Genomic DNA, 72,089 nt, shown 5'->3' on the forward strand with positions numbered 1-72,089 from the left:
TCAAATTGAATTCAGTGGAAATCAAATTGAATTCATTGGAAATCAGATTAAAATCATTGGAAATCAGATTGAAATCATTGGAAATCAGATTGAAATCATTGGAAATCATTTTGAAATCATTGGAAATCAAATTGAAATCATTTGAAATCGCTTGAAATCTTTGAACTCGCTTGAAATCATTTGAAATCGCATGAAGTCAATTGAAATCGCTTGAAGTCATTTGAAATCGCTTGAAGTCATTTGAAATCACTTGAAATCTGAAATCACTTGTACACTTTTTCGCCCAGTGGCAAGCCCCTCGGGTTTTTCTTCAACAGCGAGGTTAAGGGGTGCGACCTTTCCGCGTTGTTTTTGATGTATCGTCTATAGTAACTCGTTAATCCTAAGAAGGAGCGGACTCCTTTAGGGTTTCTTGGAATAGGAAATTCGGATACGGCCCGCAGTTTGTTTGGGTCGGGTCGTATTCCTTTGGCGTTTACGATATGTCCGAGATACTTTACTTCGTCGGCACCAAAGACGCATTTGGACGGTTGAAGGGTTAGTCCAGCATTGCTAATGGCCTGTAGTACCAATTCAAGCCTCTTTTGATGTTCTCCGAACGTAGATGCGTAGATGACGATATCGTCCAGATAAACCAGGGCCATGGTCCATTTCAATGGGCCCAAAACACAGTCCATTAGCCTTTGAAAAGTGGCAGGAGAATTACATAAGCCGAAGGGCATTCGCTTGAACTGGTAAAGTCCGTCTGGGGTGACAAATGCGGTCTTTTCTCTGTCTTTAGGAGCCACTTCGACTTGCCAGTATCCGCTTGCTAAATCCAGGGTCGAGAAGTATTTGGAGCCCCCTAGATAGTCTAAAGCGTCATCAATTCGAGGTAATGGATAATTGTCCTTCTTCGTGACGGAATTTAGGGCCCTGTAATCGACACAGAAGCGCCAGTCGCCGTTTGGTTTCCGAACTAGTACTACGGGTGAGGACCAAGGAGAAGAGGAGTGTTCGATTACATCTTGCCTCAGCATTTCCTGAACTTGTTGCCCAATTATATCTCTTTCAGTCCGGGCTACCCTATACGGATTTTGATGTATGGGTACGGTCGATCCCGTCTCTATTACGTGATTTGTTAGGTTGGTTTTTCCAATTTCTTCTTTAGACAGAGCGAAGCAAGTTCGATAGGTTTCCAATAATTTTAATATGGCTGCCTTCTCGTGTGCTTCGAGACTTGATCCAATGGTTAGGTCATCTTCGGTTAGACGACGGGAATTCGGTTTCCGTGGCGGGCTGAACTGCTCTTTGTCAAAACCCACACCACACTGTGGGTTTGGCTCTGTGTACTCTGGTACGGTTTTTACCTCTTGTACGACGTCAACCGAAGTCAGTTCGCAACCTTGATGTATTCTGAGCTCTTCCTTTCCCAAATTTATGAGGAATATCGGGATGCATTCTTCGGTAGCTATGACCAAGCTGGCTGGGCAGGCATATTGACGGTTGGGGTCGCTGTGAACTTTCTTCGCAATATAAACTTGTTCATCCCCGTGGAACTTCTTCCCTGTGACCGTTCCAGGTACCCATTTGGCGCTATTTACGGGAATGGTTTCGTTACTGGAAGCGATAACCTTATAACTTGGTCTACTATTGCGGTCGGAATCCTCGCGGGAGTTGTTAGCTTCGCCTAGAGGTGCAGTGTCGTCTTCGTACAGGGATTCGGGTGGTATGTCTATGACGCAGGACTGAGGTAATTTCTTAGGGATTATCCGTAGCCCGTGTGGTTTGGTATACGAAATCGTCAGCTCGTTCTTCTTCACCCAGTCAAATCCTAGTACCATTGGATATAGTGAATTTGGTACCACTAAGAATTCAACTAGTTGTGGTTTTTGATTTTCTATTCTTAGGTCTATCTCTAGAGTCATAGTTCCCAATGGTAAGGTAGTTACACCATCGAAACCCACCAGCTTTGCTCCCGTCCATTCCTGAATGTACTGTGTTAAGTTGGCGTCGACGAGGATGGATTTTTTGATTATACATCGACCGGCGCCTGTATCTATGAGAGCTTCAACTTGACCGATATTAGTTACCCAGGTATACACGAGGGGTACAGGAGAGTCAGAGAGACGGGGTTGGGTCTTTTCTGCTAAACCTTGGAACTGATAATGGATTGTGGGTAATATCTTGGGGTCATGCGTGACGTCTATTGGGCTCGGCCTTGCCCCTGGGGGCCTGCCCTGTAGTTTCCCGAATGAGGAAGCGGGTTGGTTGGCATCGGTGGTCGAGGGTGACCAAAAGAGTTCCTCAGGGCACGTGGCGCCACCTGCGGTTGACCAGGGCCCATCATTAATCTGGGATTCGCTTGATAATTTTGGAGTGCCGCGTACGGTTGAGGGTTATAAGCCGTTTGATGAGCTTGATAATCTTGTTGAGCCGCGGGGTTATTATAGGTCGCTGGATTATTTTGATAATGAGGGTATCCCGCGTAGGGCGGAGGGTTATAAGCCGGTTGATAGTTTTGGTATTGCGGTAGAACTTGTGGGTAAGACGAAAAATTAGCGGAATAATGGGGAAAGTTTTGATATTGTGGGGGATTGTTTTGAGGTTGAGGACCGTACATGGCTGCCCTTGCGGCTTGGTTGTTACAGGCGTGCGTCGCGTGTCCATATTTTCCGCAACATCGGCATGTTACTGGTTGAAAATCAGTTCTTTGGGGTCGTGTGGTCCGCGGGCTGAGAGTATCTTCATGGTTTTGACGACCTTTTGATCCTTCTAGCTCCAATTTTGTGAGTTTATCCACAATTAAATCCATTTTAGAGGTTAAATATTGAATTATTTTTGCGTTAACGGGCGAAATATCGCTAGGTCCGGCTTTTGTTGAGGGAGGGGCGTAGTTGAACGCGGCCACGGGGGTTTGTGCCTCTACAGCGCTACGATCCCGGTCATTCTCTTCGAAAGCCCGAGCCATTTTCAGTAGCTCGTCCGCAGTTTTTACTCCCGCCGATTTAAGGGACGCAGCGTGCGATCTATTAGCTAGGCCTCGTAAGATATAATCAATTGTTTCTGGTTGATCCGGCATTAAATTACATTTTTGACACAAATCAAGCTTGCCGTAGAAGTAAGTTTCGATTCTTTCTCCTGGCTGTTGCAATCGCGCTTTCATTCGAAAAAGCCAAAAATCGCGGTCCTTATTATCGGGGAAAGCGGCTAAAAAATCATTGTTCCAAGTCAACCAATCTGTAGCCTTGTCTCCCTTAACTTTTTGCCAGTGGTATGCCGTGCTGTTTAGGGGAAAATAGCCCTGGGCTTGGGTCCGTTTCGCCTCATCCATCCAGCCTAATTGTTTCGCAAACCCAGTGGCGGGTTTAACGGTAAGCGGACTAAGCGGCCGCTCGGGGCCCCGGGATGCCGTGGGGCCCCGAATTGAGCAGAATTAATTTTCTTCCATTAAAGGGAGGGTGAAGTAGAAAATCAAGTGATTTTTTATCGATTCTTCTACTAATTACAAGACCAGTCTGCATAGTGAAACATTCAGGAAATACTTCCGAATGATTTTAAATATCAAATTAGGTTCCGATTTTAAGGATAATTTTAAAGAAGGTCGTCCGACCAATCGCGTAACGCCCTGCCTTTTTATTAACAAAAGTCTCGGGGCACGTTCCGTGTTGAATGAAATTTATCACGAGATTTCATAAAATTCGCGCGTGACGTGATAATCGTGGCGCGAGACACGGAACGTGCCACGAGAATTTTGTTAATAAAAAGGCAAGGCCTTACGCGATTGGTCGGAGGACCTTCTTTAAAATTATCCTTAAAATCGGAACCTAATTTGAATTTTAAAATCATTCAGAATTATTTCCTGAATGTTTGACTATGCAGACTGGTCTTATAATTAGTAGAAGAATCGATAAAAAATCACTTGATTTTCTACTTCACCCTCCCTTTAACATTTTTTTTATTTTCGAAGTAAAAAATGGAAGAGACTAATTAAGAAAATCCCGTCAGGGATTTTCTATTTATACTCAATCCGAAATCGTAATGTTAAACTCTATGGAGCTTAACATTATGAGGTGGAAACATTTTCGCGACCAAGGGGGTACACTTTTTCACAGCCTAACTTTACAGCACTAGCAAAGGCTGAAAAGGAATAGTATCTCATTTCTCGTAGTGTAAGGTTAACTTGGCCTTTTTGTATAGGTTTTAAAAAAAATATTTTAAACCACGCGCTAGCTCACGCGCCAGCACGCGCTGCATTTCAATAAAAGTTTCAATTCAAATCTCGCGCTTAATTTCACCATTTTGATTCTCTAATTAAGTTCACGTGATTTTTTTTAAAACTCTTTGGGCCTATTTTTTTGTCTTTCTAAGCCTAAGGTTAAATGATCACAAAGAAATCGTTGGAGAATTTTTATAATTTTCACATGGTTTCAACGATTATTTTGTATAGTGTGTTTTTATACAGTGCCTTGTATTATCCGACCATTCCAATTTCCAAATGTAAGTTACGATTTAGTGAAATACAATATAATTAGTCTTAAAAAATTGGGCGAATGAGTTTGACTATTCCAGAACTAATTTATTCCCAAATAACGTTTCTCCCCAAAAAGGGACAGATATTATACAAAAACGAGTTTTGCTTCGCAGTCCTTAAAAAACTGCATTTATACACAATCCGCGGCACTTTTTCAAACCCACAAAGGGCCAGAAATTAGAAATTATTTTATGTATTGCAATTTGAAATTAAGTTTAATCGATATGAGAAATTTGGTTTTAATTGCGTAGTTCAAACATTTGTTATGATCAGAAATTTTACAACAAAAACGGGTATAAATGCGGCGTTTCGGAAAAAAGAGCTAAATCAAGGACGAATTGAAGTTTAAAACTTATACAAGATGTAACAACACACATATGAACAACTTTTCTGAATGTATGATAAATGCCAGAAATACGACACTGCTTTTAAAGCCACAAATCAGAATGAGGGACCTCATTTTAGGAGTAGTAAAACGACATTTTACTCGAAATAAGTGTTCTTATCTCTTCCACCCTGAAAAATTAAAATGCTAAATGCTCATTTTCTATTTTTCGCGTTAATTATTTGACAGGGATAAGTTTTTAGGGGAACAGATTCTATATAATTTCATACGTGAAAATCTAAGCTCCCTTTATCTCGAAACGCCGCATTTATACCCGTTTTTGTTGTAAAATTTCTGATCATAACAAATGTTTGAACTCCGCAATTAAAACCAAATTTCTCATATCGATTAAACTTAATTTCAAATTGCAATACATAAAATAATTTCTAATTTCTGGCCCTTTGTGGGTTTGAAAAAGTGCCGCGGATTGTGTATAAATGCAGTTTTTTAAGGACTGCGAAGCAAAACTCGTTTTTGTATAATAGTTTTAATAGGAAATAAATGACGAATATTTTCCCTTTCAGTATTACCAAGAAGGGATTTATATAAGACTAGCTGTTACCCGCGGCGTCGCTTGCGTGTAATAAGAACTTCCATCAAAATGATATAAAGTATGGGTAGATTTTACTGATGACTAATACTTTTGTAGCACCCTAGGAGCGAAGGCACTCGGCGTTGCCCGTCACCCCGTCGGGACATTTTTTATTACTTTCCACGTGGGCACTATTCCATAAAAAAGGGTTATTAAGTTTTTGGCCGCCATTTAAAAAGATGGCAACAAATCGAACCAAAAAGACCTTTAGCCCGTCTATATTTTAAAGGAAACCTGTGTACTAAATATTTGCGAAATCGGTTGAAACGCGCGGACTTTGTTGCATATAGAAAAGATTTTTTACATTTCTGGTCGCCATTTTTTAAGATGGGGGCGGATTGGAAAAATCTTTCTTAGTACGCGCCTACTACTTATGAGTAACGTTCCGGCAAATTTTCAGCCTTCTAGGGCAAGTGGTTTGGGCTGGGCGTTGATTATCAGTCAGTCAGTCAGGACTTTGATTTATATAGATATAGAAGACCTAAGTTACGAGATTATACGCTTCTACTCTCATACGCCGGTGTCAGTAAACAAGTAAGCCCCACCCCTTTCATGGCCGTCATTGCTCTGCGCTTTCCCATTGGATCCCATGGGGATAGGGCATACGGACGCGAATGAACTATTCCACCTAGAGAAAAAGCAAACCTCGAGCAAAGGACACAGAAAATGCAGTGCTGAAACGGTACGATGGTTGCTTTTAATTGCCATGAACAAGTTGGTTAAAGTTTTTGAACATGCATAACTTGATGGATTTTGAATATGTGTATCTACGTGAAAATCGTTCGTTCTGTAATTGTTTCTAAATTGAATACCAATGATTTCATGAGTTCCAAAAACCAAACCAAGGCTTAATGAAAAGGTAAAAGAAATAGATGGTGGAAAACATATAGCGTTTTTCTTTGCGGTAAAAACGAGCTGCTCCGAGACGGCGGCGCGTCTTACAAGGACCCAGTCGCTCCCTCCCGGTTTCCTCCCGGATTGATCCCAACCGCTCCAACTCTAGAGACGGAGCGCCTGAAGACGTCACAAAACAGCTCTGAAAATACTTTTTTCTTTCATTAGGAGCAACTACATTCGGTCCTCCGAGCTAGAGCGATGACGTTACACGTAAATTTGGAGCGATCTCGGAGCGCTCTCAGACGACCCCAAAGAAAAACGGTATAAGATAAAATATTAAGTCCCGGCTCATTTTCAAGGGAGGATTGTCGACTATCACGCGCGCACCGGACGCTATTTTAGGCCTTCTTATATAAATTTCTTCTTACAACTACTATTTAATTTTAATATCTTGAGTTTGGGGGGCCCCAAAATGGTTTCCGCTTGGGCCTCCACTTGACTTGAGCCGCCACTGCGCAAACCGCTCAAAAATAATAACCCATTCCTTTGCGCTTTCCCCGTGCTCACCACTGAAGGTTGGGACATTCCAAACTTGGTTAGCCGGAATCGCGATTGAAGCTGCAGGAGTTGGCTTATTGTTGAGAATGTCTACTGCCTGCTTAACTTGCGTTAGTAAGCCTTAGAGGTCTTCGGCCGACATTTTAGTTTTGGCGGGAGCAGGCTTTGTCTTGTTTTGATTTGGGTTAATTGAAATTTTCTTACCGTTGCGTAGGCTTGTATTATCGAGGTTATCCGTTAAAGTGTCCTCCACCGATGGTAATTGCCGTAAAATGTTGTCACGTGAAGCTACCGCACTCTGAGAACTAGCGGGAGTCGCCAGGATGATTTGTTTGATTATGATATAGTTTAAGCACAATTAATTATAACTGCGTATCGGAGCACAGTCACAAAATCCCACTTCTGCCACCATTTGTTACGCGGGTTTTTAAAAATTAGAGAGAGATTGTAACTTTTGAGAACACGATTTATTTTCTGACCATCTTTCTTAAAATCAAAAATACAAGTGAGGTTGTTTACCCGATTGCTGTACAGTTGGGTTATTTTGTTTAGCCTCCTGTGGGGTCCAGGTTATTTTCCATTCCAGAGGGAAAGAGTTTAAGTGTCAATAAAAAAAGGGGGGAGGGGACACCGACCCCTGTTAAAAAAGGAACGCTTAGAAAGTGAGCGTGACATTATTTGTATTTAAGAATTAAGATATGGTTTTGAGATGCTGTGGTTTTCTCATTATTAAAATTAAATCAGGGTTTATCATGCTAAGGGACATTAGGATAAATTTGTGTTAACAGGTAACTGCAATACATTGCTGACCACTGTATAAAAGTACTAATGCACCTGCGGTCTCTAGGAAATTTAAAAATACATTAAAAAAATCTCAAAATGTGCTTATCGCGCCGAGCTACGTCGATTTTGAGTGGTTTTTAAAATCACACCAAAATCTTATTTATCGCTCGATTGAGATGAAATCACTTTTAATGAGCGTTTTATAGGCAATTTAGCCAAATTTAAACAGAAATTTGTTCAAAAAATAGTTTTCAAAATTCAATTTTGAAAAAGAATTCGAATTTTTTTCCTTTAAAATATGAAATCCGACCATACGATTTTTTACTGAAAATGAATTTTCACAGTTTTTCCAAAGCGCCGAATAATGTACAGGTTTTTACACGAGTGGAATAACTAATTCGTAAAGGATAATTTGCTTACGTAAACTCGCGCTTAGATTTTGTGATTCATATACCACGTTGCTTTATTACTTGTAAAACATATCAGCATAGGTGAAAATTTATAAAAAATTCAAGCGTTTTCAAAAACTTCTCCCGGCACTTCTCTTACAAGTGAGTACCTTTTGAGTTTGATTTCTTACGTTTTAATCATTATAATAAGAGATCTATTTCGTAATGTTCAACATATTCATAATCTTAGCTTGAAAAATTTAGATTAGTATAAGTCTACCATAAAATAATAAGTGTATTCTTTGGATTAAACCGACTGGAAAGTGTCAACAAGGTTTTTTCTACAGAGATACGGACTCTCAAACAAGGCAATATCAAGAGGGTTAGTCACTTAAATAATCAAGTGTACAAAACCGTAGAAATCGATTACTTGATTTCTTGATTTCTTAGAAAAATCATAAGTAATCACAATCATTCTAGTGGGTAATCAGAAATCTCCGATAATCACTGTAAATCACATTAAATCTTGAGAAAATCAGAAATATTCACATGATTTACTTGTAGTCTTTTGTAATATCCTCGGTAATCACACATTTCGTAAAATAATCACACATAATCATTCGAGCAATTTGAAAATCCAAAATTAAAATCGTAATTAGTTGAAATAGAAATAATCACTGCATTCATCGTAATTCACGAAGAATACAGTGGTGATCACGGCATTCATTAAAAAATCACCGGAATTCATGGGACATCAAACAGGAATCACAAATAATCTGCGGAAATAACGGGAAATCATTGTAAGGATTATCGAAATCACATAAGAAAATCTTAATCACGGAAATCAAGGAATTCATTCAGTAATTAACGGAATGCCCACAAAAATTCAGAAATAGGAAATCAGGTGTGCAAAATTTTTGTGAATGACTAGCCCCTCGGGCAATATAAATGCCAGTATAGTAATAGTCTTCAATCTAACCTATATCTAGAAACAATGTACTAAGAAGTGGGTAGAATTGTGCGTACGCTGGAACGTAAAGCTATTTACTCCCCATATCTGACCATTTCCTTGTTTTAGGGACAAATGTTTGGGAGCCCATACCTCTATAACTAGAGTCAGCAGCCTTAACTTGGAGTAGTTTTATTCGGAACGCTTTCTTGAAATCGTCATAACTTAAGTTTGGGACCTTCAAAAGAATACTTAATGGCTCAATTTTGTAGATTAAAATTCCATCTATTGTTCACTCTGTTTCATTCGGTACTGAAAAATCTGACTTTCCAAACCGTTGAGAAATTGTTCAAAATAGGGCCATCACTACGCGCTATCAGCTGCTATGTACACCTTGACATTTATGGAGCTTTCTTAAGAATGTGTAATAGTATTTCTTCACTTATCCTTAGAGACTAATAATTATATCACACACAAATTAATAAAAACTGTCTTTGTAAACAAAGACAGGAAAAAGTACTCTTACTTTCGTAATCGTCTCGACCGTTTGGTGGCTGCACCGTGACAGGAATTTGAAAATTTCTGTCTTCGGATCTTGGCGCTATACGACTTCTGACGTCACAGTAGTCTGCGGAAGATGCCCAGTCGTAACCAATATTTTTTGTACTTAGAGGCATGATAAACTTATGACACAACAGAGTTTCGAATGTGACGCAAAAGCAAACGATAACTGTCCTCGATGTATTTCGTGTGTTCATAATACAAGGCTTTTTTTACACTTAGGTAAATATGGGCTTCTCCGTGCTGATTTGCCTAATTATTACAAGTACATCGATTCAATGGTCCGAGGGAATGGAAGATGGTATAAATAACGTCAACGACGTTTTGATCGAAATATTCGAAGATGTTAACCTAAGGAACAAGATCATTTCCTCATTGATGAGATCCGTACCGAAGATATCTCCAACAAAAGCTTTCGGAAGTAAAATAATAAATGCGGAAGAGATTGATACTGCGATACCCCTGAAAGTCTTGAACTGCATGAAATCTCTAGAATATATGTCAACGAATATACAGAGCATGTGGGTGCTACAAAGTAAGTTAAAACATAACCATCGTTAAAAAATCAAGAACATTGTGATTTAAGTATGGTTAGAATTTCGTTTACAGTAAAGAGAGTGGTTTGCCTGTTTATTCTTAATAACAGACACAATTTGTTGAAGAATTTGGTGAAATTTCATGATTAAAATCAGCAACACCATGGAAACGTTTTTAGAAATCTTTTAGTTGCAAGGTTGCAAACCCCTAGCCTTTGATCCCGTTAGGAACGCCTTATTTTAGCATTATCAGAAGTCCATTAAATTAGCCAAGGAAGTAAACAATTACAATAGCTGGTATAACGTGTACGTTTCTGCTGGGATAAGAACTCCTTTTAACTCCATGGTTCAATTTTCCCCCTTTCCCAAAACTGTTAGAAATCTCGAGCTCCTCTCTAGGAAGTCTTTCTTGACGTGAGCGGGGCGTGACTCCTTCAGCCCATGAACGCTGGATCTCTTTTACTTTCAATAGGTTTATGAAAAGTCATAAAAAACTGAATGACCTTGAGTGTTCCAAAATTCATACCCCCATCCCTTCTCCTGATTCTATGCTAAAGAGGACTCAATTTTATAGTGGAAGAGGGCGTTTGCGGTCCCTTTAGAGATACTTTGTTCATTTTCAGCCAATAGATTTTCTCAATAGGGCAAATTTTGGCGTACGAGTCGCACCGAAACTGGAGATCTGAGAAAAGTTATCGCTAGGTGGTGAATGTGTCGCCCTTCTTCAGTATTGTTACACAGGAGAGGGGAGTCCCAAACCCCGCTTTTGGATACTTCCTAGGCTAATTTAATGGACTTCTGGCTTTGTGAATAATCCCTCATTATGCATCGTTTAATTGAATTTGAAATTTGTGTATAAATACGCTAAATTAAAGCCGGGTAGCTTAGACAGTATGACATAGAAGTAGAATTGACAGCTAACAAGAATGTTTCTTTCTTCTTCAGTGTTGGATTCTATTGGTAAACCACCGAGTGGGATTTTATTAGGAAACATCTATTGGAGTGGAAGTTTTGATGAATGTGTACGAGTAAAGGCGCCAAAATCCACAGAATTTCCATCGGGATTAAAAGGGAGATACTGCAAGTTTGGAACGGAAGTAAACGGGGTACTACAAATTCAGATAATGTTTCATCAAAAGTACATGTTATAACAAAAGGTTTCGGTGTCACACCTTACGAACGTAACCCAATAGACCATTTCGATGTAACTAAAGCCTGGTCCACATTAGGCTCGCGCTGTAGTGTTCGCGCCTTCGTCTATTTGCATCTTTGCAACAGATCACGAAAAATATTTGAGCTACTGTTCAGATACACGCAAACATTTTGCTATTGCTATTGTGAGAGCCAATGAAATTTGAGCAATCATCTACAATGTCCATATTTATTAATAGTGACTAGACTGAGCTGCACGCTGCTTTCGCCACGAAAAAGTGACGTAAACGAAACTAATTGAAACCCTCCACAACCCACCTTTCCTCTTGTCTGTGATTGGTGCTTTTCTCGCGAAGGCACAAAATTCTTCGACTAGTGGCAAGAAATTTGTATCTTCGCGGGGTGAGGACGCAAAGTAGCGAAAACCCAATGTGGACAGTAACGCGATCTTGCAAACATGTAAAGCAAACTTTAGCAAAGTTGCGAGCGCGCAAAATGTATCAGTCTGCAGTTCTGCACAGAGGGAAAGACATGGAGGTAGGCCTAAAACTTTGCCTTCCATTTCGCTTTTTGGCGCCAGCCCTGTAGTCTTTGTATCAAGAGAGTGCACAGAGACGAAAATGTGTTAAGCTCCTTGTATGTCTAGATTTTGGGGGCGGTCTGCCCCTTTTTTACATCGAAAAGTGCTATCACATTCAGTTTTAGCTACGCCATTTAAAAAAAATTATTTTACGGCCTTTATTGACTTATTTTTAACAACTGGCCGTTTTGTTCTTGTCTTTAACCAAAGTTCGAATTAACATCCCTCTACTCGAAGTAGGACGGCTTAAAAAGGGGATAGGAAATTGGGGAAACGGTTATGACTTGGCACGATAACTCTTGCTAGATCGAGACTTTTTTTAATATATATATACTTGTGATTTCATCAATTATTAATTATATTAATACTAAGCTTTCTGAATAACTCATTTTGCACCAAAACTACGCGAGTCTTGATGTCATTTTGAAACACCGCTACGATTCTTAATCTCAACTATAGATCAGTAAAAATCTGTTATAGCACGAGTTACTATCTTAGAATATTTTAACACCGAGTACCGATCAGATGATAATTCTGTATCTAATTGACGAAAAATATTGATTCCTAGGCCTACTCCGAATAGTTCATTGGACAAAGTTTTGACGTTTTCAAATGTTAAAAAATTAAAAATAGGGAGTATATGTCTTTTCAGGAATCCAGTGGTTTCAGATTGGGTCTCTGCGTTCCGAACCCGTGTGGCGCTCAAGAACTACAGCATAGTTATATTCGAAAAATAATTGTAGAAACGTTTTTCGAAAACAGGATCCTTAATAGTAATGAAATATTTTGAACTCATTATGGTCGAACGAGTATGGAATTGGACATTATAGTACTATTTTCGGCAGTTACCTTGTCACAATTACATTTCGAACCCCAATTTATATCTAATATTAAACTACTCTGTCGACAGGATACCATGACCCTGTTTATGAAAAGTCGCTCATTATATATTTACGTTATTTATTGAATCTGAAAAAAAAATATGTTATATTTTAAAGAAAGAATGAAACTTACAGACTATCAATCGATTAGACTAATGAAACGACATAAAAATTCTTGAAAAATTGTAATTTGTTTGTAAAAGGAATCGCCATGGATGCCTTAAACCAATGAGCGATCGAGTTTCCACGTAATGTTTTTAGAGACCTCTCCTTTTGTTTCTCAAGAACCCTAGTGCCGTATTATTCTAAAGGTTACTAATATTTGAAGAGATTCGGTTATTTTACTAGTTTAATAATTTTTAAGTGGCCATTTCATACTCCTTTCACCAAAAACAAAATTACATCTATATCTCGCTTGCTCCATGGAACAACATCATGATGTTACGTACTATATTCAATGTTACTTTTTTAGGTAGTATGCCAGTTGAAGCACTAAAAAATATTCTCCCAGTTTCATTTCTGGGTAATATTTTATCTACGCATGATATTGTATGCACTCCAGTTGATGAATCTTTACCTTTCCGGACAATCATATGCGTGTAAGTAAACCGTAAATTAACGGAATAATCCAGGACTACGAAAAATTCGAATTTTTTGCCACATCGTATGATGGATATCTACGATGAGGCTCTTAGTTTGATCTGCCCTGTAGTAGTAGTATTAATAGTGAATGAATGAATGAATAGGATATTTATTGTGCATATAAAAACTATACATATAGTTCACGAGAATATACACATTAATTTTCAGGAATACAAGTACAAGGATAAACATATAACTTTAGTCCAATTGAAAAAAAATAACATTTGTAAGCTAACGAATTTGTTTTATAGAAATGGAAAAAATATCAAAAACTAATGAATACTTATTATACGTCCTTTGAAAGCGGTTAATTGGATTTAAAAATTTACATGGTACATAAAAGGTGACATTATTACGGAGAGTATGAGGAACTAGATAGTTTAAATTAGCCAATAGGTCGCTAAGCGTTATTTGATTATTTATTAATTTATGCAGAAATTTTATATCTAATAGATCTAATTGGTAATCAATGGACGGAAGGTCCAAGCGAGTTAGCAAAACTGCGTAATCGTAAATCTCATGACGTAAAAAGAAAGTGTGACTGTAAGACATGAATTTACGCTGAACGGCCTCAATACGCTGTCTTAAGTACGAGCTGCAGCCACTCCAAGCCACTGAACCATAGAGAAGTCTCGATCGCACGAGACTGAGATATAGCATTCGAAAGTGTTTTAATGATCTGAGCGAGCGACACAGCTTTAACGCTACTCCCAGTGTCCTACGACAGCGATTTACTGCTTGCGTTACGTGTGCTCGGAAGAGCAGAGCGCGATCGAAGGTAACACCGAGATCAGTAACTTCCAAACGTGTAGGAATAACTGAATTCCCTATGGTGTAAGAGACACAAATTTCTCGACTAATGCGCCTGGTGAAGGCAACTTGTAATAGTAATAGTAATAGTAGTAGTAATAGTAGTAGTAATAGTAGTAGTAATAGTAGTAGTAATAGTAGTAGTAATAGTAGTAGTAATAGTAGTAGTAATAGTGGTAGTAATAGTAGTAGTAATAGTGGTAGTAATAGTAGTAGTAATAGTGGTAGTAATAGTAGTAGTAATAGTAGTAGTAATAGTAGTAGTAATAGTAGTAGTAATAGTGGTAGTAATAGTGGTAGTAATAGTAGTAGTAATAGTGGTAGTAATAGTAGTAGTAATAGTGGTAGTAATAGTAGTAGTAATAGTGGTAGTAATAGTGGTAGTAATAGTGGTAGTAATAGTGGTAGTAATAGTGGTAGTAATAGTGGTAGTAATAGTGGTAGTAGTAGTAGTAGTAATAGTGGTAGTAATAGTGGTAGTAATAGTGGTAGTAGTAGTAGTATTAGTGAATGAATGAATAGGATGTTTATTGTGCATATAAAAAACTATACATATAGTTCACGAGAATATACACATTAATTTTCAGGAATACAAGTAAAGGATAAACATATAACTTTAGTCCAGTGGAATAAATAACATTTGTAAGCTAACGAATTTGTTTTATAGAAATGGAAAAAATATCAAAAACTAATGAGTACTTATTATACGTTCTTTGAATGCGGTAAATTGGATTTAAAAATTGACATGGCACATAAAAGGTGACATTATTTCGAAAAGTATGAGGAACTAGATAGTTTAAATTAGCCAATAGGTCGCTAAGCGTTATTTGATTATTTATTAATTTATGCAGAAATTTTATATCTAATAATTCTAATTGGTATTCAATGGACGGAAGGTCCAAGCGAGCTAACAAAAGTGTGTAATCGTAATTCTCATGACGTAAAAAGAAAGTGTGACTGTAAGATATGAATTTACGCTGTACGGCCTCTATACGGCCTCTATACGCTGTCTTAAGTACGAGCTGCAGCCACTCCAAGCCACTGAACCGTAGAGAAGTCTCGATCGCACAAGACTGAGATATAGCATTCGAAAGTGTTTGAAAGATCTGAGCGAGCGACATAGCTTTAACGCCACCCCCAGTGTCCTACGACAACGATTTACTGCTTGCGTTACGTGTGCTCGGAAGAGCAGAGCGCGATCGAAGGTAACACCGAGATCAGTTACGTCCAAACGTGTAGGAATAATTGAATTCCCTATGGTGTAAGAGACACAAATTTCTCTACTAATGCGCCTGGTGAAGGCCACTTGTAATGACTTGGTGGGATTAATCGGTAAATTGTTTTTGTCACACCACAAGGACAGTGCGGTTAAGTCAGCTTGGAGCTTGCGGCAGTCGTCACGTGAGTTGATAATTTTACAGATTTTATGATCATCAGCAAAAGCTATTAATTTCGAGTACTTAATTGAAAATTGCAAATCATATATATACAAATTGAATAATAAAGGGCCAAGAGATGAACCCTGGGGAACACCGCAGTTCACTTGGTAAATATTAGAGCTAAGTACGCCACTACATTTAATCCGGTTGGTTCTAATTTCCAAATAGGAGCGAAACCACCCTAACAGTTGGTCCCCCACACCCAAAATACGCATCTTATCTAGTAAATATGAATGGGAAACCCGATCAAAAGCCTTGGCCAAGTCGAGGTAAACAACATCGACCTGGCCACGACTTTCCACCTCCGGCGCTACGTAGTTCATGAATGTCGCGAGGTTAGTGTCAACACTCCTTCCCGGCACGAAGCCATGTTGACAATCGTATGGGAAGGTGGAAAACCAAGCCTGTAACCTACCATGCACCAACATGTCAAATAATTTGGCCAGGGTGCATAATAAGGAAATAGGCCGATAATTTTTCACATCACATGCTGCACCCGATTTATAAATGGGGGCTACCACAGCTTGTTTCCAAATGGTAGGGAATGTTTGGGTTTTTAAAGATAAGTTGTAAATATGGGCAATTGAGGACAGTAATAGGTCACCGCAACCCTTAATAATAAAGGCCGGAATCTTATCCGTACCAGTAGATTGCTTATTAGGTAGTTTTAAAATAGCACGGTAGATTTCTTGTTCTGTGAAAAACATGGAGGATAAAGGGCGGTGTTCCGTAGAAGACGAATCGTAATCATAACGGCCACAGGAAGGGCGCTTATCAACTGAAATACGGGAAAAATGGTCCCCGAAGTGAGCTGCGAGTTTCTGAGGATCCGTAACCATTTCTTGGCCAAATTTTAGAGAGATGCGAGGGGAAGCAGCTTTGATGTTCCCGTTCACAAAGCTCCAGAATTTCTTAGGACGTGTCAAGGCATAGTAGTAGTAGTAGTAATAGTAGTAGTAGTAATATTAGTAATAGTAGTAGTAGTAATATTAGTAATAGTAGTAGTAGTAGTAGTAATATTAGTAATAGTAGTAGTAGTAGCACTTATAGTAGTAGTAATATTAGTAATAGTAGTAGTAGTAGCACTTATAGTAGTAGTAATATTAGTAATAGTAGTAGTAGTAGCACTTATAGTAATAGTAATAGTAGTAGTAGTAGCACTTATAGTAGTAGTAGCACTTATAGTAGTAGTAATAGTAATCGTAGTAGTAGTAATAGTAATAGTAATAGTAATCGTAGTAGTAGTAATAGTAATAGTAATTGTAATTGAATTGAATTGAAAAGGTGTTTAATGTGCATAAAAAGAATCATACAAAGATTCACGAGAATATACACTGTGTGATAACATCATAGCAAAATAACAAAACTATTACATATATACAAGACGTTTAACTCGAAAATTAACAGTTGCATTTATAATTATGCATTTGTGCAAAATTGACAGAGAATATGCATCCTGTTAATAGGGATTAGGCTTGAGCCCTTAACATAGAATGTACCAGGGTTGATTCTTAAAAGTCGAGGAACATTAAAATTTAATTTTCCTAGCAGGGAGGGAATTGGCATAAAATTCTGTATTAGTTTGAAAATAAATTTGAAATCAGTGAGTGAACATAGACGTTTTATAGTAGGGAGTCCAAGGAGATTAAGGATATCTTCATAGTTATATTCTATATTTTTAAGATAGTTTCGAAAACAATACTCGACAAATTTTCTTTGAACACTCTCTATTTTAGCGACAAGGTAGGCGCTACAACCCCCCCCCCCCAAGCAATCCAGCCAAATGTAAGACTCGATCTGACCAGACTTAGAAATAGAAGCCGGAAGTGCGAAAGAGAATTCAATTTCTTAGTTAATTTATATGAAACCGCGAGTGTTCGCCGGCAACGCTTTACACAGTAGTGATTATGGTCATAAAAATAAAGTCTGTGGTCAAACTGTACGCCCAGATCTTTAATAAGATCTTTTCGAGGTATTTTGTTAGAATCGATGACGTAGTTCGTGATCACTTTTCGGAAAATGCGTCTCGTATAGGTCACATGGACTGATTTGACTGCATTTATAGGTTCGGGAACGAGTAGTTGTATTTTCAAAAGAGTATTCGAAAACAAAAAGGGTCAGGCGTAGTCCAAACTTTTGGCAGGGCCCATTAAATTAGCCTAAGAAGTATCCCAAAGCAGGGTTAGGGACTCCCTTACCTTGCGTAGCAATACTGAAAAAGGGCGACACATTCCCCACCATAAGACCAATCAAAAAATAACATCGAATGATTTTAAAATTACAATTAGTTTGAAATTTCACGGATAGTTTTAAATAAGTACCTCCGACCAATCGCGTAACTTCCTGCCTTTTATTACTGGACGACTTTATACTCAAGTTCGACTTTTTGAAACGCAGAAAGATGCCTGAAGTGGTTTTCTATGCGTGGATAGCTGTATTCGCTATCATAAATAATACCAGAAGTTTATAAGATATGATTGATTAGTTTGTCACTGGTTACTGAGAGCTTGTCATGAAGTGACGTAGGTGAAACGTCATAGATCCTGGTAAGACGCTGTCAGAGACTTAGTACAGACTTAATATCAAAATGGACTGCGATGTAATTCAAACTACCTCTCAGTTGCTCTCTAGCATAGGAGAGCCTAGTAGGCAGTATCATGCTTAAGGAACATATCTTGTAAACTTTTGATAATACTCTATGAAATATGTCTGTGGTTCCACCCCCGTGTCTTTCCCTCTTAGATACATCGAAATGGTCTATTCGCTGAATAATAACTAAATAAATTAATAACACTCTACAAAACATGTCTTTCAATAATTCGACGTGTCGTAACTAGCTCCCACTTTGCTGGTTATTTCTACTTCTATTGGTTGTTATACTGATCGTGGGTACATTTGTGGATTTCAAATTGAGCCAATCACGTAATATTGAGCTTAAGACGCTCCCGAACCTTTCGGTTCATTCAACTTCCGATGATGAAAAGTTTGGTTCTTCAAAACTTCAGGAACACGTGTCCAAACAACAAAGCGCAGTCAGAAAATATACTGGTAAAATGATCTTTACAGGTAAGCTGGTTTAATTTTGAAAAGAATCGCAATATTGTTCGAGGAAATTTCACAATTCCTCTCGTGAAAGATTTATGTTCCTCAACTTATTTATAACGTTTAAAATTGTATAAAGAAATCATACAATGCTTCTCCGTAATAAAGAATTCAAGTATCATCTTCGACACATCAAATAGGTCTAGCGATCTCAGTTGCTTACACGGAATTCGCACAATTACCATGGCCTGGGTTATAGCTTGTCATACGATCATGTTTGGTTTCACATCAATGGGTACGTTTAAACTGTTTAGTACATAACCAAGGATAAATTTAATTTTAGAAGTAGGAATGGAGAACGGTTAGTACTTACTTCATTCCGACTGGTAGTTCCCTCTAACACCTAACAAAAAGTTTAAATTATCTTATTGGCTCACTTAAACTACGTTTTGATGACGTTGCTGATGGGGACTGCGGAAAATACGAAATTCCTTTTTACCTCTATCGCTATGACCCGCCATTATTTTCATACCTCTCCGTCCCGCGGAAGGGGGTCCGGGACTTTGACGCGCGCCCAGATTACTCTGTTCTCCATTTCTGCTTCTAATATTTAATCTATCCTTGACATAACTGAAAATAATTTTCTATAATTTTCAGACAACTCACCCGATATGTATATTAAGTTATTTATGCCACATTTTAGTGTGCTTACGCACGGAAGCTTCTCTATTGATACTTTCTTCTTAATGAGGTAGAGTTAATATTAAATTCTAAGTAATTTAGCGTTCGATGTTCATTAATGGTTTTCACTTTACCAGTGGATTTCTTACTTCGTACCTTTTCTTAAAAGAACAAACCGTCAAAATTTCAAAATGGAATATTTGCAAACTGTACATTCTCAGATATATGAGGTAAAATTAAGAAATATTTCCAATTCAAAATCACGTAGCGGTTATCATAATCATTTTACCAGTAAAATACTTCCTAAAAGTGGTCTCTCCAACCTACCGTCTCTTGACATTACCGTCGTGGGCATACTTTTACACATTTTATACCTTTCTACTGAGCAAAGGTATACAAAACGTTTTTTGACTGAAGGCTATTGAAGTTGTCCAATAGTTATAAACAAGCTGTTTACTCGGTTTAAAGTCGTACTCTGAATTGTTGGATATTTCCATGTTTTAGCGGCCAATGTTTGGGCGGACGGATATCTCCACAACGAAATGTTGTACACCCCATGTTCTTAGATACTTTCCACTCAGTTGGACCCAATAAACACGCTCTTTAATTTGTGATGGACCTTTCAAAAACACCCTATATCATTATTCAGGGCTGTACTACCTAGGCACATTGGAAACCACAATTAAGGAGTATTTCCAAATGATTTTTTGACCTTGTCATTTACAGATTGACACCAGCATTCATGACGGTTCTATTTTGCTTCATCGCATTGCCACCACTTTTTGGAACTACAGCAAATTGGAATTATCTCGAGCATCAGAGGGAAGTATGCTATAAAAACTGGTGGCAGAGTTTGCTCTACATCTCCAATATTAATCCAATGGAACAGCAAGTAATTAATAACCAAATTATATATTTGAAAACCTGCCTTCGGGTCTGTCTATGAGTTTGGAAACGATAATAGGCATTGTAAAAGCACTCCACTGCAATATCGAAAAGGTTAAGACAGAATACTTGGTATAAATCGGTCAGGACTATATAGTTTTGTAGAGTTTATAATTCATGGAATAGCGACAGTGCATTTAACCGAATTCACACTGGTTTCATATATCCCGATGAATGATTTATATTTTTAGTGCATAACTTGGGGGTGGTACCTTTGCTGTGACGTCCAATTCTTTGTAATTGCTCCATTGTTTTTAATATACTTAAAAAGGTTTGTTCGCTTGTTTTTGAAGATGCTTCGAGTCTTAAGTGGTTTTAGTGGCGTGTATTTACTATAGCCCCAAGACGTTCGAAAGAAAAATTGGTTTTGTTATCCCTTTAACGATAATACTTGTTTCGTGGTTCACTACATTTTTTGTAACCTGGGAAAACGATTTCACAGCGGCAGGCTACATTTATAATAGACGAAATATTACCGGAGTGTTTATTGACATATCGTGAAACTTGCGCAAGTAGGTTCAACACATTTATAGTTAGACGACTATGGACCAAAAAAGGAGGGACACTTGATATTGGGGTTAAGACGGAACATCATTCATGCGGACCAAAAGACCACCATTTAAGTTTATTTTTTAAGAGGAAATGATCCTGACATCGGATGACGTCACAACACTAAATTATAGACTTCAACTACAGGGTCTTTAAGAAAAGTAATACGATTTGCCTTAGAACTTAGGCCTCAAAATTTCAACTTCTAATCTGGTTGTTAAGCACCTCAACGTAAATGTTCTCCTCAAGACGACTGTCCATGTCTTGCAATACAATTGCAAGCACAATTACCGGCCTTATTATATCCACCTCCATCAAGCTTTAACAGACGAGGATTACCTAAGACGGCAAGACCTTTGTCTTACACTCTTAAAACTCATGGGTTGAATGAGTTGGGCTATTTGAATTTTAACTACAATTTGGTTAAAAAATAACCCACTAGCAGTTGAATAAGTATTTCCTGGTAGTTTGGGATGGGGTTGTTTTAAACCTAAAAAATATGGTTATTGCAGTAACCCAAATTGGGTCATTTGCAATTTTAGGCAAACCAAGCATACAAGTACATGCTATTGTACACAAGATGGATGTTTAGAAAACTTGCAATAATAATATTTAAGTAATGTATAAAAAACCACTTCAAATAATAATATAAAAAAGATTCTTGGAATATCAAAATGAAACAGAGCTACAAAATTACTAAAGGAGTCGAAATTACAAAAATATTTCAATATATTCATTTTATATTATGAAGACAAGGCGAACTGCAAAAGCGGCGCACTAGTGTATCAACGCTCACACTACTAGACGACTTAGTTATTCTTTCTGCATTCATTTTGAGTTGGGAAACAAGATTATCATAAATAATAAAATAAATATAATTAATATGATATATTTTCTTCGATAGTTATTCACCTTATTGCGCGTTACATCGTTTTCAAAAATAACTATTGAACATTCTTGAGAGACTAGACTAATATTGACGTTTGAATTTAAGCATACGCCTGTTGTCTCGTCTTACTCAAATCGGTACATAACGTTTCGAATCTTGGTTATGGATAAGAACAGCGCAATTGCGTAAACCTGTGTTGGAAGCCCCACCATTGGGAGGCTAGACGTTTCTCGTAACCCTAGCCGATCGCCGCGCATGTCTAAGCCTTAACGATGATGGTGGTGTAGAAGCCAGTAACTACAGACTGGTGCCAGTGTCGGATGGACATATAAGTAGAGGATGGTGGTGTTAGACAGACAATAGAATAATAGCCAGTATAAGTGGAATACAAATTTCAGGGAACTGTAAATGCGGTCTAGAAATTGAGAACACATATGCTCCGACTTTCCAACTGCGAACGCGGTCCCCTGGGGTGTAGCAACAGACAAGCACGTAGAAATTAGAACGTCTCCGTGACATAAGTCAGGTAAAACTAAGCAGTGATCTTACAATATCGTGGAAGCTGAAATTAGGAACGTGAGGTGGGAAAAAAATGCTTAGCTATGTAATAAACAGCAATTTGGGTTCTATTTTGAGAGGTTTTAAACAACAAAAAATTTTGTTTGTTTCAACCCAAAATTATGTAAAAATTTAACCCAATTTGAGGCTACCTTTTATCCCAAAGTTGCGTCAAAATTACAATTAACCCTTACTAGGGTTGTTTTTTACAGAAATATGATGGTACAATTTAACTAGTAAAGGGGTTACTGTTTAGCCCAAATCTGAGTTATCGTTTACGATGACTCAACATTGGGTTAAATAAACAACCAATTCAAGGGTCAAGGAACAACAACCCAAAAAAATGGGTCGGTTAAATACTGACCCAGCAAAGAGTAAAAATAACCCTTTTTGGGTCAAAAACAACCCAACATTTTTAAGAGTGTACCATGCTTGAATTAAATGAAGACGAACCATTATTTTTCAGAAAAGTACTGTTTTCTGACGAGGCTACATTTCACAGGTATGACGTACATCACTGGATCCAAAGTAATCCTAATTGGTTTCGACACAATTACCATCAAATGCTATGGAAGGTAGATGTTTGGGTGGGCAAACTTGGAAACCAAATTAGCGTACCCCTATTCTTCGATGAAAACATCACTAGAGACATTTACTTGGACATCCCGCGTCATTACTAAGTTTAGTGCTTGCAAGACACGGACAGTCGCCTTCAACAACGCCTCCAGCACGATGGTAAATACATCGAGGTGTTTACCAAACAGATTAGAGTTTGCAATTTCAGGCCTTAATTTTAAGGCTAATCGTAGGACTGTGCTTTAAAATATTTTGTTGCATTAGGCATATTCCCCAATATTCCTTTTGTACCATTTCATTTGCATACAATAAAACCCTAAATCCAAAACGTATTTATTACACCCTGTACTAGAGGTCTATAATTTTGTATGGTGAAGTCACCCCTTGGCAGTATTGGGGTTGTCCACAATGGAAGGTGTTGGTCTGATCTTTCCGTCTCAAGAAAACAAGTTGTTCAAACCCCAGACACTAAACCCTTATATTTCTGCCTCAATACACGAATCCCCACAAGGCCTAAGAATTGTTATATGAAAAGCGATCTAACAATCCAAAGTCAAATAAAATTGTTGCATAAACGGTTTTTAGTATTTTGATCTACATTTTAATTTCCTTTTTAGAGCACATAATTACTTTGATACTGTTTACATTAAACCACAATATCGTATTCAACGTACATTATTGGATCTTTGTTAGGATATGTTTTGTTATTTGTTGAAAAATCAGGGACCACACTGAGCAGAGTAAGTTAACGCATTTACTATTATCCTGAAAGTAGAATCCCACCTGTTAACGCCTTTTTTAAATTAATAGAAGCAAATAATATCAGGATGGACACTCTCTTGCTTCGCTCTTCTTTTACCTGTCTATGGTCTTCATTTTGTTGACCATGGACCAATAATAAACACGCTGTTTAATACATTTTCGAGGAGTGTATGGGCCACTGGAGTCGCTTGGGTAATTTTTGCTTGTTCAACAAATCACGGATGTAAGTATTTTATGATTGACAATTTGGTTGGAGAAAAGTGCTCGTAAAAGTCTGAACCATGGTATAACACCATAGATTTCGCCAAAATTGTTCACGGTAAGTTTAATCAGAGATATAAAAGATTCGCGTGAATGAAAGATAAACTTTTATATTTATACCAGAAAGTTTTACGTCAACAATGAATTTCTAAAATTCACAAACGTCACCAATTCAGTGTAGTCAAACGAATTTTGCTTAAATCATAACAAATGACCTCCTTGATGGCCAGATGCAGGTTTAAACAATATTAGGCTAGTAAAGATAAATACGCGCGGCTAACCTAAACGAGAGTAGAATTCCGAGCATTATCATGCCCGGGAACGGTCAAGCTTAAAAATAAATTATTATTTTCTTTCCATGCAGGCTCAGTTAATGCCCTTCTTTCCTTGAAAATTTGGGTTCCTTTAAGCCGGCTGACATATTGTACCTACTTGATTCACCCAATTGTAATATTGATGTACAAGATTGAGACTGACGCGCCTAATCACTTTAGCTATGGCTTAACGGTAAGAACATTTGATCAAATTAATCCAAGATCTTTTAGATTTAGCTTTGAAACAATAGCCAAGCTCCAATAAGCGTCTTCAATGTTAAATAAAGGGTAAGTAACCCTCAGTATCGGTAGCAGTGAGCATATATGGAAGGGGTCTCAAAGAGACCAAATTCTCCGTCATCCCCACTTTCTAAACTGGTACAGAACACTGGCTCTGTCCTACAGTTCCGTACATGCGCAATCAGCACGAAAGATAGAAATTTGCTTACAATCCCGAGGAAGGACTCACTTCCGTAACGGTCTTTTCTCATTTGCCCTATTGAACTTTATTCTTAACGGATCACGTGAGGTCTGGTTCCGAGGCAGGTGCCCTTGAGATATAGAAACGGCTATGCCCTTCACTCTTTGACCCTCTTTGACTCCGTGTCTGGGCATACAAGGGGGTTGATCCATTGTCATCTTTGGGCAATCTCAGGCCCCAAAAAGCAAGATGGAAGGGACCTTCTTTGCCCACTTTCTTTCTATCTTGTTTACATGGAAGATGCTTATAATCTCAGTAGCTTTGTTTACTAGTCCACCCTTGAAGGAGAGAGGGACGGAGTAGTAATCACCATACGTACAACGTATAAGACTGTACCCCACCTATGGCAACGAAGTCCTCCCAGCATCCTCAGAGTTTCAGTAGGGTGTCCCTTGTGTCTTAAAGCAACAGGCATTATCACGCCTAGCATTCTGGCCAACATTCTGTGCACGAATTTTAGCTTGCCAAAGAAAGAAACTAATCAGATCCAGGGCATTAGGTCTGATTGGTTCCTAAATTTGGCTAAACTAACCTTTACCAAGCTTAGCCACTGTGTAGTTGAAAAATGATCTTTAAGGGGCACCCTTTGTTTTAAAACAAGAAGCTAGTTGTCATGCAATGGTGCTACACACCAGCACATAACAATCGCCTACCGAAGGCTCCATCTTACCTCTTTTCTCCCTGGTCCACCCACACTGAATCACGCACATCATCACGTCTAGTAGAATTTTTAGTCCTAGCAGAATTTTCTTAGAGGTGAAACAATAGGAATTTTTCAGTTCAGAGATTTCTTCGGATATTTTGCTTTGTCGTATATTTTATCTTTCTTTCTGATATTACTCGTGGAATTGCCAATGACGAGAATAATCAAGCTTTGCAGATCAATCAAAACACATCCGAAATATGAGGAATTGAACGAAAATGGGGAAGTTGTATAGACCTGAACCAATTATTATTGTGTACCCATAACGCCAGGGGTGTTTTATAATGGTTCCCAACGTATTTAATCAATAATATACTGAATAAAAATCAATTAAATCTAAAGGGGTATTATATTAGTAATATTAATTAGTATTATTAAAGTATAGCGATTCATTCTGTCTCACAGAATTAAGCTGCGAGAGATCAAGCAGTTCCATAGTTTATCTAAGTCGAAAATCGAGCTAAGCTCATTTTTTTGCATTACGTCAACAAATCTATACAGTTGTATTCAAAAATTAAGTTGAACAAGGCCATGACTGGTGTACAGGTTTTTACTAGAGTGTAATTACTAATATGTAAAGGATATTCTGCTCTACGTAAACTCGCGCTTAGATTGCGTTATTTATATACCAGGTTGCTTTATTACATGTAAAACGTATCTGCATTGGTGAAAATTTATAAAAAATTCTAGCTTGAAGAAAACGTTTTCAAAAACTTCTCTCGGTTCCTCTCTTACAAGTAAGTACCTTTTGAGCTTGCTGGCACATGTTTAACCATTATAATAGTAGATCTATTTCGTAATGTTCAACATCATCTTAATATTAGCTTGAAAAATTTAGATTAGTTAAAAGTCTGCCATGAAATTGAGGGTGTATTCTTTGGATTAAACTGATTGGAAAGTGACAACAACACTCATTTACGTAGATACGGACTCCCAAACATTGATTGGCCCCCAAAAAACAATGCAATATTGACCCATGTTCTATTTTATCTTGATAAAATAAGATTTTAATGCAAAAATCTTCGTATTTGTAAATCAAGTCTTTGGTCAACTCTTTCACACGAGGCATATTAGAGGACTTGTTAATATTCGGGTTCGTCACGAATAGGTTGATAGCTACCTCAGTGTTACTTCGCTCGTCCTAAGTTCAAATATAATAGGCGGTTTCTACACCTGCCCTTTAATTCAAGCAGAAAGGCACAGAAAATTGCAAGTTAAATAAAACTATGTATTGCTGATTATATATTTTAACTATAATGTCTATAATACATATATTAATATAACATATTTCGATTATACGCGCGCGAAGTCCCGGGTAACTACTCGTACTTAAATTTTACCTTTCCGAGTGATGACGACGCCACGGAGAGGGTATTACACTGAACGTGTTAGTGTGTGTCTCACCGCGTTCGCAGTTGGCAAATTGGAGCAAACGTGTTCGCAGATAGCAATTTTTGGCTCCTACTCCCATCGTTAGGATTATGATTATGAAGTACGCGGCGTTAGGCTAGGGTTACGAGAATCGTCTAGCCTCTCAGTGGCAAGGCTTCCACCAAAGGTTAACGCAATTGCGGGTTTTCATATCATTTATTGTGAACCAATCGCTTTATATACCCTAAATTTCCGAAAAATTGTTAAAGATGGAGGCATACGCTTGAATTCAAACGTAAACAATAGCTTTGTTTAAAACGATTTGAGGAATAAAGTTCGTTAAATCGATTTAACTAGAATTAAGGTAAATTAATGACTATTAAAATAATTATTATCTATTATATTTATTTAAGAATAACCTCTTAATTGCGTCTCGACTCGGAGAGGTTTATTTTGGTTTCCCAACTTGTTTAACTCTAATACTCGTTAAAGCCGATATTTTTAAAGAGAGGCTCCAGACGTGATTTCCCAGATCTCCTTTCGAGGCTTTGCAGCCACGCTATTGGTTGGAAAATAAAGCTCAAATTTCCTACGAGAGGTGGCACTGGCGTATAGATTTTTGTTAATAATCACGGATCCCATTGCCCTCTACATTGTGGAAGCTAGCGTCGGAGACTCCTTTGTCATCTGCTCCTGGCTATGAGAATATAGGGTTAACAGTTGACAATTGGGCCTTTTCAAAGGGAAATAATTCTACATCAAGGTTAATAAGTTTGTGGTAGTAGTCCTCCTCTTGACACGGAGAGGTAATATTTTGGTTTCAACAACTTGTTATTAGTTGTTAAAACGCATTGATAACACTCTGTGAGAGAAGTAGCGCGGTGATTAACACGCGTACCTTGATGAATTGTTGGCATTGTTATCCCATACTGTGTTTTAAAGCTAATTTATAAAGGGTACAAAAAGGGAGACGAGCTTTATAATATTCTATCGCACTTGACTGATATGAATCTTCCCAAACTTAGGAGGATTCACGATCCCGTCTCCAGTTTCCTGCTCAAGACAAGGTTTTGTAACTGATATGGTTGACTGTTTCCAAGAGTTTGATGTAGAAGTTATAACACATCTTTTGCCCGAGTATAACCTAAGACTAACTAATCCTCAACCCAACTTAATCTAACCGAACCTGAACCCAACCTAATTGTAGAAACATTTTATCTTTCGTTAGCCATACCCATGATTGTAAAAACAACTGGCGTAACAACACCCAGCCTATACAACATTTTTAACCAGCTGTTATAATATCTAATAACTGGTTTAATTTCTCTGGAAATCTCGTTGGCGTGGTCAGAGCAGCGCTTTGCCAACCCTAGTATCTGAAGCGAGTTAATGCGTCATCGATTTTTAAGCTAAGCTCCAGACGTGAAATATCATAATCTCCCTCGGCCTTAATCCGCCCGATTTAGACCATCATATTAATCTTAGCCTATCACCGGAAGCAACTCATTCACGAGCATCAAGACACCGTCATGGAAACGTACAGAAATATATGCATAAGGTCATCCTGCTCAGGGTTGCCTCAAAAAGAAACCAGCTGTTATAATATCTAATAACTGGTTTAATTTCTCTGGAAATCTCGTTGGCGTGGTCAGAGCAGCGCTTTGCCAACCCTAGTATCTGAAGCGAGTTAATGCGTCATCGATTTTTAAGCTAAGCTCCAGACGTGAAATATCATAATCTCCCTCGGCCTTAATCCGCCCGATTTAGACCATCATATTAATCTTAGCCTATCACCGGAAGCAACTCATTCACGAGCATCAAGACACCGTCATGGAAACGTACAGAAATATATGCATAAGGTCATCCTGCTCAGGGTTGCCTCAAAAAGAATATATATATATACATATATATATATCAGAAACAAATTACTCGCCGACTTTTCCGTGTATTTCCTGATTCTCTTGATATTTTTGTCAAAAGGCTAGTTGTCAATGTTAAGAGCGTATTTAAAGCAAAATACTTCTCCGACAAAAAGTTAGTTAAATACTTAAATTCCACTAGCAGCAAAGTAACCCTTTGTTTCCAATCAGTACATTTTGGAATACCATTGTAAATGATGACAGAGAGCATAATTAACCCTAAAGCAGATCCAGGGATAGATTTATTTTTAGAAGTAGGAATGGAAAATAGAGTATTCTGGGCGCGCGTCAAAGTCCCGGACCCCCTTCCACGGGACGGAGGGGTATGAAAGACAAAGAAGAGGCGGGTCATAGCAACAGAGGTAAAAAGGAGTTACGTATTTTTCGCCGTCCCCATCAGCAACTTCATCAAAACGTAGCTTAAGTGAGCCATTAAGATAATTTAAACTTTCCTTTGCGTGTTGAAGGGAGGGGCTCTATTCTGGGCTATGAGTCGGACTGAAGTAAACATAAACCGTTCTCCATTCCTACTTCTAAAATTAAATCTGTCCCTGGCCGGTCTATAGGATGTAAATATCATCCAGGATACTAAATATACAAGTTGAGAAATCAAAATAATACCTGTCCGAGTCGAGAGGAGGATTTTATAATTAGATGAGATCAGGATGAGTTAGACAGTTTATTATTGAAAAAATTCTTAAACTTCAAAAATTTATAAACTCTTTTTCTTATTATTTACTCTCTATGGAGAGCTTCGTGAGAACGTAAATTCGGTTACCAATATCAAAGAGGAGGGAAATTTTCCCTCCTCTTTGCCAATATTATAACGCTCTGGATTTTCCTATAATATTTAGGAGAATTTGCTCCTCTTCCTCTACAGTAGTTTTGGGTATTTTTGGTTAGTCAGAGGTTTTTACAGATTTTTCTTTTTATGTATATTTTTCTAGCTAAAATTTCAGTATATTATAACCCAAGATCGAATATTTCAGTGACAATTTTATTTCAAAGGTATATTTTTAAAGGGATGTTAAACTACTATTTTTAATGGTGTTAATAAAGTAAGCTTATAAAATTCATTACAAATTAAACATATAAAAAATTAATAAATTCCTTATTGGAACTTTAGGAGTGCCAACAGATGACTTTCTAAAAACATATTTACCTAATGATGAAATTATGTCTTATGATGTTATTAAGATTTAAATTTACAATTTGCAGTGGAGTTTGAACCTAATTATGGAACTTGTAGCACAGACTTAGTTGTCTTACCTGAATCAGAACTGGGTTTAGGCAAAAAGTACAGTTGTAGTTTACCGATTTAAACTTGAAAATTACTCTTTTAGAATTTGAAATTCGTGGAAACGATCGATTACCTATTCAAATACAAAATGATACTTGATTTAATTCCGAGATAATTCTCGAATTAATAATACACTTCATTTCACAATAGGAAACTAAGTTACGGATATTGAGTTTTCTTTAAAAGTTGAAAGGGTATACTGTAAATACAAAACAAATTTCGGCTACGTTAACATCCAATCTAAATTATCTTACTTTCGTTTCAAATATTTGTTGATGGATTAGTTTGACCGTCGTCTTCGTGAACGCTTTGACTTTCACTGCAAAATACAAATAACCGGCTGTAACATAAAACTACGCAGATAGAATCGAAATTTATTACAAATTGTCAATAAAAATAGTTTTTTTAATAAGTATTGGTAGTGTCATACTTATGGAACATATCTCATAAACTTATGCCGCTACTAAAAACAATCACTTTACAGGGTAGAAGTGAATTATAAGTCAAAACAAAAATAACATGTGTTACGTTTTTGTTTGAGTTTAGAGAGTCTAAGCTCCTCCAATGTATTTTACTACAATTAAACACTCATTTTCCCTCTGTATAACTACATAAACAATCGCTTATCAATCAGCTACACTTTGTAGCCTTCAGAGGTTTCGCATTGCACACATTTGGATTTAAGTGGGACCCAAAATGACAATAAATCCATTTAAATTTCTTGGAAATAACCGATATTTTAAATACAAGTAATTTTTTGTCTTTTAAAAATCGTAATGTGGTCGTTGATTGGAAAATAATTTTTATAGGTACGCCGAGGAAACTCCACTAAACGTGACGACAATTACGGTGAGTTTATGGACATCCGGTGTCGTGTCTTGGAGAATGATTTTTCAAGATGAAAATAAATGTTTAAATATTTCTTGTCAGGAATCGTGGGGAATGGAGCGTGCAAAGTCATCTTACATATTTATAGCTGAATATCTAAAACGATCCTTCAACATGCGGTAGTTTTCATATTACATTGAATTTCATTGAAATTTGAATTGTGTCCAGATTAGAGAGAGAAAGAATTGCGTTGCTAGCGTCAAAGTCCTCGCTAGCTAGTTCGGTCAAATTTGTCCACGAATAATCGACAAATTCTTTGTTTGTTCGACTAGATAAATTTTGAATTTTTAACCAATAATCGAGAAGCCTGTGTTTAAAGGTTAAAATCTAATCGGATTTCAACTCTTTTCGAATCGTAGTTAAAAAACCCTTAATCTCACAAGCAACCAAATGATCTCTTATATTCTTTGAAACGTTAACTATCTCTCTGAAAGGAATTTTAGCTAATTTATGGCCAATTTTAAACTTACCTTTATATCTCATAGTAACACAATTTTGTCGATGATTTAGACTATGTTACGAAGACCATAAAATTACCTTTCACGATGTTACCAACCTATACAATGAGCCTAATGCTTTCAACGTAAGTGAACTGAAAGATAAATCTGATCGAGTTTAACTTAACTATACGAGTTTGCGTGTTAATCTATGCTCTGGTTTTAGAAATCAAATTTTATAATGATTCCCGGGCCTCTCACGATTTTCGATGGCCGCCAGGAGTATTTCAGTCCCTCTCCGGTGTTCGAAACGGCTAGGATGATTATCGTGTCGGCCTCCCCCAAAAGAGTCGTGTCCACATCCTTGTCCTTCTTAAATATGGACACTCCAGTAAATTTTGCTATTGACTCGCTTCCCAATTCATTGAATTACATTCTTCGCTTCATTAGGTGGTGATTTTAATGGTGTTTACCTTGATGCTTCTGCCACTTTTGCTCGTCATTCACTCCGTCGTAACCAACAAATACCAATCGTTGCCCACTAAGAAAGTTGTCAAGAAGCTGGCCCAAGAATCCCTGGAAAATGTCTGGGAGAACGCCTCGCTCTTGTGCGCCGAACGTAAGCGATTCAACGCTCGTTTACATTTGATAAAGAAATTTCCCATTACTTCGGAAATCCACAATCCAATTAGCGAAGGATACCATCCCATTACGAAAGATGGCTAGCGCTTTAATCTGACATAATTACGTTCCCTACAGCTATTTCCTCCATTTTGCCCCACGTTACTCGTCGTCTGCTCGCGTCGTCGTGGCTGATCGGAGTGACTTTCATTCTGTTTTTCTTGGGTTGTTTCTTGCGCACGGAGTTCACGACGGAAAGCTACAATTGCATCGACACTCTCTCGGACTTGATCAAATCGGGAATTCCACCTGTCATGTTCGAGGAATCTGGAACCCTCGAGTATCTGAAAGTATTGGTAAATAGACGTTTCCGTGTAAAATTATTCTCCTCTTCGGAAGTCATTGTTGCGTATCTTTATAGGCAAAGCGGGATCCAATTGTTAAAGAATGGCTTGGCGCGCTGGATAAGGAGAATATTTACACCACGCCTGAGGAATATTTTGCGCTTGACGCGTACATTCCTCTTCTTTCTGGAGAAAAAGCTCTGATCACGAGAGACACTTTTCTGATTTGGTTCTTGGGACAATTCTTGACTTTCGATTACGAGAATAAAGAATTCTTCCTGAGCCACGGAGGACTTTACTTTTCGCGACAAGAACTGGCCTTCGAATACTTGCACCTCATGTTCAACGCCACTTGGATGAGAAACAACCCCATCATTCACGAGCTCGTCCAACTGATGTCCGTAAGAATTTTGTCGTAAAATGATTAAGGGGCTTGAGGAATGTTTTATTGCAGCGTGGAACCGTTATTCGAAACGCAAGCGTTGGACTATCTGGATCTTGAGATGCGTCATTTATATGGACATGTCACTTGGAAGAGACCAATGAAAAGCGCGGCTGATTTGGACCTGAGCAGTGTCAGCGCTCCTTTCTACGTACTTTTCACGCTGTTGTCAGGAACAGTAGCCGTGCTGATTACCGAAATTATCTTCAACCACTTTGTTTAGACGTTAAATATTTAATACGTCACGAGACGAATTTGAATTTGTTGAAACGCAAAAAAATATTTTCCACTTCAATATAGAACACCAGCAACGTAACAACTCCATTCTACGTCACTTTCAATTTTACCTTTAACTAGGTGGTAATTACGCACTAATAGATCATTAAGGTTTAAAAAAATAATTGCAATATATTCTAGAATTAACTAGACAGTCCAATACAGATTAAATGTCTTATATTAATGACACTGGAATATACAGTCCATCAATAGTGAAGGAGTGTGTTTATTGGGCCCAACTGACTGAAAAGTATCAAAGAACATGGGTTGTACAAGATTTGGTTATACCCTTCTGCTGAGTAAAGCTAGATTCCCACTCACGACGGAACCGTCCATCAACCTATAAAAAATATCACTTTAATCGAAGTTTTGACTAAGAAACGCCACTCTATCCTTTTAATACGGGATATTTTATAGTTGCTATAGCCGATCAGTAATATAACTTATCTGCAAGATGTGTTCCAACAAGATGTTTCGCCTCTTTGCTGCATTGCCATTCAGCCATTCTCGTGCTAGCGGAGTTGGCGAATTCACTTGCTGGTAAGAAAACTCTAAGAAAGGTACAAAACGGTTTTAGATAGTTCCAGAAGTTGGTGAGTTCTTATCCTGGGAAGTATTGGACTCTAACCATATCCGAAACCATCTCTGTTAGCCAACTTCTTATTAGGTCCGATCACCGCGCCAACTACGGCATTTCCCTCATTTTGAGTTGGCAGGCTGATTTGCGCGCCAGCAGCGGGAAAGAAATGAAACTTTAAGGTGTGTCCTGTGGTTTGAGGTAACGAATCAGAAACGGTGACAAGAACCGCTGTTTTATTAGAGTCTGCTAGAAATTCCGGTCAAACTAGTGTGGGGTCCTAGGCCCACGGATTGTAATGGATTTTCAGAGAGTTCTAGACAGACGGCGTTTCAACGATTGGCGCTGAAGAAGTTTTGAACACGCCCCACAGTTTGAGTGCCACAGCCTCTCGGCGTGGGATTTTTTTCAGGAGATTAGATAGTTTTACTAGTGGGGAGGAAACTTTCGAACCTCTTTTACGATTGCCATAGGCAATTTTGACTTGCAGGGATGGATACTATATAATGCCTTAGTGTCCAATACTTCCCAGGATAAGAAGTCATCAACTTCTGATAGTTCTAAAACAAGCTGGACATTCGGTTTTTAGTCGTACTCTACATTGTTGGATATTTTCTTGTTTTAGGGGCCAATGTTTGGGGGTTGTACACTCCATGTTATTTTATACTTTCCACTCAGTTGGGCCCAATAAACACGCTCATTAACCTAACACCCTGTATATATCGTTTTTGTCTTAAAGATAAAAAGTACACTGGAAATACCGGTTGAAAATTGAAAAAGGCACATGTTGAATTTGACTTCAAAAGGTAGATGCAAATAAAAATTGGTTTTTAAATGTAAAACTTCATCGTTCATTTAAAAACATCTTCTCGAATTCGAAAAATATTTCCAAGTGCACGCCTACTTCTTAAGAGTAACGTAACTACGAAGTTTCAGCACTGAGCGTTGATTATTATTAACAGAAGTGAGATGAGACAAGAAGTGAAGGGCTCAAGCATTGAAAGTAGATCCTGGCACTAGTGAACAAATTTGAGGATTTTATGCCGCTTCCATCGCGCCTACACTAGAGAGAAAGAATTGGTCGAGTTCCAAAAACATTTCCTACCCCCTTCCCCTCAACCTAAAGCCGCGGAACACGGACGCGGCTCCATGAATCTAGTTCGGCCGTCTACCACCGCGAGCGTCTCACGTTTTGGAGGGGAAATTCTGAAAACGCTACTAGAGGGCCAACCGTTCTTGTGTTATCAAGAATATTCACTTTCACCGAGTGAAGAATTTGGTTAGCTCAGTACTTCTGGTCTCATCTCACTTCTGTTATTAAGTTAGTCAGGGCATCTCTAGATTGAGCTGTACAAGTACGTCCATACAGCCATGCAAGAGTGTCCCTCATGGTGTTATTAGCGGGCGTTCAATCCTTTAGAATAGAGTGGCCCTTAATATGGTAGAGGCCAAGGGTTGAATGGGGGGGAGTTTGCCTTGGGGCTTATTAATTTTTCGAGGCCCATAATGAGGAAGCAACGCTTTAAAAAGTGATGACTTCAGCAGACTCTTCTTTAAAGATAAGCGACGATAAGCATCCCAATACACAAGACACTAACACCAAAACTCCCCCCAAGTCACACTTGACTATAAAATCAAACGCAGTCTCTAATAAAGAAAGGCAAATGGAAAGTGAGGAAGAAAAGAGAGCCTAATTGACAACGTAAAACTGTTTACTGATCTCTTCCCCTTGCGGAATGCAAGGGGAAATCTCGCGTATGGTTATAAAGGGGAGTACTTGTGCAAACCGAATTACAATTACCAACTAGGTTTCATTACGAAACCTATGACTATCTCCATGAAGCTAAAATATCGAAAGTAGTATCAATTGTTTTGGGGGGGGCGGAGATAGAGATTAAAAAGTAATATTAATTGGTTGATTTTAAGAAGGCTAAAAATAAATAGATCAAGATTTGTTTGGTGTGTGTTATAAACATGATTTTACTGATAACACACAAGCCAATGCCTTCATTAACCAACCCAGTGCCTAATTACTTTCTTTTAATTCTATTTGCTTTGGATTGATGGAACTTCCGAAAATAGACTTATGAAACGCAAGAAAAAGAAAAAGTAGTCAAAATTTTTGGTTGAAATATTACGAAGGGATATTGATTTTCGTTTGAGATTGGCGGTCGCTCAGTCCTTGAGGAAACGGGTCGAGAGTAGTCAAGCGTTACTTTATAGAGGGCGCCGCTATTCATTAACGCTGCAGAACAATTTAATCTTTCGAGCCATCGGCTTCGCGATTATGATTAAAAAAATTAACCGGCGATTTTGGTTTATCGTCTGCCCTCTAATGATGCACCCTCAGACCACCTACCCATGGACAGGCATCACCGTGTTAAACCGCAGTTTTCAAATTGAAGCGTGTAGCACGCGCCCTCATGTGTCGGCGGACCGCAATATATCTCCACAAGTGACACGTGATCATTTAAAGAGACAAAATTCGTTTTTGGGCCAAGGCTTAATATTATATTCGTCTTATAAAGTAACCCAGAGTTATATTTACTCAACTATTATGAATATAACGTTTATAAATCTTTAATGAGATGAACTAAAAATAAACGAATGGTGAGGTTTTCTCACTTTGTCACATTTATAAGATTTTTGGCATCTATTGACGCCAATTAGGCCACTGTTCTCGAGGGAGCAAGGATTAAAACTATTAATATTTTTCAAGTGAGTGTGTTTGTGGAGATAAATTTCCATTAGCCGCCACCGCGGCGCTTTCGTCAGGCGTTACCCTTTGCTAATCCAGCTCCCTATCCTCATGCCTGTCCAAGGGTAGGTGGTCTGAGATGTACCGTACCTTTGTACCTACATTCCGGCAAGTCTAAATAGTGGTTTCCCTTCCTTTAAAGACCATCTTGCGTTTAAAATAAATTTAATGTTTTCACGCAGCGATCTTCTTTTAGTAAGTTCTTCTTTTTTGTTATTGACATCCACTTTCAAAGCTAAGACCATTAAACACAGATGGACTGGAATGCAGACGCGGCGCTTTGTTCTTTTGGAGCAGCGTCTCTATAGTGCCACGCCGCGACCAATATTGGAAGTTTTTCGACTAAAACCATATAGCAGCCAAAACATGATGAGTCGAAAAGTTTCGGGACTCTCCCGCTAGGGGCCACGACAGGCGATGCCATTAGAACGCTAAATGGGGTTTAAAGGAGAATGCTATGGATTGATATTGAGAGTTTTCTTATAATAGAATCTGCCCAAATGTGAGCTCGGCATTTTCGATCAATTATCCACTTTATTTTATCTTTATCCATACCCGAAAACTATCCACAGAAGTTACATGTTAAATCGTATTATAATCCACAAATTTGTTTATAAATAATCGGTTATCCACCATTTTGTGGATAATTGATCGAAAATGCCGAGCTATAAATGTGACTTACTACACTTATGTAATCTCTTTTTTCTTAAGCGAGCAATCACTAATCATTTATGTTATTAACCATATAAAGAATATGATAACTCTTTGTCGATACAAAATTCATGATGTATACTGATTGAAGTAGACAGTCTCTTATTCTAGAATAGTAAATATTAATTATATTTCGGTTAACAACATTCCAATTGCCGAACTTTTAAGTAGTGACGTATTTTCTACCAGCCCCTGTAAAACATTCACCCGCATTACACCAATGTACGATATATTGTAAAGTATAAACCGACGATAAATGGAATTGAAGACAAAATGGATCTTATAAGTAGACATCGCCTCCTTGCCATTACGTAGCGAATATGTGAACTGCAAGTCTATAAATTTGTAAAGAAAAATGTCTCGAGTTAAAGATATCAATTTGGTCCGCAGATTATAACGTAGGTACTCCCACTCATTGTTTTGAGGGGAATTCTATTGGGAGTTGAGGAATTTTTTGGTCTGAATCAAATGAGCCGCAAACATTTCGTAACAACTTTCTTAAATTCCATAACTTTCTCGCAAACTGAGGAGGATCCGAAACCCTATATAAAAATCAAGTCTTCAACTGGGATAGTCTGATCATTTTCAAACTGAAACTATCTAGGGACTCTTGTTCAAAAATAAAAAAAAACTTTTTTTCGTGCGTGGTCTAGCTCCGGAAAAAGACATTTACCAAAAATAAAAGGATCGTTTTGAGGCTGACAAAAAGGGGGAGAGGGAGGGGGAGTTGGGGTCCGCGGTCTTGCTGCGTTATTCTCGCGACCAGACCAAAAAAAGAAACTTGATTAATGCACGCTCTCTCATACCGGTCACATGGTTCACAAGTATCTGGTTCGGTTTCCTAAAATGTGTAAACACACAAGGCTATTGTTTTAATACATCATTACACTAGTAAAATAGTTTTTTAAACGTAATTAACGGGAACGGTTTCCAGCAAGTAACCCATAGCATATTTTAGTAGGAAAACTCATATATTATAGTATCTTAATACTACTACCTCGTGGAAAGGTTAGGAACTTTCGCTGCATGTCACTAGGCCTAATTACATAGAGAACCAGCAAAGTAGTGTTTCTTGCCCTAGGAGTTCAGAGTTCAGTGAGATTAGATAACCTCTCGCCGTGCGTCTACCTTTAAACAATTTTTTTTCCAATTTTACCTGAAAAACTTCAGATGCTAATGTTTTTCGTCACCCAACGGTATCCTAGATTTAAACAGAGCTTGAATTCAATTTACAACGACTTTGATATCCTAGAGTTCCAATGATACCCTTGCATACGGTGCATTTTCAAATTGCTAACCCATATAAGGTTTGTAACTTCCATAATAAAACGATTGCTTTACCCTCTGCTTATTCTTCGCGGTATATCGTACACCGATGTACTGCGGGTTGGAGTTTTACAGGGGCAGGTAGGAATTACATTATTACTTTTACCCCTGGAGATTCGGCACTTGGAAGTTTATCAATTCTATAATCAAAGACTGTAAACTTAATTCAGTAAAAAATTTAAACGGGAAAAAGCGGTTTTTTTCTCCTATGAGTTTATTTTGGCAACGCTACGTCATATATTTTTGAACGCAATTTTGGTGCGTTGTTCTGTTTTGATTAAAATGACGTCTGTTGCAGCATATTAAAACAGCTCACCAAAGTTTTACTAACTTTATCGAGATTTAATTAATTTGTGCTAAAACTCTTTTTAAAACCAATTAGGTGTTAGCCATAATTATTTTCTCATAATTGTGGGCAATTTTGAAAATTATCTGAATTATCCGCAAAAACACTTATAGCTCTCGTACAAATTAATACAATTGCCATGACATCTGATGCAACGAAAGAAACTGCTCCTCTTGCCGATTTCCTAGTTGACCGTCCGAGTAGCAACGTGACGTCAAAACCGGAATTGAGAAAATCGTTCAACAAGAGATCTGACTCAGTTGGGCCTAGCGCTGAGTACGTTGCAAGTTGCTGAACGCAGCCTAAAATAAAGAAAATTGGAATAATGCAAGCTTTAACGATTGTACTGTTAGTTGGTCGTGAGGAAGTGATACACAAAGGATTACCAGGGTTTGAAGTAACCATGATCAGGTCCTAGTGGAAGCTTTGTAATAAAAAAAGGAAACAGGCTAGAGAAATAGTGCGAGGTAATGAGAGTAGTTGACAAACGCGAAAGTACGGACTGAAGATAAATCTCCGCCCCTAAAAAAAATTCATTTTTTATCGTGAAGCATTTTTTTTCCTTAAAAAAACAAAAACAAAATTGGAATAACAGTAAATTCTAGGTAGTTTGACCATGGACAAAGCAATACTGGCAAGTATTGGTTCGTCCATGGTTTGATCCCTCGTGTGTTTTTTATTATTTTTTTTATAATTTTATTTTGAATTAGGTTTAAAAACAAAATATAAAATTTGAAAAGTTTTTAGTTTGCAATGCAGAAAAGGTTGCTGTCCTTCTCATCAATGTTAAAGCCAATTAAATGAATAATAATCGTAATTAGGGAAAGATTATTTTTAATTTCAAATTTCGATATCTTCTAAACCAGGACTTTCGCTTAAGGTCTTGTATTAGGTAACCTCGACCTTTCCTAAATACTTATTGTACGCTTGTATATTCGCACTCATCTTCAAAGCTCCCCGCATTCATATCTTTTAAAAAATCGCCCGTAGAGACTTTTAAAGCTACAGATAGCCCTAACTAAAATGAGTAGGTTTGGACGTGAGGCACAGTGAATATGACCGTGTATTTATAATAAAATTCAATATTCCCCCTTAATTTTCAAACCTTTTAATATAATAGTTGTTGTTTATTTGAAGATTCCTCATTGTACCCTTCCGCATTTGGTACGACTTGTTATAATTTAAAAAGGGGGAAACTTGTCAAGTGGGCGTATTAGCTCTCTGCTGACCATCCATCCCCATGCCCTCTTACAAAGAATATACGTTCCAGAGATCATTAGTTTTCTTTCTAATAGTTCATAATATGTTTTTACATATCCTATAGTTCAGGGATGTCCAACTTTAATTCACGGTGGGCCAAATTGAAAATTAAAACCATCAAGCGGGCCACACAAATTTTACAATTATTTTTTACCAGTTTTAGTGAGAAACGTGACATTTCTTATGTTTAATTATCTCATAAATATTGAAGTTTCAATGCATTCCTTCACTCTTTCACCATCAGAAAATGGCTTCGACTTTTTTATTAATATTTTTGGTATTTTGAAGCTAGCTGTCACATCAGATTCAGCCTCATTGTTTGACTTCCCAAAAAAGCTTCGTTCACTTATTAAGTTAGCTTTCCACTCTTTAAAGGGACTGTAAAGTAAGCATCGGCGGGTGGGAAACATTATTTGAAATACGTCAGAGGCACGTGACCGAGGAGAGGCGTGGTTCAAAGAAGCTTAGTTCGTTTTATTTCGAAAACTACCACTTCATGGAATTGGCGCTGCAATCTCGCGAATAACAAGGACAAGATGTCTAGTTCCACTCCATGAGGAGTCTTTTATCTTGGCATCACGTGATGTCTGTGACGTATTTCGAATAGTTTTTACCCACCCGCCGATGCCTTCTTTGCAGTCCCTTTAATAGCATCATTCCGAATTTGTCCCGTTATATTTCCATATTTTTCAGAATGCTTCGAATTAGTGTCTATTAATATTGTATTCTTTCACTACAGCAACTGAATCCTTGCATATTAAGCAAACTGGCCTACCTTGAACAGAAACAAATAAGTAGTTGAAAAGTGTGAAATTGGTAGCATACCACCATCTGGTGACAGTAATTAAACTTCGAATTTCTAAATATAGCTTTTATATAAAAACTTCTTTGTTAAAAATTATTTATTGTCCTAATACAAATTGTCATTTATCCTATGGTGGGCCATCAGAACTTATATTTGGGCCCGTAGAATTACTGTGACGGGCAATTAATACCATTAAATTGTTTACTCAACTGGGGCCAAATTAAAGAACTCGGCGGGCAAAAAGTGGCCCGCGGGCCCGTAGTTGGACATCACTTGTATAGTTTAACTCAAAAATACGGAATAGTTCCACAGTATAGCCTATCAATAAATGAGTAATAAAGTTTGCTCTTCTAGTACGCTGTACAACCAAGTTTGGCGTCAAGAAGCTGTTTTATAATAGTCTTAAATCCGTGTTCTCTGGAAGACAGGAATTAGAGTGACCTTTCCATTGTGCGGGGAATTGTTTTCATTCGAAATCCCATTGCGTCTTGAGGATATTCACATCTCCATATGCATATGAAATCTCTTATACGCGAGATGTTCATTCCTCATTAAATATGTTTTAATTAATTAAGTAGAGCATGATTTAGCTACTATTATGGCCCAGCCAATGGGTCATATTGTATTATAATCCTTGAATTGAGTCGTTAAAACTTACGCTTCTAAAACATTGTTGAAAGTTAGATGGGGGATTGGGGTTAAAAATTGTGAATATCTTTTAATATGTATGGTTGTGTGTCGTGGGAGAATTGTTGGCTTTATAAAGGAACTTTCCCTGTTCTTTAGGCCCCTTTTTAATTTTTCATAATTTTTTCTCTTTTTTTTCTATTTGGGCTCACTTTAATAATAATTTTGAAAAGTTTTTGGTTCAAGATTAAGGAATAAAAGATCGATATTTTCTTTTGTTCCGCTACAAAAGCCGCCCGTCCTTTGCCACCATGTCTTTCTATCCCCATTCACCCCACCTTGAAACTATCCGGGAATTTAATCGAGTTTTCACCAAAAATAATTTAAAACTATAAAAAGGGTCAATGAAATGCTATTCCACAAATCGGCGACGACACCAAAATCTATTTTTTTTTCCGAATCCCATACAGAGAGCATGAATTTTTGTTGATTTCGTGTTTAAAAATTCTACCAGTGTGTAGAGAGTTTAAGATCACTTTCACTCTTGGAGACCCGTTCAAATTTAGGCCTTTGGACTTGCGAAATAGTGCGTTCTAAAGCTTTATCCACATTGAACTCGCGTTCGCGTGTTTGCGCCTTTGTCTATTCGCATCTTCGCAACAGATCACGAAAAACATTTGCACTTCTGTTCTGATACACGCAAAACATTTGCTTTTCCCATTCTGAGAGCCAATAAAGTTTGAGCAATCATTGCGTCATCTGCACTTCTCCATCGACGTTGTCCAAAGAGAAAAACTAAACTAATCGCCCCTGCCTTCCTCTCGTCTGTGATTGGTGCTTTTCTCGCGAAGGCGCGAAATTCTTGGCCTTGTCGTGAGAAATTTGTATCTTCGCGAGGTGAGGACGCAAAGTAGCGTGGACAGTAGCGCGATCTTGCAAACAAGCAAAGCGAAGATGCGAACTCGCAAAATGTGTCAGTCTGGACAGGCCTTTACATTGCGTTTTCTTCAAATGTGTGAAATAACATTTAAATTCAGGAAGAGACTTAGAAATAGCCTTCTTCAAGAAATGGCAAATGAGTTTTATTTAGACTTAAGAAATAGCTAGATTTTGAAAATATAAGACAGCTATCTTCGATGGTGCAAAATAACTTTCTTTAAATAGAGCTTTGAAAATTACAAAATAGGTTTCAAGAAGGTGAAAAATAAATTTAACAAATTTTTGAGTGGTTAATAGTTACCGACGTTAGGAAAAAAAATTTTAAGAACGAAAATACTTAAAGGGAGGATGAAGTTAAAAAAATCAAGTGATTTTATTTATCGATTCTGCTTCGAATTATTATGCCAAGTGAAACGTTCAGGAAATACCTCCGAATGATTTTAAAATTCAAATTAGGTTCAGATTTTAAGGATAATTTGAAATAAGCCCCTCCGACCAATCGCGTAACGCCCTGCCTTTTTGTTAACAAAATTTGAGTGGCACGCTACTAACTCCTCATTTTAATCAAAACTACATACTTCTTATATGATATTTCTAGCAATATGTACTAGAATTCGATATTTCTTTCTGAAAAGAGGCCTCTATAGAAAGTGGTATTAGACGAACGGGTGATTGACAGCTTGTTTTGGACGTGCAGTTTAATGGCATTCCTGCTTGCATTAAACGGCAGGGAACCGTCGTCCAACGAGATAACATATTCCTTCTCGCTAGCTTTTACAATGAAAATTCTAATACGTTGACTTCCCTTCCATTAAAGACGCCAAGGAAAAAGTTCGCAAAAATTATGATGATTTTTCGATCAACTATTTTAAAAGTGGAAAAGCATTTCTTGAAAATAAGAGTAATAATGGATGCACCAACTACAAAGGTGTACTTAATTTAGGTGGAAGGTACCGAGTCCGTTTCCCAATCGCATTTTATCAAAAGTCTCTTATATCAAAAGCTTCCAATACTATTAGAATCCCTTGAGCATTTTTGTTGTTTATTGTTGAAGGGGGTGACGCGTCGCCGCGTCGAGCACCGATACCAAGGGTATATTGTGCGCCCCGAACTGGTTAGACTGCGAAGAGTCCTGTCGCCTCGATGAATCGGAGAATCCGATTGACCGAGACAGTAGAGAACTGGTGAGGTTCCATAGTATGCATATCGAAATGCTCAAACCTCATGGCCGCGAGATAGTCGCAGCAACACAGGATATGGGAGGAGGTTTCCTCTTCCTCCCGGCAGAACCTACAGAGTGGGTCATCAACGATGCCCAGTAGGTGCAGGTGTCTATTCAGCCGGCAGTGTCCAGTGAGGAGACTGGTGACCAGCCTAATTTTGCTTTTGGTAAGGGCAAGCAGTTCCTTTGCCCTAGTAATAGAAGGACCCGGGACAAACTCCTTGGCTTGTCTCTGCCCATCCATGTCAAGCCAGAGTTGCAGTTGAAGTGCAGACATCCGGCAGTGAATCCTATGGCGAATGATGCCATGGGGGATGGGAACCGCAGGCTCAGGTCCGAAGAACTTCGCCTCAGCCCCCCTTTTGGCATACATATCAGCCCTCTCATTGCCCAGGTATCCGCAGTGCCCTGGCACCCACAGCAATTGAACCTTGTTGCGGGCAGCCAAAGAACTCAGCAGATCCAGGCAGCTGAGCACCAGTCTAGAATCGACAAGGCACTGATTTAGCGCCTTGAGGGCGGCCTGACTATCCGAATAAATCTGAATCGTCCGTCCGCGGTAGTTTTTCTTGTTGCAGAAATCCGCACATAAACAAATGGCCATGATTTCCGCCTTAAAAACGCTGGCAAAGTTGCCAAGGCTCTCGTAAAAACCAAACTTCTTGGTCAAGCAGTAGACCCCGGCACCAACTCCAGAGTCCGTTTTAGAGCCGTCCGTGAACCAGACGGACTTCCCCCAGTTCCAAGGACTGGGGTGGTCTCCCAAACAGCGCGACTGGGAAAGTGCACGCTGAAGGGCTTGTCGAAGTGGTGTGATATAACAGACTTATCTGAGACCATCACAAGTGATGGCTCAGTACTGCTGTACTCACTGAAAAGCTTGGTATGACTGAAGTCCCAGTGCTTGGGCTTCCACCAGCCGAGGTTGTTGAGCCTACAGGCTCCCATAATAGCTTCTTCCTCAATAAAGAGGTGAAGGGGAAGCATATTGAGAAGGATTTCCAGAGAGGCTGTGGGGGCTGTCCTCATGGACCCCGTGATACCGATGCACGCCAGCCTTTGAAGCTTGCGTAGTTCATCTTGGGCTGTCTTAAGGCGAACCCTGGGCCACCAGACAAGGGCTCCATAGGAGACCACTGGCCTGATGATCCTAGTATAAATCCAGTTTACAGCGCCAGGGCTTAAACCCCAGGACTTGCTGACTGAACTCCTTAAACGCCAAAATAGAATTTTGGCTTTCTTGATGCTCAGATCAAGATGGGATTTCCAAGTAAGCTTGGCATCAAGAGTCACGCCAAGGTACTTGACCTCGGAGGACTTCTTTAAAACCTGTCCAAAGAAGGAAATATCATTGAAGAGGTCATTAGTCCTTTTCCGGGTAAACGGTATAAGGACAGTCTTATTGGGATTGACGGTGAGGTTAACTTCCCTACACCATTCCTCAACATCATGTAAGACAGATTTCATCAGTGCAGCGATAGTTGCAGGGAACCTCCCTGTAACAATCACTGCGATGTCATCCGCATAGCCAAAGCAGTGACACCCCCCCTCCCCGAGTCGGCCCAGCAGCTCATCCACCACCAGGCACCAAAGAAGAGGGGAAAGAACCCCTCCCTGAGGACAGCCACGGTCGGTGGAGATCTCCAAGGATTCCCCGAGAAGAGACGCCGTCACCCTACGGTACGTGAGCATGGATTTTATCCAACGACACAAAGTGTCGTCAATACCAAACCGCTCCGCAGCGCGAAGGATAACTTCACTAGAGACCCTATCAAAGGCCCCCTCAATATCAAGGAAGATGGCCAAAGACATCTCCTTGAACTCGATGGCCCTGTCAAGGCAGTTCAAGATGCCATGGAGCGCCGTCTCTGTAGATTTGCCTTTCTGATAGGCAAACTGAAAAGTGGACAGGCGTGTGTGGGAAAGAACACCATCCCGCAAATACCTGTCCACCAATTTCTCTAAAGTCTTTAGGAAGAAAGAGGTAAGACAGATAGGTCTAAATGCCTTAGCCTCAAGATAGCTCGTCTTCCCAGGTTTGGGAATAAAGATAACCTTCGAGCGCTTCCAGATATCTGGAATATGCGCCAGAGCAATGCAGGCTCTAAATATCCTGCACAGATAGGGGCCAATGGCGTCTATGCCTTCCTGAAGGAGGGCGGGAAAGACGCCATCTGGGCCAGGGGACTTATAGGGCTGAAACGAATTTACAGCCCACTTAAGTCTAGAGTATGTAACTATCTTATTGGCGATGCCCCAGTCCGCCCTGTGTGCTCTTCGAAAGTGCACGGGGGGAGTGTCGGTGCTTGTGTGGTCAAAAGCCTCGGAGCCCGGAAAGTGTACCTTAAGCATATGCTTAAGGGTGTCAGTCCCTGACTTGGTAAACTCACCTTCTGCCACCTTGATGGTGCTGAGCTGGTGAGTGTTATCGTGAGCCAGGATCCTCATGATCTTGGCAGTAGCGGGGGCATCAGAGATGCTACCGCAGAAGTCCCTCCAGGAGTTCCTTTTGGCCTTCCGGATGGCTTTATTATACTTGTTAAGGGTCTGTCTATAAATAGTCCAGTCCCCAGTCCTCTTAGCCCTATTAAAGAGTTTACGAGTGAGCTTGCGAAGCTTGCCAAGTTCCGTATTCCACCAAGGAACGAGCCTCGGCCGGCTGGCAGGCTTCGCCGGACAGTTGTGGTGGTAGGAATTGATAATGGCTTGTTGCATGAGATCAACTGCCAAATCAAATTCCAGCACCGAGGAAAGCTTTGGAGCATTACCTCTGAGTAGGATGCAAAGTTCCTCCCTGTAGCCGGACCAGTCGGTCCGACGGGGATTACGCAGTTCCGTCTTAACCGAAGTTGACTTGACCGCGACCGAGAAGCAGATGTGCCTATGATCCGAAAGAGACGGTTCATTAGACACATGCCAGTTAGAAACCGACAGACTGATATTGCCTGTGGCCAGGGTGACATCAATGACCTCCTTTCTGTTAGAAGTAACGAAGGTAGGCTCATTGTGCCTGTTGAGAATATGCAGGTTCGTACCGACCAGATATTCTAGCAGTTCATCACCACGTCTGTTGCAGTCACTACTGCCCCACGTGACATGGTGGGCATTGGCATCGCAACCCAGAATGAGCCTGTCCCCCTGCCTCCCACAGCGGTCGACAAGAGTGACAACCTCCTGTGGTGGAGGGGAGCCAGTGGCATCATGGGGAAAGTAAGCAGACGCCATGATAAGGCCAGTTGCCTCTCCAGAAGAGGAGGGCATTACCTTAATCACAGCAGTATCCCTAGTGAGGTAGTTCGGAAGCGGAAGGATGTCAAGACCCTTCCTGGTCAGAACACACGCCCTGGGGTTGGGTGAGGGAAAGTCATAAGAGATATTACCTGCATTCTTTAAACCAAGGATTTTGCCATTATGAATCCAAGGTTCCTGAATGAGGGCCACATCCAGGCCCTCTAAGGCAAACCTCCGGCAGAGAACTGCCGAGGCTGCTTTGCAGTGATGCAGGTTGATCTGGATCACCTTGATGCTCATGACTTAGGGAGAGAGGCGGCCCCGGCTACCGCTTGGCGGTAGCGTGGAGTCCCGATCCAGGACCGGTATCTCCTTCGCCACCACCAGCAGCACCCTCGGCCCCCAGCTCCATCCCAGTAACAGGAGCGCAGGTCCTCTCGGTATCAGAGTCCTTCAAGAAGTCGGACTCTGTCCCGAGGTCAATGATTTTGAAAATATAAGACAGCTATCTTCGATGGTGCAAAATAACTTTCTTTAAATAGAGCTTTGAAAATTACAAAATAGGTTTCAAGAAGGTGAAAAATAAATTTAACAAATTTTTGAGTGGTTAATAGTTACCGACGTTAGGAAAAAAAATTTTAAGAACGAAAATACTTAAAGGGAGGATGAAGTTAAAAAAATCAAGTGATTTTATTTATCGATTCTGCTTCGAATTATTATGCCAAGTGAAACGTTCAGGAAATACCTCCGAATGATTTTAAAATTCAAATTAGGTTCAGATTTTAAGGCTAATTTGAAATAAGCCCCTCCGACCAATCGCGTAACGCCCTGCCTTTTTGTTAACAAAATTTGAGTGGCACGCTACTAACTCCTCATTTTAATCAAAACTACATACTTCTTATATGATATTTCTAGCAATATGTACTAGAATTCGATATTTCTTTCTGAAAAGAGCCCTCTATAGAAAGTGGTATTAGACGAACGGGTGATTGACAGCTTGTTTTGGACGTGCAGTTTAATGGCATTCCTGCTTGCATTAAACGGCAGGGAACCGCCGTCCAACGAGATAACATATTCCTTCTCGCTCGCTTTTACAATGAAAATTCTAATACGTTGACTTCCCTTCCATTAAAGACGCCAAGGAAAAATGTTCGCAAAAATTATGATGATTTTTCGATCAACTATTTTAAAAGTGGAAAAGCATTTCTTGAAAATAAGAGTAATAATGGATGCACCAACTACAAAGGTGTACTTAATTTAGGTGGAAGGTACCGAGTCCGTTTCCCAATCGCATTTTATCAAAAGTCTCTTATATCAAAAGCTTCCAATACTATTAGAATCCCTTGAGCATTAATATTTCTTGTTCATTTTAAAATTGTATAGAAACACGTCGGAATCGCTCGCGTCTCTTTTTGAGCTTAAATCAATAGAAGATTAGAAACTCCAATCGAATACTAATCGTTTTAGTGTGGAATATTTTAATGTTACGTCAAATGTAATGGAAAATAAATGAAGCCATCACTTCGCTTCAGGCCTTACTCGAATTGCCCGCAACCCAATCAATTACGCATAGACACGAGTAACTCAACAACAATAAGTATGAAATGCACTCAACGATAAAAATGGAAGCACTTGTGTTAATTTCCGAGTAACAACAATTCCACCTACCCATAACTTGATTTATTGTTTATTTCTCCATAAACACTAGCTTGTGTTAGAAGCAATCAATCCCAGTTTGGGTCAGGGGTGAGAGCCAATAGCTATAAATACCCTCCAAGCAGTGACGGATGTAAAGAAGAAGCCCCTTCTACAACATGATGAGGAACTTCAATTGTTTAAGAGAAATAGCGTTAGTTCAATGGGAAATGCATATGATACTTATTTTTACTATGATACTTATGTTAAGAGGAGTAAGTGGGTGGGAATGTGTGGGCGTCCTGGATGATTTTGGAGCAAAATGTTTATATGATGTTCATTTAATTGAATATTAATAATTCTTTTCCAGGCCAATCTGCCCGGTGAATTATAATGGAACCTTTTCCGTCTCGTATCAATCCGCGCCATAAACCGCGTCAACTTTCGCCCTTAGTTATCTTTTGCATTTCATTTAACTCGTTTAGATATGGATGCTAAAAATAACGTGGTCACCGCTATTAGATCGCTTTTACACTAGACACTTTTAAACCGTTGAAAATTCTAAATAACATATTTGTTTTATTTATTATTATTGTTACAAAAGGGTTAGGCCTTTCCAAAGTAAACTCTGCTTTAGCGTTTTCTGAATTGTTCCTTTCTGCTAGCTAATATATATCCTAAAATTGTTCAGGCACCAACCAACCTCTGGTTAAAAAAGAGCTTATTGGTTTTATGACTGTTGACGTCGAAAAATGTGGGTTGAGCCATGAGCACAGAAAGAGAAGTAAATATAAGTGAATACATTCAAATATGTAAATTCCTTATTTTACTGTTCATAATAATAATTACGATTTTTAATACAAACAAATTTTTTTGGTTCGAGACATATCACGTGTCAAATTAGAAACGAAACATAAAACTAACTCAACTTCAGCGTGATTCTTAGTTTAATTTACATATTAAAGTAGCTTCGTTTTAATTAGAAAAGTGATTAAAAGCGGTACGGTATTGGCCCTTGGGACGTGCTTGAACCGCGAAAAATCCGATTAAACCCAGGAACGAAATACCCGAAGCGACAAGTAGTTCTTCTTCTCAGGAACCAACTTTGAACTGGAGAAAAAGATACGACTACGCTAGGGTTAGCTCTGGAAAGCCAGCAAGCCATAAGGGTTTAACGTTTTTAGCAGCTGATACCTTTTTTTAAGGATGACTGCCGGCATTGAACCGTGAAAAACGTTGGCAGCCACTAAAAGGAAACGTATAAATCAAATTTCTATACTTTTCCACGCCAGAAGTCGCCACCCGCCGAAACCAAGCCAACCCCTTGATACCACTTCCATGGCCTCTCAAGTTGCAACGACTTACCAAAGAGCAAGTGTCATGTGTGCGCCTTATTTTAGAAAACAAAGTTGAGTAAAGTAGTTGGGTCGTGTGAAAAAGTTGGCGTATCAGGAAGTGGCCTAACCCTTTGGTTATATTTTTCCGCAGTCGTACGGAGGAAAGCGGTTATGGTTTCAACCGTTTTTGGAAAGATTGCCACAGATCAGGAAAACTTTCGAAAGTTATAGCGAACTTAAGGTTTTTCTGAATTGGCCCTCAAATGTAAGATTTGGCACAAAGATCTGTTTATTTGAAATCTTTCAATAAATTCAATGAAAGTCGGGGAATTTTAAGAATTTTAATAAAATCCTTGAAAGGTAAAGTAAATAGAAGAAAACTTTTCAAGGCAAGAAAATTAAATCTGAAAATAGAACCTGTGGCACCAATGTTTAGGAACAGCGGATTTCGCATAAGATATTTTTAGGCGCCATGGAGAACATAAGCGGCAATATAGGCCAAAATGGGATGAGCAAAAAAAGCACTGAAAATGTCTAGCCCCGTTATGTCGGGATCAGGCAAATATATTACTCCTAGATTACTTGGTTTATATCCGTTTGCTCCATAATCTCTTATCCATATTTCTTTTGAAATTACGATAAATCTTTTAGTTTTTCACTTTAAGTTCAAGTGCAGTTGAGATAATGTAGAAAACCGGGGCGTATTGGTACACAAGGTTAATTCTGAAGTACGTCGATGAAATTGTGAAAATATCTGTGTTGAACGTGACGTCGTATTTTGATCGTGGGATGATCTAGACGGGACTGTAAGCGTTAACTTTAGTAAATGATCCTGTTTTGGAACGGCAGCTTAAGTTTATATGAGCGCAATAAATTCTCACTCGTTTTTACTCTCGGGGAATTTCCAGTTTAAAAATTTCTAGCCCGCTCTGGAGTTCCAGTAATTTCGAGATATATGAATTTGGTTGCATACAGCCTACAGGTAAACCATAAACTCGATTGACAAACATAGCTAAAATATTTAAAATCAATAATTTTGGCCTAGGCCTAGTGCTAAATAAATAATTTAGACTTAAAGTAAATATTATTCGCTAAGATGAAGAAGGGGTGGGGGTTCTGTTAAAGAGAAAATGAAATGCCCATATAATAATTTTTAATTGATCCCGTATTGTTAAAACAATATCAAACTCATCAACAAATTGTTTTGGTAATTTTATATCAAATATATCAAAAATTTCAAACTTAGAGGCATGCTTAGCCTAACGTTAATAAAGAAACTCTAACCATATATCAGACAGAATAAGTTTAGTTCAGAATTTTCCATTTGTCAACTTCCATATAAAGTTTTTAACACTTTTTCTTTCATGATTGCGTAGCGCCGTTTCCATTTGATATTATAGGTAGTTCCAGACATACATACAGCCATAAATATATTCCATGAGTATGACACTACCTATACTACGTAATGATAAAGACTTACAGCTCGAGCCTTAGTTAGAGAACGACAAGCGATAATTGACTATACTGTTAATTTTGCAGTCCATCTTCCTATTTAGTCTGTACTAAGCCTTTGACAACGTCTCACCAGGCGTCGCTTTACGAGAATCTATGACGTTTCACCTATATCACTTCATGACAAGCTCACAATAAAAAGTGACAAACCTATGGTACATATCTTACGAGCGTACAGGTCGTAAAAACAGAAAATTAAATGCTTCGACTGAAGCTTTGGAATTCTCGTAGTTTATTAATTTTTATGAAAATTGAAGGTGGCCCAGTATAAAAAAATCTTGGAAACTTCAGTTGTAATTTTTATTTTCAGATATATTGGTTTTTGATGAATTTAACGTATTAAAATAGATATCTAAGCACGTTCATGTGAGAAATGAAAACTATTCGCCCAAGCTTCACGAATATAAACCGTACGATGCACGATCTAGTATATCAAAATTACTTGAAATATCGCAGAACTTGGTTATTTAGAAAAAAAAACCCAATTTCCTTTAAGAATTTATTTATTCTTCTACGTATTTCAGAAAGTTGTTTCTTTGTTTTTACCTCTCCGAGTGACGTATGTCACGGAGAGGTTCTGTAACGATCGTGTGTGTCTGTGTGTCTGTCTGTGTGTGTGTGTGTCTGTCTGTGTGTGTGTCTGTTGTTACACCCACGTGACCGCGTTCGCAGTTTCCAAATCGGAGCAAACGTGTTCGCCATTTCCGAACTGCTTTCACAGTCACGGAAATGGCTACTCTATTTGAGTTCTCACACCACCATATTCTGGTCTTGGTCCATCCCACACGGACACCAGTCTGTACTTACTGGCTTCTAATCACCACCATCTTATGGCCTTCGTCCATCCCACATGGACACCAGTCTGTACTTACTGGCTTCTAATACCACCATCTTCTGGTCATTGTCCATCCCACATGGACACCAGTCTGTACACACTGGCTTCTAACACCACCATCTTCTGGTCTTTGTTTTTGTCCAAACCACATGGACACCAGTCTGTACACCTGGCTTCTACACCACCATCTTCTGGTCTTTGTTTTTGTCCATCCCACATGGACACCAGTCTGCACACCTGGCTTCTACTCCATCGTCATCGTTTGGTTTAAGACATTCGCGGCGATCAGCTAGGGTTACGAGAAACGTCTAGCCTCCCTAGGGTGGGTTGTCCACCAAAGGTTTTCGCAATTGCGGTTGTTCTTGCTTTTAACTGTAGTTCGACACCCTTATATACTACCTATTTGAATAAGGCGAAGCAACCGGCGTATGCTTCATTTCAAACGCCAATATTAGTCAAGTCTCTCAAGAATGTATAATTGTTCTTTTTTAAAACGATGTAACGTTCAATAAGGCGAATAACTAACGAAGAAAATATTAAATATTAATTATATTCATTTTAATATTTAAGATAATCTTGTTTCTCAATTCAAAATTAATACGGAAAGAGTTAAAAAGCAGTCTATGTTTTTACCTCTCCGAGTGACGATGACGTCACGGAGAGGTAATGCACTGACCGTGTCTGTGTGTGTGTGTGTCTGTCTGTCTGTCTGTCTGTCTGTCAGACCCCACGTGACCGCGTTCGCAGTTTACAAATCGGAGCAAACGTGTTCGCCATTTCCGAACTGCTTTCACAGTCACGGAAATGGCTCCTCTACTTGAGTTCTCACACCACCATCTTCTGGTCTTTGTCCATCCCACACGGACACCAGTCTGTACTTACCGGCTTCTAATCACCATCATCTTTTGATCTTCGTCCATCCCACATGGACACCAGTCTGTACATACTGGCTTCTAATCACCACCATCTTCTGGTCTTTGTCCATCCCACACGGACACCAGTCTGTACTTACCGGCTTCTAATCACCATCATCTTTTGATCTTCGTCCATCCCACATGGACATCAGTCTGTACATGCTGGCTTCTAATCACCACCATCTTCTGGTCTTCGTCCATTCCACATGGACACCAGTCTGTACATACTGGCTTCTAATCACCACCATCTTCTGGTCTTCGTCCATTCCACTTGGACACCAGTCTGTACATACTGGCTTCTAATCACCACCATCTTCTGGTCTTTGTCCATCTCACTTGGACACCAATCTGTACATTCTGGCTTCTAAACACCACCATCTACTGGTCTTCCGTCTATTCCACATAGACACCAATCTGTCTCATTGGCTTCTACTCCATTATCATCGTTTGGTTTTAGGATATACGCGGCGATCAGCTAGGGTTACGAGAAACGTCTAGCCTCCCTAAGGTGGGATCGCCACCGAAGGTTTTCGCAATTGCGCTTTTTCCTTACTATTATAATGGAAACGAATCGTATATATACCCCAAAATGTGAAGAAAGCGGGCAAGAGGGGTACCCTTCACTTTAAACGTCAATATTAGCAAAGTTTGAGATGATAATAGGTATAACTTTATTTTAAACGATTTAACTATTATTAATGTTAATTATTGAAGATTAAAATAATTAAAAATAATTATTTTTATTTAAATATTAAAGATAATCTTGTTTCTCAACTCAAAATTAATACGGAAAGAGTTAAAAAGCAGTCTATGTTTTTGTCTGTGTGTGTCCGTCCATTGTTACACTAGTGCGTCGCGTTAGCAGTTAGCCTTGTGTTGATGTGTTAAGAAATCATACAGAACCTTAATATTCCCTTTTTCCATAATATCAAGTGAATATGTGGAAGTATTTTTCGTAATTATGATGCATTTAGTACTTTTGTAGCTTTAAAGCTCTGTTTCATTTTGATATTCCAAAGATTTTTTTTAATATTGTTATTTGAAATGGCTGTTTATATATTACTTAAGCTATACTACATCTGTATATACAATAATCCTTGGTTGAGTGATTTCATGAACAAAACTAAGACCTAGACTCCGGCGGGTATATTAAGTATCATCCGCAATAGGCTTAGTGAAACAAAGAGTAAATAATTGAGGCCTGAGGTGAAGTAAACTTTAGGCTTTGATTTTCGTGTCTGAAATGAAGAGACATCAACGGTTCAGAGTGAGCCGAAAGTTAAATACACTATTAAATAATCAGGTTAAGATTTTATAATAGAAGAAAAGATCATGGTGGCAATTAGAATAGTAAAAGGGCTAATGGTAAACGGGTAGTAGCTACAGACCTTTTATTCTCTTTATGGTGCGCATTAACTATCAGTGCGTCTAGCTACAATTTAGCTTTGGTGTTATTTAACGTTAACATTCATGTTGGCAAACTAAGAATATTGTTGAGGTGAGACAAAGAAGATACACGCCCCAGGAATGGAAAGTGTAGCTTCCTCTAGTGTAAATTTTTGTCTCTCCCCTCCTAGTACGCTCCAAAGGCAGGCTCGGTTGACCGAGGTATTTCCGGCTACATTGAAATTGCATAGACCGGAAGTTCCTTGGTCAACCCAACCCCGAGACATAGCTTCCATTCCCGGAGCGTATATTTTCTTTGGGTGAGACGAGACGATAGTGTTTACACTGCAAACCAGTTGTGAATGTAGCTATCAGAATATACGGTAAACAGCTGAAGCGTAGACTTCATTTCCTGAGCTTTTCCCCATTGACTGATTTCCATGTGTCCAAGATTTATCCTTATTGGATGTAAAATGTCGTCTGCTATACTGTATTATTCGCTATGCTTGGAATACTGCTTCAATATTTCGTAAATTTTTACTTCAAAAAAGAGAAATAATTCCATATCTAGGTAAATAAGTTTGTAGTAGTAGACCTCTTGACTCGGAGAGGTAATATTTTGGTTTTCCCAACTTGTTGTCTGTGTGTGTCCGTCCGTTGTTACAGTAGTGTGCTGCGTTAGAAGTTCGTTTTGTTTTGATGTGTACAGGAATCCTACAGAACCATAATATTCCCTTTATCCTTAATATAAAGTGAATATGTGGAAATATTTTTCGTAATTATGATGCATTTAGTACTTTTGTAGCTTTAAAGCTCTATTTCATTTTGATATTCCAAAACGTTTTTTTAATATTATTATTTAAAATAGATGTTTATATATTACCTAAGCTATACTACATCTGTTTATAGCATAATCCTTTCTAAAGTGAATACAAGCACAACGCTACTATGTTGGTCAAATGAACTTTTATTCGTCAATAGGCCTAGTGAAACAAAAAGTAAACGCTTGGGTTTGGATATCGTTTCTGTAATGCAGAGACATTAACGGTTCAGAGTGAGCCGAAAGTTAAGTACACTTTAGGCTTAGATATTATAATCATGTTGGAAATCTGGGCCGCGTTCAGCAGAGCCCAGCGCTGTTAGCAGTGTCCTACATAACGGGATTTTGTTTTTGAATTTTGACGTCACGGTGCTTAGCGCTGAGCTAGAGCGGTGTTCAAAGAAAATAGTCGGCTTTTTGGATAACGTGACGTAAAACGTGTAGTTCTCAGCTTGGCGAAAAAACCATGGATGAATTAATACAAATAGCTCTATGGGACTATAGCTATTTAATTGGCGTGAAACCAGTTGATCACGCAAGAATTTTGAGAGATATGCTAGTTTCTAATTTTAATTATAAAAGTTGTTATCTATCTCTATAAATATGTTATCATACAATTTTTGTTAAGCCTTGGTACCTTGCACGCTTTATTGCGCTAGCGTCATTTATAAAACGCCGATGACCGGAGAAAAGCTATGACGACAGAGCTCACCGGTAAACATTTCCAAAATCCGCTGTCTTTTTTGGTGAGCTATGACGACAGAGCTCACCGGTAAACATTTCCAAAATCAGCTGTCTTTTTTGGTGAGCTCTGCTGAACGCAGCCCAGACCAGTGAAAAGTCTGATCGTAATCGGATAATAGCTTCGTGTTTTCATGCTTTTTATGGTACGCATTTACTTTCAGTGTGTGTAGCCACAAATAAGCTTTGGTGTTATGTAACGTTAACAGTCATGTTGACAAACTAAGAAAATCGTTGAGGTGAAACGAGAGGATAGTGTTTATATGGCAACCCTGTTGTGAATATGGCTTTGAACATAGAGGGCATACAGTTGAGGAGTAGAAAATTGGGCCTTTACAAACACGTAAAGGTAGTATCCCTCTCTTCATTTCCCGTTTCTCCCCCATCGGATGATTTTAATGTGTACAAGTATATCATTATTGGATGTAAAATGTCGTCTGATTTACAGTATATTTGCTATGCTTTGTATACTGCTTTAATATTTCATAAAGTTTAACTTAAGAAACATTTGCATATCTGGGTAAATAAGTTTGTAAGTAGTCGTCTTGACTCGGAGAGGTAATATTTTGGTTTTCCCAACTTGTTTATTCATACAAACTAATTACTTAAATTGATCAATCTTCATATTTGATATGAGTACACTGTAAAAAATAAGCGTACTTTTGGCATTCAAAAATGATAGTGTCCGTTTAATTTTGAACAAGCCTCTATTGACGCGTTCACATTTAACCAGAGACATTCAATTTTGAACAAGGAGTGTTTTAGGCATTCAAAACCTACCATGAGCATTCATTTTTGAACAAACTACCGTCATATCGATCAAAACTTAACTCTAGCATTCATTTTTGGACAGCTTATATATTACCATTCAAAAATGAATCCTTATCCCATTCAATTTTGAATAACCGCCTTGCGCTAATGAAGTGTTCATATTTAGTCGTTTTGGCGTTCTAATAGGATTGAAATAGTATTAGTGTTAGTATTAGTATTAGTATTAAAACAAGAGCGTTTTAAACGTTCAAATAAGGACTTTTTGGCTTTCAAACGAGTGCATTGTGGTTGTTCAAACGAATGCGATATGGGCATTCAAACGAGTGCGATATGGGCATTCAAACGAGTGCATTATGGGCGTTCAAACAAATGCGATATGTGCGTTCAAACGAGTGTGATATGGGCGTTCAAACGAGAGCGATATGGGCGTTCAAACGAGAGCGATATGGGCGTTCACACGAGAGCGATATGGGCGTTCAAACGAGAGCGATATGGACGTTCACACGAGAGCGATATGGGTGTTCAAACGAGAGCGATATGGACGTTCACACGAGAGCGATATGGGCGTTCACACGAGAGCGTTATGGGCGTCCAAATGGAATTGTTTTTGGCTTTAAAACAACACTCTAAGAAAAAAGCGTTTAATGGGTATTCAAATGTGAACGAAATTGTTCAATCGCAAAAGGTGTGCAAAACAAAATTAATTCTGCCCTAAAATTACTTCATTCCACTGCTCTTAATTTGTACTACAAATAAAGCTTTCATTAAAAATACAATAACTTCTCTACAATTTACTATAACTTGTTTATTTACTGTGAAATAAATATGTATTTGTCTGTATAAACATAATTATACAATAATATCAAAGGAAATGTTACGGATTATTGCGTATTTCACCTTTCCCTTATGTTTACATAGGCCTTCAAATAGTGTGATAATGTAATTTATTGCAACAACGTTTTAATCGGAAAGAACTTGATAATGAACACTTTCCTTAAGTGCAGACTTTCTTCATATAACTGAATTATTATTTAACACAACGATTGATGTGTTTCAAATTTACCAGCCCTCAGAAGATGTACAGACTGTTAAAGAAGTCTTTGCGCGTTGCGTTTTTCGCACATATTTTAGTATAATTCAAAAACTATTCAAGCTAGCGCTCTGGAATACAGTGCGTTATAAAAGTTTTGCATTTCTCTTTCATATTTTACCCGTTCCAAAGTTGTCCTTTGCATACTTATACCGGAAACCGGAAATGTCAAAATTATCAACTTTGAAAATATTGATTTCTCGAGGATATAAATGTGATTTTCGGATTCCTTTGGGGTCGATTCATATTTGAAAAGTGTTCACCAAATTCAATTCGGATGAATAGGTCACGAGTAATCAGCCTTTATTCAAAATCTGGCAAACTTGGTTAGAGTGGCGATAATTCATCATCGAGTATCGAATCTTTGTCGTAATAATGCTTGTTAGATGTTATGGCACCTTATGCGTATATATATGATTGGTCTTGTGGCGCAATACTTTGAAACAAATCAGACGTTCATTAAAGGGATGGTGAAGTGGAAAATGAAGTAATTTTTTTATTGATTCTTCTATAAGACCGATCTTCATAGTGAAACCTCCAGGAAATAACACCGAACGATTTTTAAACTACGATTAGTTTGAAATTTCATGAATAATTTTAAATAAGGACCTCCGACCAATCGGGTAGCGCCCTGCGTTTTTATCAAAAATTTTCTCTTAGCACGCTCCGTGTTGAATAAATTTATCGCGAGACTTGAAAAAATTTGCACGATGTGACAATTGTGGCGCGAGACATGGTATTTCCTGAATTTTTCATTATGCATACTGGTCTCATGATTAGTAGAAGAATCAATAAAAAAATCACTATATTTTCCACTTCCCACTCCCTTTAAGAGAAAACTCGCGTCTTTTGAAGAGGAGAAGCGGTTTGAAAATATTGTTATTTGGGCCATGATATCATAATATTTAGAACTCACATTAATTACGATTGTCTCTTCAGCCCAGTCAAAATCTCATTCATAATGGCATATGCGCTGCACGAGATTCCTTCAAATAGACAAATTCGACTATTCCATACATGAAACAACTTCAGAGAAGAGGGCTTCTATGCTAGGAAATTAGGAATGTTCGCTACGCGATTGAGCTTCTTTAAACGGAGCCTGAGGCTGGCTATAGCCTCCCGCGTTTATCGCAAATGTGAGGCCAGGGATAGATTTAATTTTAGAAGTGGGAATAGAGAATAGAGTAATCTAAGAGCGCGTCAAATTACCGGACCTCCTTCCACGGAAAGGAGGGGTATGAAAGAAGAGGCGTGTCAAAGCGACAAAGGTAAAAAGGAATAACGTAATTTTTGCCGATCCCGTCAGCAACGTCATAAAAACCTAGTTTAAGTGAGCCAATCTGAAATTTTAAACTTTTTATTACCTGTTGGAGGGAGGGGCTCTATACAGGGCTCTGAGTCGGACTGAATTAAACGCTAACCGTTCTCTATTCCTACCTCTAAAATTAAATCTATCTCTGTTGAGGCTTAATAATAAAGCCGACCGCAACCAAAAATGGGCAAAGGCGTGTTTCACAACTGACGTTCAAAGCTACCGATGGAAAAGCCTAAAAATTAAATGAAAAAAATGAATGCCGGTAACAATGATCACAACTGAAAATAACAGCTAACAGCTAAAACGAACGGTAAACACTTGAAGTTGGTCTCTCTGCGCTGCTGGTCTGCTACTCCATTCGTTTATTTTCTATGGCAAAAATGATAACTTTGGGAGGTATTGGGATATTAGGCCATTTTGTGTTATAAGACTTTTATTGTGTAGGAAAGAAAACTAGCCTTTTTAAAGAAGTTTTGGATAACTATTAATATCATTATTGATAACTAGTTAAAAGTTGAAAAATATAAAATTTGGACGAAAATTTTCAAATAACAAGACTTCCTTCGAGTTTCAAATTAAAGAATGCTCGTGTGCTTTATTGAACTATTTTATACAAACAAGACAGTCACTTTCAGCTTGAATTATGCCAGAAGTGGATCATATTACAGCTCCCTAGAAGTACTGGACGATATAACATCGCCGTGCATCAGCATTGTCTCCTAGCACTGAAGAGAAAAGGGTATATGCGAAACGCAGCGACGAATTTGTGAACTAAACCAGAGGAATGATTTTGGCGCGAAAGTAATTTTTAATAAGCGGGCGATGCAAACGGAAGTAAGTGGTAGGCTGGTAGCCAATGAGGAAAGGTTTGAGAGAGAAGAGCGGGGAAGGAAACAAGTTGTTCCATTCAAAGTGTTGGGCTGTGAATATAACAGTAGAAGTCCACTTCATTTTTCCGATTTTATAAAATAATTGGTGGTCTATAGGTATTTTTAAACGCTTGTATTGAAAAGGAAATTAATATGAATTCAAATGATCAAAATAGCCTTCATCATTCTAGAATATTTCTAATGTATCCCTAGTATACAGTACAGCACTGAGCTAAGCTTCCACCGATCGATTTAAAGGTTTTTAGCGGGGATAGTTGGACCGATTTATTACTAAATAAAGGTTATGTACGTCGACATAGAAATTTGTTTTGCTTTTTTAAGTGTGACAAATTTTTTCAATGCTTTAACGTTTTCCGTTTACGAAAGATGCTGGTCAATATTTTTCAGTTTTACAAAACGTTTTTTTGGTTGCTTACGGTTAAGTGCTTTTAATATCACATAGATCGTGTTCAGATGTCTCTTTAATGTGGGCATGCAACCATTGCAAATAGTTACATTGATCCTAACATAAGGCATTCTAAATCAAAATTATAACGCGATAATAAGCTTCACACTAATCACGACACTGACAGCCATTATTATCAACCGGAACTCCCGTAGGTTAACCTAACTCAAGATCCGGGTTAATGGGAAAACTATACTTGTAAAACTGAGCTATAGATGGCGGGCTTAGATGTCTTGGAAGAAAACGCTGTTAACAAAAGCATAACCTACGTCCAGTACTTATAGGGAGCTGTAATATGATTCACTTATGATTATGCTTGATATTTTATTGGACATCCCCTAGCCCTTAAAGGGAGGATGAAGAGGACAATAAAGTGATTTTTTTATCGATTCTTCTTCTAATTATAAGTTATTTTGCATAGTGAAACATCCAGGAAATACCGTCTGCTGTTATATTTGCAGAGTAAGGACTGAACGTCGGGGAAATAATCACACTTGGTTAATAATAACAAAAGAGCATTTAATAGTACGTGTGAACACCTCTAACTTCTTAGGCGAACCAACGAGGGCCACACGGAGTGGATTATACAAAAAATAAAGATACACAAAATATACCACTAGATGGCGCTAGTGTCTCTGATTTTATTCAGTCCCCGCCAAATTCGAATCTTGCACTGACACCCCTCCTGGATCAGCGATCCCCATCATCTTCAGGTGTTGATGCAATTTTGGGCCTGGTATTATCTTTGTGAATTGATCTGCAACATTTAAGTCGGTTTTCAAGTAAAATAGCTTCATCTTCTTATCTTCAATGAGGTCTCGAACGTGGAAAAGTTTCAAGTGTATGTGCTTGGAACGATCGGAAGTGGTTGGGTTTTCAGCTAATTTCATAGCCCCCTGATTATCTATATTCACCCTCATTGGTGAACTAAGCAAGTGGTCTTGACCTATTTCTCCGAGTAGGTTTTGCAACCAACAGCTCTCTTTGGCAGCTTCACTTAATGCCACAAATTCCGATTCCACTGTGCTAAGCGAAACACATCTTTGTTTCCGGCTCGTCCAGCTGACTATAGTTCCTCCTAGCTTAACTGCGAGTCCGCTGAATGATTTTCTGTCGGTTACGTCAGCCCCCCCAGTCTGCTTCTGTAAAAATCTCAGCCTTTTGGTCTGTTTTCTTGAATAGTAAAGCTAGGTTTCGGGTTCCATTTAAATATCTGAGAATGTGTTTCACTCCTGTCCAATGTTCCTGAGACGGTCTCTGATTGAACTGGCTCATGAACGTGGATGCAAACGCTAAGTCTGGTCCATTGAGTTGAGAAAATTACCACTAGAGTGGCCTTTCATCCGCAAGGATGTAGACCAAAATGAACTCTATCACGCGCTTGTGGCGCTATCCCGGTGCAAAAAAGGGAACTAACAGAAAAGGCGGGAAATTTGACTAATTTCAAGTATACATGTAAAAGGCGGAAATTTAAAGTTCGTTTTCGAGATGGCGACACTATCGTTTGATAAACTTTGTGCCTGTCCATCCGTCCCATTGCTTTAAAAGTTGTCCCCCGTTCCCCCAATAGGCAGCTTGAGGCAAAGGCCACTCTAGTGGTAATTTTCTCAACTCAATGGTCTGCTCTGGTGTGAGTTGCCAGGTATAGAAGACTTTCTATTATATGTCGATACACTGATGCCTTTTCCTCATCTAATTCGTTCCCGTCTTCACAATGCGTATATTTTACTCCTAGGGCAAGTGGAGTCGCTGCATTCTTTGAATCTAACATTCCCATTTTATTTAAGATTTCTTTCGCGTATTGTGATTGGTCCAAAGCGTAGGCACCTTCTTCGGTTCGGGTTACTCTCATAGATAGTATATGGCTCACTTCTCCCAGATCTTTTACCTCCAAGTGTTTGGATAACTCTGCTTTTATTCTTTCGATTTCTTCATTAGTTCCATAAAGTACTTCATCGTCAACGTATGTTGTAATTATTATTTCTCGTCCAGGTAAATAATATACACAAGGGTCTGCTCTGCAACGTTTGAATCCTTGTCCTTGAAGTACTCCATCTAGGTGTCTGTTCCATTGCCTGCCGGATTGATGAAGACCGTATATACTTTTTTCTTAGCTTTAAAACTTGATCTTTGTTTTGAGGATCATCAGACGAGGGTTTTAACGTATTGCATATTTCTTCGAGGTTTTCTGGAATCTCCATATAAACATCCTCGTCTAGCTCAGCATTCAAATATGCAGCTCTAATGTCTAGGTGGTGTATTTTCCAACTTCTTTCGGCCGCGATTCCAAACAAAGCTCTCATACTTTTCATCATGACTACAGGAGCATATGTTTGGTCATAGTCCTGTCCGTGTCTTTGAGTGTTACCAAGCGCGACAAGCCTTGCTCGATACTTTGCTAATTTAGATTTTATGTTTGACATTGTTAAAACGTCATTGTCGATCCGTAGACTACGTGCTACAAATTCGTATTCTTTGGGAAAGCCTAGAATAGCAAACCCTGCCAAAACAGTCTCTTCAAAGATAAATCCTGCGCTCCTCACTTTGTGATAAAGACCAACACGTCTAGTTAAATATTCTCCGATGGTTTCAGAATCTTTCTTCGTGCATGACACGAATTCCTTCACTAAGAGTAAACCATGCCAAGTATCAAATTTCGTATGTATTTCTTCTAGTGCTGTCCATATGTCTTTGGCACGAACGCAATCGGCGATATCATCGAGTCCTTCATCGTTCAGAATCATATAGAATATAGATTTAGCCTTATGATCTAACGCTGTCTGAGCGGCCGTTAAATCCTCTCCAAAACCAGGGGATACAGCATTCCAACATCCTTTTGCTTCTAATCGACTTGTGCCCTCATCGACCAGTGTCGGTAATTATTAGAATTTAACTTCTCTACCTTGTAATCGTCTCCCATTGCTCTGGTGTATCTTCAGTTTCCTTTATTCTCTTTGTTGATTCTGCTTCTCCAACAAAAGGAAACGTCCTTCAGTTGAGCCTTTGTCTCTTCTAGTAACTTTTCTTCTTTGAGTTACATTAATATTTGCGCTATTTCTTCACTTAAAGCGCAGTGAGGTCAGTGCTGGCGCCCATAACCTGTTATATTTGCAGAGTAAGGACTTAACGTCGGGGAAATAATCACACTTGGTTAATAATAACAAAAGAGCATTTAATAGTACGTGTGAACACCTCTAACTTCTTAGGCGAACCAACGAGGGCCACACGGAGTGGCTTATACAAAAAATAAAGATACACAAAATATACCACTAGATGGCGCTATTGCCTCTGATTTTATTCAGTCCCCGCCAAATTCGAATCTTGCACTGACATCTGCGTTCTTGAACTATTTATTAACAACAAGACTGTCACTTTCAATTTCAATTGTAGCTTAATATTTTACTTAACCTCCCTTAGCCCTTAAACACATTTTTAATCTTTTATTAAATGACAGACATAAACGCTAAATCGGGTTCAAGTCGGGCGAGAGAGCGGGTTAATCCAAAGCGTCAATTCCTTCGTTCTCCAGAAATCTTGCAACGAGTCCGGACGTATGGGCTGGGCAATTGTCCTGCTGAGCCTGAAACCATACACTAAAACAATGTTTTAAGTTAGTTATTAATATTAATACCGGTCACGACGTGGGCTGGTTACTCATACGGAGAAAAAAATACCAGCGAACAGGGCGGATCTCTATTTTTAATATTACAATGCTTTACCTTCTAATTTCATTAGAGTTTATGTCTGTCTTTTAGAATACGATTAAGAATGTGTTTAATGGGAGGGTGAAATGAGAAATCAAATAATTTTTATCGATTCTTCTACTAATTATAAGAGCATTCTGCATAGTGAAACATCCAGGAAATATATCCGAATGATTCAAATTAGGTTCAGATTTTACGGAAAATTTGAAATAATGACCTCCGACCCATCGCGTAACGCCCTACCTTCCAATTGACAAAATTCTCGTGGCACGCTCCACGCCGAATGAAATTTATCGCGAGATTTAATAAAAGTTGCTTGCGATGTGAGAGAATATGCAGCCATTATACCGTACAAGATGGCGGCCACTCAAGGGGGAGGAGTCGGGTTTTTTCGATCTCCTCTCTTTACCTGTCAACATTTGATTGATTGTATAGGCTTATAACAAAGGATGGCTTTGTAGGAATAAATTTATAAAGACCGTAACATAAAATAAGTTATCTGTATGAGTAAGCTTATAACAAAAGATGGTTTTGTAGGAATAAAGACCATAATATAAAGTAAAAAAGTTATTTTATTTTCTTTAAAAGTATAGGTTCTAATATTAAAGATATTTTTTCAATTTTCATTTTAAAATGCATTTGATTTATTCTAAAATAATTCCTTCTATCTTCGTAAGGAAGAAGATAAATTTTAATATTATTTTTAAATCTTACGTAAGTCATTAAGCCTATCTTTAATATACAACGCGTTAAGTTGTTTTCTAACGTAGAGTTCCAAAACTAATCTTTCGAGATCTTTAGTTTTGACTTTAAAGGTATGATAAGTTTCTTCCGTGTTTTGTTGAGGTTTTTCCGGTGGATTTTCCTCAGTCTTGACTTTTATATTTTTGGTGAACGTTTCTGTTTCATCAATGGTAAAGGGTATGTTTTTAGTAGGCCCACCTCTGATAAAATTACATTTAGGGAAATGTTTTAAATGTTCTTCGTAAGGATTATCGGTCGGTTTCCATGCTAGCAAAATCCCGTTGCATTCGAAACATTGTACTAGATCATCAGTATGTAACGAATAAAACCCCGCTCTGCTTAAAGCTTTTTTATAGTTTTCATCTTGTGGCCAGGAGTAAAAAGAGTGATATCTTTGCAGCTCGGAGTTCATGATGCTGAATGAAAATTCTTATAGGAATATCTGAGTTATATCCCCTTAAATTTACTACCCCCTTTTTTACTTTCCCCCTTCCTTAATATATGAAATAAAAGAAAACAGTATTAAAAAAAGGGTGACACATTTATTTTTTAAAAATACAAAAGAGATTACAAAGAGTATTTGTTAACAAAAGGATTAAGTTAATCTTTACGGGCGCGCTTCCACATGTTTGTAACAATGACGTCATTTTTCAACCGATCTCGTCCAAACTGTCTCATGAATGATTTGTGGCTCTTTCTTTTTGTTCTTTGTATTATATACATAATACAATATAGTCCGTATGTCGAACTTGACAAGTTTTGAAGTCTTCTTTTGTTAGAGGACCATTTTCTTGAATTTCTTTTAACAAATTCTTTAATCGAGGGGAGAAAGTTCCCTAAAGCCAGTGAGTCAAAATAATAACCCCTTCTGTTTCCATCAAAGTAACAGCATACCCAGTGGGATCCGTCTTTATAGTGATTGTCTAAATTTATTATAATAGATGAAGGAAACTTGTCAATTTTTTCGGGTAATAAATCACTTGGGTAAACACCTAGGAAATGTGGTGTGAATCGTAGAAAGCGTGTTATCTGATCGGCGTTCATTATTTGTTTAACAAACGATTGACACGTTTCTATTTTTATCTATTTGTAACAAAGCCTGGAATTCGGCTAATACGATACAACTAAGAGTAGTGGGTGTGGGTTTTTCAAATCCCAATTCCAATCTTAATTGTCCTTGTTTCCTGGGACTCCAATGATCTGAATGACTCGCGTAACCGTCAGGTGTTAAGTCTAAACAGTAAATGGCGTAACCCGAGGCAAAGTCGTCCATAGAGATATTGTTCCTCTTGTCATTGTAGTGGGAGTTTGACCCCGAAAATAAAGTGTAATAGCTTCGGACAAATTGCTTTTTACTGTAGTTGGGTCTTAAGGCTCTAGATGGGTATTGTTCGGAATTGATGAATGCTGCTAGATGATTGACATTCCAATGTCCAAAGTCGAAAGGGTTACTATCCAATGTTCCATTGTAAGCAGTATGCTTTACAATAGCTACTGTAATTCTTGAGGGCTGGGTACCCAGGTAGATGTTTCCGATTGATGTGTTTAAGATATTAGGCGAGATTGTAAATATTTTAGTTTCCGTTCTAGTGTAACTATATTGGGCTGGTTTAATACTTAAGGCTTGTTCATGAGCAATTAGAATTTTAGGGGCTAATTGCAACTTTAAGACGTATAATATGGCTTCCACGATGACCGGTTTATAACCAATTTTCCCATAAGACAAAAATTAGGTTTGCTTCTGTGTAATTTTAATTTCATAGAAACGCCGTTTATCAGATATCGAGGGATATTAAACATGTCTACGTAAAGGCTGGAATACATCTCAACTTCCTCGGATAATGCTGTAAGTTTCTGTCGTTTAACAAAACCCATATTTTCTGTAAGCGAATCCATGCTTCCACTTGTATCTTTGTAAAACAAAGAAGCCCCCAAATGAGATTCTTTAGCCGCCGGACCATAGACATTAGAATACTATTAATAACCTAGACACACTTATCGGAAGAGAAACACGCGCTTTTTGGATGCCGATTTTACGCTATTTTACCTAGCGGCGGACGGAGAAACTAAAAATCAAAATAATTCCAAAAAGGCGGTAAATTTATGTTGCATTTTCTGTATTTTTAAAAGAGATGGCATAAAAATAGACAAATTATGTTAAGAAAGTTAGGTTTTATTAAGATATAAATGCATTTGCTATTTATTTATGTAAATTTCAATTAAATAAAAGCCGGAATTTGGCATATACCAGACAGGTGAAGTAGACCCCGCGAACTTTAGACCCATTAGTCTGACCTGCTCAATTTGTAAGGTCCTTGAGAAATGTATTCGTGCAGCCATTATCCAACAGGTCAACCCTTACCTTAGTGACTATCAACATGGTTTTCTCCATAACCGCTCAGTTGAAACCAACCTGCTATCTGCCTTTCATTCTTGGACCGCAGCCCTTGACAATAGTAAGCGCGTAGACGTCATTTATTTAGATTTAGCAAAGGCTTTTGACTCTGTCCCCCATACTGCCCTCCTAGCCAAACTCACTACTTATGGTCTTCCGAAAAATATTCTTGGTTGGGTGTCCAGTTACTTACTCCATCGTACCCAGGCAGTTAGGGTGGCGTCCTCCCTTAGTGACTTTCTTCCGGTGTTGAGTGGAGTCCCGCAGGGAAGCGTTCTTGGCCCTCTACTATTTGTCCTATATGTTAACGATCTTCCGCAAGTTCTTACCTCGCATCCCCGCTTATACGCTGACGACCTCAAGATCTTTCGCGTTATTAATAACTATGACGATGTTGCATGCCTACAGCGGGATCTTAACTCTCTCGAAACCTGGACAGTCCAAAACGGCCTTGCATTCAATACCGATAAATCCTTAGTCTGACGCTACAACGTCGCCCCACAGACTTATCTACTCCCTCACCATATTACCTCCACGGTCATAACATAAAGAGGGTCAATGATTGCCGCGATCTAGGTTTAATTGTCACCCATAATTTATCTTCGCGATCTCACGTTATGCGCAAGTGTAAGCGTGCTAACAGTCTCATATCTGTGATTAAGGCCAATTTCCCCGGTATTTCCCTCCCTCTCTTAACGCGCTTATTCCAGTGTTACGTGCGTCCAATCCTAGAATTCGGAAGTCAAATATGGAACCCCAGTACCAACAGGGATACTGATATGCTCGAAAATGTTCTTGCGCGTGCTTCCCGCATTCCTTCTGCCCTGCGCTCTAAACCTCGGGAACTCCGTTTGTCCGCTCTTGGCTGGACTCCACTCTCTCTCCGTCGTACCTACCTCGACCTAGTGAGCCTTTTTAAAATCCTATCTCACTCCTCCCAGAAATATTTTTTATTTGCTACTCATAGTAAGGGTACTAGAGGCCACAGCCGTAAACTTTTTCTTCCTCCTTCCCGTACCAATATCTTACGTAACTCCTTTTTCCGCAGGACCATTCCCTTATGGAATGCTCTCCCTGATTACCTAGTTTCCATTACTTCAGTGAACCAATTTAAGAGTCATTTAAAATTATTCCTAAATATATAAATTTAAATTTCGCCCCAATTTAAGAGTCATTTAAAATTATTCCTAAATATATAAATTTAAATTTCGCCCCAATTTAAGAGTCATTTAAAATTATTTCTAAATATATAAATTTAAACTTCGCCCCAATTTCCTGTTATTATATTTCATATTGTTTAATTTGTTTAATTTAATTATAATTAATGTAACTTTTGTATGATATTCCCTATGGCTTGTATTGTATGTATTGTATTTTCAAAACGTTTCGGAGCTGTAAGACCTTTTCTTTGGTCCTAGCTCGACAATAAAAACGGAACAAAAAAAATTCATAAATAATTAAACTTTCCGAGCATGAGGTTTCTTAATGTATGGTGATATACATAAAATAATTATATAATTTATTTATTTCGACTCGTACTTAGAAGCCTGAGGGCTAATTTCATATCCCAGGTATCGATATTTTACTCTTATTACTACTTTTAAAGAAAAGACTATACTGTAAATGACTCGCTACCATGAAGCTGTTGAACTTAGTACCTGGTAAGTGGTATTCATATTGGATTTGTGTAATTTTTACTTGGAACAATAACTATGTGAGGCCTACCATAAACCAGAGAGGCAAGCCTCTTTGTGGTAATTTACTTGTTTTGCATTGGCACAGAAAGGCTACTTGAGACTTGAGTAGACCGAATAGGAAAAGTGAATAATACGAGAGTTAAGTTAACGGCTTACAATAAAACAGACACGCACAAAAGCTGATATACGTATGTAAAATTAGTATGATAAAATAAATTAAATGATGAATTTTCATTGGCCTAATGTTAAAGAAACAATATAAAACTTGACACAAATGTTTAGATAGAAACTAATATTGAGTACCTTTATCATCTCTACTAGTATATTCTGACAATTTTTACCAATCCAGACAATTACCAAGTAGTTGTATAAACACTAGATAAAACACTTATTTTGATAAATACTCGGATAATATATGTTAAATGACTAGCTGTCATGCTGCTTCGGACAAGAACCTTTGGACTCAGTCATTTAATCACAAAGAATATTCTGATAGAGTAGTGCTCATCGAGAATAATCAACTAATACTCTTAAAACAACTTTGATAGGCCTAAATACTCTTAACTCATTCCTATAATAGGTTTATTAAAATGTAGAATTTCGGTAAATAAATCAATAAGAAAACACAACACTACTGGTAAAAAGAACAAACTCTGAAGAATGTCACAATCTGGAAAATTAAGACCAGTTTATCAAGGCTAGCGATAGTGAGATTCACGCTACAGAGGACAATTAGTTAATGATGACACAATACCTTTGTTTTTTTAATTAAAAGATTTAATGAATCCAGTTGAAAAGTGTACATAACGATTGAATAAAGAGTTTAAAAATTTAACACAAAGACACATTACATCGCAATAACGACCCAATATCTCCCAATAACGTCTTATAAATCCCAGATTATTATCTTTCTTTAACCACGAAATTGTTGTTGCCAAGAAGTAAATACCTTTAAGAATATTTAAAAAGACCAGCTTTGTTAATACTATTTGAAATGGGAATTCTGAGGGTATCGGTGTATTGGAGTAGCTCATTGATACTGATTTTTCGATGTTGTCATCGGTTGATGATGTAACTAGGCTCCCAGCATGATGGTATCATCTCAACGCTTTGATAAAACGAATTGATACGATTTATTTTACTTTTCGTCAACACAAAAACCACTAAAAACATTTACAACGAAATTAATAGAGAAACTCTAAGGAAAAACCTACCTTACCAATTTACCAAGTAGTTAAGCCTTTGACAAGGGCAGTAGCCCTAACTTGAAAAGAGTTGATTTTGCTTTATAATAAATTATATATTTCTCTCTCTCTCTTTAAGGAGAAAATCTATTAAAGTTGCTTACCATTTATTTTCTTTTATCTTGAACATAAATAATTTAATTTACTTGAAAAAGTAAATAATAATGCCCTAGGCCCCCTACCGTATAATTAAACTGTATTTTTTTACACTCTTGGCATTTTTCGTTCGTGACGCTGGTGCGCATGACTTAAATAAGTTAACCAATCATATTCCAGCATTAAATTAAAAAAATATATTTTAGTTACCGCCGCCGCCGCAGAGTGTCGCATGGCCTTTTTTTCCCCATATGACGTAAAATACATAAATGCTCTGACGTCAGCAACAATCGGCCTCAATTGCGGAAATTCAACAGTGACTCTATGTATCTCTATGCGCCGGACCGTATGACGTCAGAGCCGAAAGCAAAGCCGTGTACGCGTAGTTACTAGCAGCGGGTGTTTTGCGCAATCGCCCAGCTCCAAATCGACACGCTCAAATTGACTGTGTTGGAAATTATTTACGGGTCCAACCTCGTCAGTGGCTGTTAAAGCGGTTCCATCCTCATTTACAATTTTAGTTCTGGTGTACAGCATTGTTAAAGCTGTATCCACGTATTCGCTACCGCTAGACGTTACTTCAAATTCAATAGGTTGGTCACCTTTCAAGGAAGTCAAAGGTTGATACGGAGCCCATTTGGAATTTTCGATGGCCGTTTGAAGGGGAGGGGTGGCGAAAATATCGAAACCAGTACTGCAAGCTTCGGTCATTTTTTAGGGAGAGAAAATATCGCGAACCGTTTTGAATGAAAGTTTACGTTTATCTGATTTAAATTTGTTTGTGTTGCTTTGTTTTATAGATTTCTTTCTCTTTGGTATTTTTTTCTTTTTAGCTAGTCTTTTCTTTTGTTTGCCACCCCCTCCTCTACCGTATTGTTGTTGTACATCATCCAGCGTTTCGGTGAACCTTCTTTTAGCGGAAGTTTTCAGATCCTTTCCAGCGGCGACATCGTTTATAATCTCTGAAGATGTGCCCAGAAGCTGTTTACCAAAGAAGAAAGATTTCAAGAAGGACCCTATCCCGTGTCCATTTTGGCCGTGGCCGTGTTGTCCTTGTTTGCCGACGTAAAAAGTCAGACCACCACCTGACATCGCTTGTTGGGTATAATAATCCGTGTAGACACATCTTTTGTTATCTAACGCGTTTGACTTGCGCATCTTAAATGAACTTTACAGTGCAACAGTCCAAACTGAAATAAAGCCGGTTCACCCATGTGATCCTTTATATAAATGCCAACCTCGCTAATATAATGTTTTGACAAAGGGACGTAATGGGGTGAGAGAAAAGTAAGGCACACGGTATCCCCGTGTTTCTTGTCTTCGATGGGTATAATACGTAAGAGGGGGGCGTGGATGTTACCGACAATTTCTCCCTCTACCAGGTCGCAATAAATATATAATTGAGATGGTACGTGGTAGTTTAGCCTGGCAGGTCTATCGCTCAAACCTTGTATATTGAGATGGTCTTTGTACCCCAAGATGTCGGCTAATGATTTGTGGGTCTTGAAGATAATTTTTGTATCACCAGAGGCATCGGTTTTTAGTTTTACATGTCCCGTCGTTTCATTAATATGAAATAAAGAAGCTGTTTTTTCGCATACTTTGGAAGTATTGATAGTTTCCACAACGTGGTTTAGTGATTTTTAATGACCAGCCGGTATATTATGCAGCTGATAGATTTCGTATCTGGTCAGTTTTGCATCTTTTCGTTCAACCTGGTATGTTAAGTAGCATGACTTGGTGTTTTTAG

The sequence above is a fragment of the Phalangium opilio genome, unplaced genomic scaffold (assembly GCF_054372755.1).
Source record: "Phalangium opilio isolate 3A_F unplaced genomic scaffold, DU_Popi_V2 ptg000360l_1, whole genome shotgun sequence".
NCBI lineage: Eukaryota > Metazoa > Arthropoda > Arachnida > Opiliones > Phalangiidae > Phalangium > Phalangium opilio.